This window comes from Ranitomeya imitator, chromosome 3, assembly GCF_032444005.1.
Source record: "Ranitomeya imitator isolate aRanImi1 chromosome 3, aRanImi1.pri, whole genome shotgun sequence".
In the NCBI taxonomy this organism is placed as follows: Eukaryota; Metazoa; Chordata; class Amphibia; order Anura; family Dendrobatidae; genus Ranitomeya; species Ranitomeya imitator.
This window is the reverse complement of record NC_091284.1, coordinates 730334299-730406387: the sequence shown is the minus strand read 5'-3', so window position 1 is coordinate 730406387 and position 72089 is coordinate 730334299. Positions and strand designations below refer to the sequence as shown.

The window sequence follows — 72089 nt, the reverse complement described above, 5'->3', positions numbered from 1 at the left end:
TGTCTGTGGTCACTCCTTCCACTAGGCCTCCACTGACCACACCACTGCTGCCCATGTACCCCTGGAACCAATTTAAAATTGCCTACAGCCATGTGTTATTATTTTAGGCCTTCGATGCCTGTCTGCGGTGACTCCTTCCACTAGGCCTCCACTGACCACACCACTGCTGCCCGTGTACCCCTGTAACCAATTTAGAATTGCCTACAGCCATGTGTTATTATTTTAGGCCTTCGATGCCTGTCTGCGGTCACTCCTTCCACTAGGCCTCCACTGACCACACCACTGCTGCCCGTGTACCCCTGGAACCAATTTAAAATTGCCTACAGCCATGTGTTATTATTTTAGGCCTTCGATGCCTGTCTGCGGTCACTCCTTCCACTAGGCCTCCACTGACCACACCACTGCTGCCCGTGTACCCCTGGAACCAATTTAAAATTGCCTACAGCCAGCCCAATTTTTTTATTTTAGGCCTTCGATGCCTGTCTACGGTCCATTCTTTCAACTACTACTACACTGACCAGGGCACTGCTGCCCGTGTACCCCTGGAACCAATTTAAAATTGCCTACAGCCATGTGTTATTATTTTAGGCCTTTGATGCCTGTCTGCGGTCACTCCTTCCACTAGGCCTCCACTGACCACACCACTGCTGCCCGTGTACCCCTGGAACCAATTTAAAATTGCCTACAGCCAGCCCAATTTTTTTATTTTAGGCCTTCGATGCCTGTCTGCGGTCCATTCTTTCAACTACTACTACACTGACCAGGGCACTGCTGCCCGTGTACCCCTGGAACCAATTTAAAATTGCCTACAGCCATGTGTTATTATTTTAGGCCTTCGATGCCTGTCTGCGGTCACTCCTTCCACTAGGCCTCCACTGACCACACCACTGCTGCCCGTGTACCCCTGGAACCAATTTAAAATTGCCTACAGCCATGTGTTATTATTTTAGGCCTTCGATGCCTGTCTGCGGTCACTCCTTCCACTAGGCCTCCACTGACCACACCACTGCTGCCCGTGTACCCCTGGAACCAATTTAAAATTGCCTACAGCCATGTGTTATTATTTTAGGCCTTCGATGCCTGTCTGCGGTCACTCCTTCCACTAGGCCTCCACTGACCACACCACTGCTGCCCGTGTACCCCTGGAACCAATTTAAAATTGCCTACAGCCAGCCCAATTTTTTTATTTTAGGCCTTCGATGCCTGTCTGCGGTCCATTCTTTCAACTACTACTACACTGACCAGGGCACTGCTGCCCGTGTACCCCTGGAACCAATTTAAAATTGCCTACAGCCATGTGTTATTATTTTAGGCCTTCGATGCCTGTCTGCGGTGACTCCTTCCACTAGGCCTCCACTGACCACACCACTGCTGCCCGTGTACAACTGGAACCAATTTAAAATTGCCTACAGCCATGTGTTATTATTTTAGGCCTTCGATGCCTGTCTGCGGTCACTCCTTCCACTAGGCCTCCACTGACCACACCACTGCTGCCCGTGTACCCCTGGAACCAATTTAAAATTGCCTACAGCCAGCCCAATTTTTTTATTTTAGGCCTTCGATGCCTGTCTGCGGTCCATTCTTTCAACTACTACTACACTGACCAGGGCACTGCTGCCCGTGTACCCCTGGAACCAATTTAAAATTGCCTACAGCCATGTGTTATTATTTTAGGCCTTCGATGCCTGTCTGCGGTCACTCCTTCCACTAGGCCTCCACTGACCACACCACTGCTGCCCGTGTACCCCTGGAACCAATTTAAAATTGCCTACAGCCAGCCCAATTTTTTTATTTTAGGCCTTCGATGCCTGTCTGCGGTCCATTCTTTCAACTACTACTACACTGACCAGGGCACTGCTGCCCGTGTACCCCTGGAACCAATTTAAAATTGCCTACAGCCATGTGTTATTATTTTAGGCCTTCGATGCCTGTCTGCGGTCACTCCTTCCACTAGGCCTCCACTGACCACACCACTGCTGCCCGTGTACCCCTGGAACCAATTTAAAATTGCCTACAGCCAGCCCAATTTTTTTATTTTAGGCCTTCGATGCCTGTCTGCGGTCCATTCTTTCAACTACTACTACACTGACCAGGGCACTGCTGCCCGTGTACCCCTGGAACCAATTTAAAATTGCCTACAGCCATGTGTTATTATTTTAGGCCTTCGGTGCCTGTCTGCGGTCACTCCTTCCACTAGGCCTCCACTGACCACACCACTGCTGCCCGTGTACCCCTGGAACCAATTTAAAATTGCCTACAGCCAGCCCAATTTTTTTATTTTAGGCCTTCGATGCCTGTCTGCGGTCCATTCTTTCAACTACTACTACACTGACCAGGGCACTGCTGCCCGTGTACCCCTGGAACCAATTTAAAATTGCCTACAGCCATATGTTATTATTTTAGGCCTTCGATGCCTGTCTGTGGTCACTCCTTCCACTAGGCCTCCACTGACCACACCACTGATGCCCGTGTACCCCTGGAACCAATTTAAAATTGCCTACAGCCATGTGTTATTATTTTAGGCCTTCGATGCCTGTCTGTGGTCACTCCTTCCACTAGGCCTCCACTGACCACACCACTGCTGCCCGTGTACCCCTGGAACCAATTTAAAATTGCCTACAGCCATGTGTTATTATTTTAGGCCTTCGATGCCTGTCTGCGGTCACTCCTTCCACTAGGCCTCCACTGACCACACCACTGCTGCCCGTGTACCCCTGGAACCAATTTAAAATTGCCTACAGCCAGCCCAATTTTTTTATTTTAGGCCTTCGATGCCTGTCTGCGGTCCATTCTTTCAACTACTACTACACTGACCAGGGCACTGCTGCCCGTGTACCCCTGGAACCAATTTAAAATTGCCTACAGCCATGTGTTATTATTTTAGGCCTTCGATGCCTGTCTGCGGTGACTCCTTCCACTAGGCCTCCACTGACCACACCACTGCTGCCCGTGTACCCCTGGAACCAATTTAAAATTGCCTACAGCCAGCCCAATTTTTTTTTTTAGGCCTTCGATGCCTGTCTGCGGTCCATTCTTTCAACTACTACTACACTGACCAGGGCACTGCTGCCCGTGTACCCCTGTAACCAATTTAGAATTGCCTACAGCCATGTGTTATTATTTTAGGCCTTCGATGCCTGTCTGCGGTCACTCCTTCCACTAGGCCTCCACTGACCACACCACTGCTGCCCGTGTACCCCTGGAACCAATTTAAAATTGCCTACAGCCAGCCCAATTTTTTTATTTTAGGCCTTCGATGCCTGTCTGCGGTCCATTCTTTCAACTACTACTACACTGACTAGGGCACTGCTGCCCGTGTACCCCTGTAACCAATTTAAAATTGCCTACAGCCATGTGTTATTATTTTAGGCCTTCGATGCCTGTCTGCGGTCACTCCTTCCACTAGGCCTCCACTGACCACACCACTGCTGCCCGTGTACCCCTGGAACCAATTTAAAATTGCCTACAGCCAGCCCAATTTTTTTATTTTAGGCCTTCGATGCCTGTCTGCGGTCCATTCTTTCAACTACTACTACACTGACCAGGGCACTGCTGCCCGTGTACCCCTGGAACCAATTTAAAATTGCCTACAGCCATGTGTTATTATTTTAGGCCTTCGATGCCTGTCTGCGGTCACTCCTTCCACTAGGCCTCCACTGACCACACCACTGCTGCCCGTGCACCCCTGGAACCAATTTAAAATTGCCTACAGCCAGCCCAATTTTTTTATTTTAGGCCTTCGATGCCTGTCTGCGGTCCATTCTTTCAACTACTACTACACTGACCAGGGCACTGCTGCCCGTGTACCCCTGGAACCAATTTAAAATTGCCTACAGCCATGTGTTATTATTTTAGGCCTTCGATGCCTGTCTGCGGTCACTCCTTCCACTAGGCCTCCACTGACCACACCACTGCTGCCCGTGTACCCCTGGAACCAATTTAAAATTGCCTACAGCCAGCCCAATTTTTTTATTTTAGGCCTTCGATGCCTGTCTGCGGTCCATTCTTTCAACTACTACTACACTGACCAGGGCACTGCTGCCCGTGTACCCCTGTAACCAATTTAGAATTGCCTACAGCCATGTGTTATTATTTTAGGCCTTCGATGCCTGTCTGCGGTCACTCCTTCCACTAGGCCTCCACTGACCACACCACTGCTGCCCGTGTACCCCTGGAACCAATTTAAAATTGCCTACAGCCAGCCCAATTTTTTTATTTTAGGCCTTCGATGCCTGTCTGCGGTCCATTCTTTCAACTACTACTACACTGACCAGGGCACTGCTGCCCGTGTACCCCTGTAACCAATTTAGAATTGCCTACAGCCATGTCTTATTATTTTAGGCCTTCGATGCCTGTCTGCGGTCACTCCTTCCACTAGGCCTCCACTGACCACACCACTGCTGCCCGTGTACCCCTGGAACCAATTTAAAATTGCCTTCAGCCAGCCCAATTTTTTTATTTTAGGCCTTCGATGCCTGTCTGCGGTTCATTCTTTCAACTACTACTACACTGACCAGGGCACTGCTGCCCGTGTACCCCTGGAACCAATTTAAAATTGCCTACAGCCATGTGTTATTATTTTAGGCCTTCGATGCCTGTCTGCGGTGACTCCTTCCACTAGGCCTCCACTGACCACACCACTGCTGCCCGTGTACCCCTGGAACCAATTTAAAATTGCCTACAGCCAGCCCAATTTTTTTATTTTAGGCCTTCGATGCCTGTCTGCGGTCCATTCTTTCAACTACTACTACACTGACCAGGGCACTGCTGCCCGTGTACCCCTGGAACCAATTTAGAATTGCCTACAGCCATGTGTTATTATTTTAGGCCTTCGATGCCTGTCTGCGGTCACTCCTTCCACTAGGCCTCCACTGACCACACCACTGCTGCCCGTGTACCCCTGGAACCAATTTAAAATTGCCTACAGCCATGTGTTATTATTTTAGGCCTTCGATGCCTGTCTGCGGTCACTCCTTCCACTAGGCCTCCACTGACCACACCACTGCTGCCCGTGTACCCCTGGAACCAACATCAGAAAATATAAAAATAAGTATTTTGCTTATAAAAAAGAAAATACTGGAGAGATATCAAATGCAGACATTTTAAAATTAAAAACAAACACATACAACAAAAATCTGGTACAGTACTAAAAATGGCCACCAGCTACAATAACTTTCTCCTGCAAGTAGTTAACTGAAAGGTTTTTTCAATTTTAAACACAGATATGGCATCCACCGAGTGTTGTCCTGTCGCGTCTTCTTTATATTATTGCCAAGAAGATGCAAAACAATGAAAATAATAAAATCATTATTTACCAAAAAAATAGAGTAAGTCAAAACCACATTGCAAATAAACATTCATTACAAATAAAGAAGCAGGGCGCGTCCGAGGGTGAGTATATACCTAATAAGAATATAATCACCCTCGGACGCGCCCTGCTTCTTTCCGACAGCCTTCCTTCCTAAGAATCAGCCCTTCCGTGGTGTAGAGAGAGGGTTTCTTACACTCCAAGGTGTTCCCCAGGTTTCCTCGCCAATGCTTCGATCATCATGCTCTCGTTTAGTAGTTGTTGGAAACTACGCTGCATTAGGCCTACAAATTGGGTATGGGGTGTAGAGAGATGGTGTGTTCCACTCCAAGGTGTTTTCCAGGTTGCCTTTCCTGAGCTTTGATCTTCCGGCTCTCGTTTAGTAGTTCTTGGAAACTACACTGCATTAGGCCTACAAATTGGGTATGGGGTGTAGAGAGATGGTGTGTTCCACTCCAAGGTGTTCCCCAGGTTTCCTCGCCAATGCTTCGATCTTCATGCTCTCGTTTAGTAGTTGTTGGAAACTACACTGCATTAGGCCTACAAATTGGGTATGGGGTGTAGAGAGATGGTGTGTTCCACTCCAAGGTGTTCCCCAGGTTTCCTCGCCAATGCTTCGATCTTCATGCTCTCGTTTAGTAGTTGTTGGAAACTACACTGCATTAGGCCTACAAATTGGGTATGGGGTGTAGAGAGATGGTGTGTTCCACTCCAAGGTGTTCTCCAGGTTGCCTTTCCTGAACTTCTATCTTCAGGCTCTCATTAAATTGTGGTTAAACGGAACAACTGCATTTGGCGTACTAGTTGGTTTGGGGCCTATCATCGGTGTCTGCCACTCCTTGCTGTTCTCCTGGTTTCCTGTCCTGAAATTCCGTTTTCAGGCGCTCGTTAAGTAGTTGTTAATGTTAGACTGCATTTTGCCTACTAGTTGGGTTGGGGCCTACTATCGGTGTCTGCCACTCCTTGCTGTTCTCCTCCACTGAACAAAGCTGTGCCGCCTGTTTACTACGGTTGCCAATTTTGAACTGCATTTCGACTACTTACTGATTTGGGCCTACTCTCTGTGTCAGCCTCTCATTCCAGTTGTCCTCCACTGCAATGCCCCCTGGTTATTCCTGTGTTACCAATTTTGAACTGCATTTAGCCAACTTTATTCTTTGGGCCTATATCTGTGTTTCCTCCTCATCCTGCCCATTGCCCAGCCAGTGATAGATGAGTCTGCTGGTACATTGACCCATAACGCAACATTCCCCGTGCACGCTACACAACAACATTGTGACCCTGCTGAAAGTCAGGTTGCTCTTCCCGCATACCATACCACCTTACACGGGGACAAAGAGGAAGGTGCAGATGAAAGTGCAGGTTCCTTCATCAGGTGGGGGGGAGGAATACTAGTTGGCGACGTCACTGGCACAGGGCCTCTCATAGTACGCAAAAGTGTTGCTGCCGGTGGGAGGCGCCCCCGCCGTGCAAACACACCGCTGTACTTTGAGGGGCCCTGTGCCAGTGCCAATGCCAACGAGTGGGCCCCCCCTGCTTGCTCAGGTTCACAGCACTTGCAAAGTTGAAATACTTACCTCTCCCTGCTCCACTGCCGTGACGTGGTCCAGATTTCCTGGGCCCACTAATTACTTGAACCAGCCCTACCCCCCACAACTTTAGCCAAATGACCCCCAATTTCAAATGCCTTCCAATTATTATAAGGTAAATTACGCTTGACAAGCTTCATTAAGAAGAATGGATGGTTTTCACATTAAAATGGGCACTCTAGGTGTTTTCCTGGCCCCCACTCACTGCCGACTATGCTGCCCCATTGACTTGCATTGGGTTTCGTGTTTCGGTCGATCCCGACTTTACGTCATAATCGGCCGATTTCACTCGACCCGACTTTTGAGATAGTCGGGTTTCGCGAAACCCGGCTCGACTCTAAAAAGGTCAAGGTCGCTCAACTCTACCGGCCACAAGAGAGTTCACCCACCCCCAGGTCAAACATTGCTCTACCACTTCCACAGTTATCTCTCACACTTCCACCAATGTTTAGTCTATGCGCTGACATCCTTCCATTCCTGCCACTGACAATACCATTGTGTTGACATGTATGATGGTACTTAACATAGTCAGGGGCAGTGTCCTCTATTTACCACAGTAAATACTTTGCGCTAAATTAGTAGGTCTGAAACTACGCAGAGGATCCCACCCCTGTACCTAATGATTGCACCCTTTAGTGTTTTCGTTTTGTTTTAATGACCAGACCACTGCTGTCCGTGTACCCCTGGAACCAATTTTAAACTGCCTACAGCCAGCCCAATTTAATTATGTTAGGCCTTCGAAGCCTGTCTGCGGCCCGTTCTTTCAACTACTACTACACTGACCTGTCTACTGCTGCCCGTGTACCCCTGGAACCAATTATAAAGTGCCTACAGCCATATGTTCTTATGTTAGGCCATCGAAGCCTGTCTGCGGTCCCTCCTTCCACTAGGCCTCCACTGACCTGCCTACTGCTGCCCGTGTACCCCTGGAACCAATCATAAAGTGCCTACAGCCAGCCCATTTTATTATGTTAGGCCTTCGAAGCCTGTCTGCGGTCCCTCCTTCCACTAGGCCTCCACTGACCAGACCACTGCTGCCCGTGTACCCCTGGAACCAAATTTAAATTGCCTACAGCCAGCCCAATTTTATTATGTTAGGCCTTTGAAGCCTGTCTGCAGCCCGTTCTTTCTACTACTACTACACTGACCAGTCTATTGCTGCCTGTGTACCCCTGGAACCTATTTAAAAGTGCCTACAGCCCAATATTTTATTATGTTAGGCCTTCGAAGCCTGTCTGCGGCCCGTTCTTTCTACTACTCCTACACTGACCAGACCACTGCTGCCCGTGTACTCCAGGAACCAATTATAAAGTGCCTACAGCCTGTCCAATTTAATTATGTTAGGCCTTCGAAGCCTGTCTGCGGCCCGTTCTTTCAACTACTACTACACTGACCTGTCTACTGCTGCCCGTGTACTCCTGGAACCAATTATAAAATGCCTACAGCCTGTCAAATTTAATTATGTTAGGCCTTCGAAGCCTGTCTGCGTTCCCTCCTTCCACTAGGCCTCCACTGACCTGTCTACTGCTGCCCGTGTTCCCCTGGAACCAATGTTAAAGTGCCCACAGCCCTAATTTATTATGTTAGGCCTTCGAAGCCTGTCTGCGGTCCCTCCTTCCACTAGGCCTCCACTGACCAGACCACTGCTGCCCGTGTACCCCTGGAACCAATTTTAAATTGCCTACAGCCAGCCCATTTCATTATGTTAGGCCTTCGAAGCCTGTCTGCCGTCCCTCCTTCCACTAGGCCTCCACTGACCTGTCTACTGCTGCCCGTGTACTCCTGGAACCAATTATAAAGTGCCTACAGCCTGTCCAATTTAATTATGTTAGGCCTTCGAAGCCTGTCTGCGGCCCGTTCTTTCAACTACTACTACACTGACCTGTCTACTGCTGCCCGTGTACTCCTGGAACCAATTATAAAGTGCCTACAGCCTGTCCAATTTAATTATGTTAGGCCTTCGAAGCCTGTCTGTGGTCCCTCCTTCCACTAGGCCTCCACTGACCTGTCTACTGCTGCCCGTGTTCCCCTGGAACCAATGTTAAAGTGCCCACAGCCCTAATTCATTATGTTAGGCCTTCGAAGCCTGTCTGCGGTCCCTCCTTCCACTAGGCCTCCACTGACCAGACCACTGCTGCCCGTGTACCCCAGGAACCAATTTTAAATTGCCTACAGCCAGCCCATTTTATTATGTTAGGCCTTCGAAGCCTGTCTGCGGCCCTCCTTCCACTAGGCCTCCACTGACCTGTCTACTCCTGCCCGAGTACTCCTGGAACCAATTATAAAGTGCCTACAGCCTGTCCAATTTAATTATGTTAGGCCTTCGAAGCCTGTCTGCGGCCCGTTCTTTCAACTACTACTACACTGACCTGTCTACTGCTGCCCGTGTACTCCTGGAACCAATTATAAAGTGCCTACAGCCTGTCCAATTGAATTACGTTAGGCCTTCGAAGCCTGCCTGCGGTCCCTCCTTCCACTAGGCCTCCACTGACCTGTCTACTGCTGCCCGTGTTCCCCTGGAACCAATGTTAAAGTGCCCACAGCCCTAATTTATTATGTTAGGCCTTCGAAGCCTGTCTGCGGTCCCTCCTTCCACTAGGCCTCCACTGACCAGACCACTGCTGCCCGTGTACCCCTGTAACCAATTTTAAATTGCCTACAGCCAGCCCAATTTATTATGTTAGGCCTTCGAAGCCTGTCTGCGGTCCCTCCTTCCACTAGGCCTCCACTGACCAGACCACTGCTGCCCGTGTACCCCTGGAACAAATCATAAATTGCCTACAGCCAGCCGATTTTATTATGTTAGGCCTTCGAAGCCTGTCTGCGGTCCCTCCTTCCACTAGGCCTCCACTGACCAGACCACTGCTGCCCGTGTATCCCTGGAACCAATCATAAATTGCCTACAGCCAGCCCATTTTATTATGTTAGGCCTTCGAAGCCTGTCTGTGGTCCCTCCTTCCACTAGGCCTCCACTGACCAGACCACTGCTGCCCGTGTACCCCTGGAACCAATCATAAATTGCCTACAGCCAGCCCATTTTATTATGTTAGGCCTTCGAAGCCTGTCTGCGGTCCCTCCTTCCACTAGGCCTCCACTGACCAGACCACTGCTGGCCGTGTACCCCTGGAACCAATTTTAAATTGCCTACAGCCAGCCCAATTTTATTATGTTAGGCCTTCGAAGCCTGTCTGCGGCCCGTTCTTTCTACTACTACTACACTTACCAGTCTACTGCTGCCTGTGTAGCCCTGGAACCTATTTAAAAGTGCCTACAGCCCAATATTTTTTTATGTTAGGCCTTCGAAGCCTGTCTGCGGCCCATTCTTTCTACTACTACTACACTGACCAGTCTACTGCTGCCCGTGTACCCCTGGAACCAATGTTAAAGTGCCTACAGTCCAATATTTTTTTATGTTAGGCCTTCGAAGCCTGTCTGCGGCCTGTTCTTTCTACTACTTCTACACTGACCAGACCACTGCTGCCCGTGTACCCCTGGAACCTATTTTTTATTGCATAGAGCATCCTTTTTTTAATAGTAGGCGTACAAAGTCTGTCTGCGGTCAACTATTGAAATTGTCCTCCACTGCCCAGAGCAATGCTGCCTGTGTACCCCTGTAACCTTTTTTAAGCTGCAGCGAGCCACATTTTTGGTTTAAGGCCTACTACCTGTGTCTGTCTGCGCCACTCAATTCAGCTGTGTTCCTTTGAAAAAAGCTGAGCGTCAATAGTCTTGTTTTCAGCCTCTAGGAATTTTAATACTCCATTGGGGCTACAACTTTGGTAGGGCCTACTAATGGTGTCTGCCGCCACAAGGTGTGCCCCAGGTTTCGTCCACATTGCTTCGATCTTCCTACTCTCGTTTAGTAGTTGGTGAAAACTACACTGCATAAGGCCTACAAATTGGGTATGGGGTGTAGAGACGGTATGTTCAACTCCAAGGTGTTCCCCAGGTTTCCTCTCCATTGCTTCAATCTTAATGCTCTCGTTTAGTAGTTGTTGGAAACTACACTGCATTAGGCCTACACATTTGGGTAGGGGGTGTAGAGACGGTGTGTTCCACTCCAAGGTGTTCCCCAGGTTTCCTCTCCATTGCTTCAATCTTAATGCTCTCGTTTAGTAGTTGTTGGAAACTACACTGCATTAGGCCTACAAATTGGGTATGGGGTGTAGAGAGATGGTGTGTTACACTCCAAGGTGTTCCCCAGGTTTCGTCCACATTGCTTTGGTCTTCCGACTCTCGTTTAGTAGTTGCAGAAAACTACACTGCATTAGGCCTACAAATTGGGTATGGGGTGTAGAGACAGTGTGTTCCACTCCAAGGTGTTCCCCAGGTTTCCTCGCCATTGCTTCGATCTTAATGCTCTCGTTTAGTTGTTGTTGGAAACTACACTGCATTAGGCCTACAAATTGGGTATGGGGTGTAGAGAGATGGTGTGTTACACTCCAAGGTGTTCCCCAGGTTTCGTCCACATTGCTTCGGTCTTCTGACTCTCGTTTAGTAGTTGTAGAAAACTACACTGCATTAGGCCTACAAATTGGGTATGGGGTGTAGAGACGGTGTGTTCCACTCCAAGGTGTTCCCCAGGTTTCCTCGCCATTGCTTCGATCTTAATGCTCTCGTTTAGTAGTTGTTGGAAACTACACTGCATTAGGCCTACAAATTGGGTATGGGGTGTAGAGAGATGGTGTGTTACACTCCAAGGTGTTCCCCAGGTTTCGTCCACATTGCTTCGGTCTTCCGACTCTCGTTTAGTAGTTGTAGAAAACTACACTGCATTAGGCCTACAAATTGGGTATGGGGTGTGAGACGGTGTGTTCCACTCCAAGGTGTTCCCCAGGTTTCCTCGCCATTGCTTCGATCTTAATGCTCTCGTTTAGTAGTTGTTGGAAACTTCACTGCATTAGGCCTAGAAATTGGGTATGGGGTGTAGAGAGACGGTGTGTTCCACTCCAAGGTGTTCCCCAGGTTTCCTCTCCATTGCTTCAATCTTAATGCTCTCGTTTAGTAGTTGTTGGAAACTACACTGCATTAGGCCTACACATTTGGGTATGGGGTGTAGAGACGCTGTGTTCCACTCCAAGGTGTTCCCCAGGTTTCCTCTCCATTGCTTCGATCTTAATGCTCTCGTTTAGTAGTTGTTGGAAACTACACTGCATTAGGCCTACAAATTGGGTATGGGGTGTAGAGAGACAGTGTGTTTCACTCCAAGGTGTTCCCCAGGTTTCCTCTCCATTGCTTCAATCTTAATGCTCTCGTTTAGTAGTTGTTGGAAACTACACTGCATTAGGCCTACACATTTGGTATGGGGTGTAGAGACGGTGTGTTCCACTCCAAGTTTTCTCCAGGTTGCCTTTCCTGAGCTTCTATCTTCAGGCTCTTGTTAAATAGTGGTTAAATGGAACAACTGCATTTGGCGTACTAGTTGGTTTGGGGCCTACTAACAGTGTCTGCCGCTCCTTGCTGTTCTCCTGGTTTCCTGTCCTGAAATTCCATTTTCAGGCTCTCGTTAAGTACTTGTTAATGTTAGACTGCATTTGGCCTACTAGTTGGGTTGGGGCCTACTATCGGTGTCTGCCACTCCTTGCTGTTCTCCTCCACTGAACAAAGCTGTGCCGCCTGTTTACTACGGTTGCCAATTTTGAACTGCATTTCGACTACTTACTGATTTGGGCCTACTCTCTGTGTCAGCCTCTCATTCCAGTTGTCCTCCACTGAACAAAACAATGCCCCCTGGTTAGTCCTGTTACCAATTTTGAACTGCATTTAGCCCACTTTATTCTTTGGGCCTATATCTGTGTTTCCTCCTCATCCTGCCCATTGCCCAGCCAGTGATAGATGAGTCTGCTGGTACATTGACCCATAACGCAACATTCCCCGTGCACGCTACACAGCAAGATTGTGACCCTGCTGAAAGTAAGGTTCCTCTTCCCGCATACCATACCACCTTACACGGGGACAAAGAGGAAGGTGCAGATGAAAGTGCAGGTTCCTTCATCAGGTGGGGGGAGGAATACTAGTTGGCGACGTCACTGGCACAGGGCCTCTCATAGTACGCAAAAGTGTTGCTGCCGGTGGGAGGCACCCCCGCCGTGCAAACACACCACTGTACTTTGAGGGGCCCTGTGCCAGTGCCAATGCCAACGAGTGGGCCCCCCCTGCTTGCTCAGGATCACAGCACTTGCAAAGTTGAAATACTTACCTCACCCTGCTCCACTGCCGTGACGTGTTCCAGATTTCCTGGGCCCACTAATTACTTGAACCAGCCCTACCCCCCACAACTTTAGCCAAATGACCCCCAATTTCAAATGCCTTCCAATTATTATAAGGTAAATTACGATTGACAAGCTTCTGTAACAAGAATGAATGTTTTTGCCATTAAAATGGGCAGTGTAGGTGTTTTCCTGGCCTCCACTCACTGCCGACTATGCTCCCCCATTGACTTGCATTGGGTTTCGTGTTTCGGGCGATACCCGACTTTTCGCGATAATCGGCCGATTCCACTCGACTCGACTTCTAAGATAGTCGGGTTTCGCAAAACACGGTTCGACTTCAAAAAGGTCAAGGTCGCTCAACCCTACTTATGAAGCATTATAGTTAAAGGGGCAATCAAAATTATTAAGGCTGTCAAAGGTACACAAAGTGGGCATTATTACTTTTTAGGATGCAAAATTTGGACTCTGTATTCTAGGGCACTGGCACAGGGCATTAATATTTTCCGGGGGAAATTTTATAATCTACAGGGCATTAAGGGCATTTTACGTTATAAGAGGCACAGATGTGGGGATTATTATGTGGCGCTCTAAGAGAAGCACGGTTTTATGCCACACTGCAGGTGCAGTAACAGAGACACATACAGCAGCAGAAGACTCAGCAGGTAGGGAATAATGCTAGAAATGTGTTAGGTCATACAGTATGTGTCTTGGTTGTAAACTCTGCAGACGAGGCATAACTGGAGGAAGTTGTCACGGCAGTCTGGACCAAATAGAAATAAAAAGAAAAGTGAACGACTCCCGCAGAAAAAATGTCAGCTGTAAGTCACAATCTATAACTGTACTGTCATATTTTAATATGTTCTGCAGGACTGATATATATTACTATATGGTCACCATATGGCAGTATTACTGGTCTGGGTCTTTCTATTATGATTTTATATTCAGTAATAGCATGATCATCTGCTGAGTAGAGATAAGCAAACCTTTCAAGGTTCGATTCAGTTCGATTTGCCAAATAATTACATGTTCGACGAACATAATCGACGAGCATACCCAAACCCCAATAAATTCAATGGGAGGCCAAACCAAACATATACATTACACCTTAAGGGGTGACACAATGCTTCCCTGCTAAAATTAGGGGTAGACGCCATGAAAACTGGCATCAATTGACCCACAGTAGAAATTTGCAAATGTCAGAGCAGCAGTCAGCCATGGGCCATGCATGAGGTATCAGGGTCTGGGCCAGACTTTACAGCTTGGAATTAAAGTTTTAATGAGGACCCGATGGCTAAAGGGAACCTGTCACCCCCAAAATCGAAGGTGAGATAAGCCCACCAGCATCAGGGGCTTATCTACAGCATTCTGGAATGCTGTAGATAAGCCCCCGATGTATCCTAAAAGATGAGAAAAAGAAGTTAGATTATACTCACCCAGGGGCAGTCCCGGTACTATGGGCATCGCGGTCCGGTCCGGGGCCTCCCATCTTCTTACGATGACTTCCTCTTCTTGTCTTCACGCTGCGGCTCCGGCGCAGGCGTACTTTGTCTGCCCTGTTGAGGGCAGAGCAAAGTACTGTAGTGCGCAGGTGCCGGGAAAGGTCAGAGATTCCCAGTGCCTGCGCACTGCAGTACTTTTCTCTGCCCTCAACAGTACCGAGTAGAGGCCAAAATTCCAATAATTTGCCTATTACATGCAAGAACATGTGCAATCAACATGCGTCAGTCTGGTAATCTCACTGGCCTAAAATGCAGATGAGCTGGCGTTGCCAACCACCGGCCAGCCCATTAACCACATCGGCTCCTTCTTTCTTCTCTATCAATGTGGTAAGTGTTCTAGCACAGTTCTTCATCAGCAGAACCTCCACTAGATAGCATTCACCTCAAACTCATCCGTGGATGAACCCAATGTCCCGGCAGATGACTCGGAAAACCGGGACAAATGAACGAGCTTAAAGAGAGAAACGTGAAAAGTGTCGGTGAAGCTGTTGAGGGAGGATCTAAAGTGATCCTTCACGGTTGACTCAGTGATTTCCAAATTAATCTAAAGGGCGTTGCCGGCAACTGAAAATGACCAGACGGAGACTCGTGCCTCTGTGTGGGGGATCGAGCAGATCTCTGGGCCCCCGTTTATTCTCTGACTTTTCATAGTCATAGAAATTATACTTCAACCAATCAGCATAAGAACACGTTCACATTTCTTAACCTATAAGAATGCAGGAACAATCTGTACGTCAAAGTCTCGTAGAACAATGCACCCTCAGTCTCATGTCCTGGCAGATTGCAACAATCAAGGTCTCATCAAGGTTTCATAACATCTGTAAACTTTAGTCTACTAACAAAATTTATATTCAAAACAACAAAATGGAGTCGAAAAGCACAAAATGGAGAATCCTTCTTAATTTGTTCCTTCACATTCCCCCCTAGATAAATTTTGTTAATTAATGTCCAGCATCAGAGGTACTATCCCAAGCTATAAGCTCGAGGGGTACTGGTCTTCACATGACTGGTGCCATGTTACCAGCCATGGCTGTTGCGGCGTACCCGTCCCCCCTGTATACTAGAATTTACGAATAACAATTATTGATAACAGTGGTGGGGATCTTTTGAAGATAGCCATACGCTTGGCTTCAACATCTTCATCTGGTAACTTTGTGAAATCGGTGTAGAGAAGAGCAGGGGTGGCAACGCTTTTGGTTTCATCATTAGTTGTCTTAGTGAAGAATTTCCTAATACATACAGAAATACACCAAAAAACAAGTTTTAGTATTACATACATGACAAGGATAAAGGCAGCGATGTGAAACAAACATTGCAAGATTCCAGCTATCCAGCCGCAAGTCCCTCAAACCAATTGGCTGGATTAAAAAGGAGAAGGTGTCTGCCCACCAACTGTCCCTATTACAGTCATTGTCTTTATCATATTGATCTCTGAGTCTTTGAATATCTTCTAATTTTAACTTTAGAGTACTATTGGGATCTGAATAATAACCGAAAGCGGGTCCAATAATCTGACACATACCACCCTGTGCTGCTGTTAAGTAATCCAGTACTACAGTGTGTTGATTAGTGAATATGATAAGTTGGTTTTGGACAGCGACAGTAGTATTAAGTATATCCAATATATCCCAAATTTGATCATCTAGATAGTCTGTGGCCCTAACCAATTTATCCCATATTTGTGTAATCATAGGGTAAATAAAAATAGAGCTGACAATTTTATTGGCTACACCCATCTGTACTACTAATCTTTCATGATATTGTACAAACTTATTATTCAAGGATGTTGGGGAATTTAGGCTGTCCCATGCGGTTACCAATATTATTATATAGAAATACGAAAAACCAAAACATTGTCCCCCTTATTTGCTACTAGTCTGTTTGACCAGCTTGCAGTGCGATACGTGGATCCACGTCGGCCTTCCTTCCAGCTTTACTGACATAGGAGTGATGAGGAGGACTTGGTAGGGATTCTGGTCAAGGGTTCTAGTCCGTGTTTTCTGACATAGCTTTTCACGACCATAAAACCACCAGGCTTCAAATTGTGACAAATGTCGGTTTCTGCTGAATCTGGAAGGGAAGAAAAAACTAAAACATGGGTGTTAGCAACATTTTTACTAAGCTGAATAACATATTGAACAGCACGGTCAGTTTCCTCTGACAACTACTGAGACTGGAAATTTGCAACTGAGAACCTAGCACCAAACAATATCTCCTATGGGGACAGGCCATGTTTTGCAATAGGGGTAGTACGAATATATAAGAGCCCTGGCCATGGAGCCGTAGTCTCCTGCATCAATTTGGTCAATTGTCCCTTCAGTGTGCCGTTCAGCCTCTTAACTTTCCCACTAGATTGTGGATGGTACGGAGTATGGAGGGCTACAGTGGATCCAAGCATTGTCAGAACCTCCTGATACACATGAGAAGAAAAGTCCGGGCCTTGGTCACTTTCAACAACTTCTGAAACACCATATCTGCATATAACTTCCATCACCAGTTTCTTTGCTGTGATCTTTGCAGTCACGTTGGTAACGGGGAATGCTTCTGGAGAACATGTCAACAACCACCAGACAATATTCATACCTTCCAGACTTAGGCAACGTGATGTGGTCCACCTGGAGCCTTTGGAAAGGATAGTCGGGCTTAGCAAGGTGCTTCGGGGGTTCACGTTGAAGTTGACCGGGATTGCAGGTCTGACAGATATTACATGCACGGTTGAGTGCTGTCAGGACTGTAGAAATACCTGGAGTCCAGTAGAATTTTTGTACCAGGGCAAGGGCCTGGTTTTTTTCCTCGGTGTGTGGGCCCATGCGCCCACGTGGCAATAGCAGGGTACATCCACTTAGGGAGACACACAAGTTGGTCCTTTTTCCAGAGACCATTGTCCATACGTGCTCCATCAGCTTCCACTGCTTCACTTCTTCCTTTGGGGACATTCTCTGCATATTCATTAAGCGGTCTCGCTGGGTCCGGCAGGAAACCTCAATCTGGCATAGATCATCAGGTTCCTGTAGAGTCAGTGTTTCTTGTAACTGTTTACGCTGAGAGCGTGTGGTCACCAAAGCTGGTATGGGCTGTTCCTTAACTTTGATCATAGCCACCTGAGTAGGTAATTTGATTGAGTCCATGAGGGTTTTAACAGCTTCAGCATTCTTTACTGAGGCCCGGCAGTAGTAACAAATCCTCGATTGGCTCATAGGGCTCCGAAATCATGAGCAATACCAAATGCATACTGTGAGTCCGTGTATATACTAGCCCGCCTGTCTTTGGCCATAACACATGCAGCAGACAGAGCCTGAAATTCTGCTTCTTGTCCTGACAGGGTGGGAGGGAGTGAGTGCAGCTCCGTGCACTACAGTATCTTCCATAGTAACAGCGTATCCGGTGTGAAATCTGCCAAAATCATCAGCATATCTTGAACAGTCTTTCAGGGCCTTGTAGAGAAATTGCATTATGCGGGATGCGTCCGGTATCCACTGACAACAATAAGTACATAGTCCAAGAAAACGCTGGAGTTCAGTCTCATCTTTTGTAGCTGACGGCTATTTTTCTTTCTTCTGTGAGGTGTCTGGCACCCTGAAGGAGACAGTGACCCAAAATGATCACTTGACCAAGGCAGAACCGAAGTTTCGAGGCTGAAACCCGACAGTTCAGATCTGCCAGATACTTGTGAAAGCTAACAGTGGCAACAATGGCTTCCTGCTCTGTTCGTGCACACAACAAAAGATTACCCACATGCTGAAGCAGCATGACATAAGGATATTCTAACTGCCAGGGTAAAGACACTCGCCCATATTTTTTTGCAAACTGATTGGGACTGTTTTGGGCCCCTTGTGACATAACTGTCCACATCAATTGTCGTCCCTGATAAGTGAATACAAACAGAACTGGCAATCTGGGTGTAATGCAATGCTGAAGAAGGCATTGGCGAGGTCGATAACTGTGAACCAAGCAGCATCCTGAGGTATCTGGGACAAGAGTATGTGGATTAGGCACCGGAGTTTCTAGAACAGTAGCTGCATTAACTGCCCGTAGGTCTTGTACCAGCCGGTACACAGGGGGTTGGCCGGGTGGGGTCTTTTTCCTAACGGGAAACAAGGGCGTGTTACATGGGGAAACACAGGGTACCAGGGCACCATTATCAAGTAACGTTTGTATTTACCCCTTGAGGCCCTGCTCCTGATCATGTTTCAAAGGGTACTGATGGACTTTGGGGAAAGGGGCACCAGGTTTGAGCAACACTTTTACTGGTTTTACAGGCATTATTCGGGGTGGATCTGGGCCTATCAGGGCCATCATAACCGTGGGAAGGGCATGTAAGATATACATCTCATTATGTTCATCTGCATAGGGGTTATATAACATAAATACCATTTGACCATCATCTTGGAATTATATTCTGGAGCGGAACGGTGATAATAAATCTGCCCCCAGTAAATTTACCGGACATAAGGGAGAGATTACGAACTGAGCAGTAACTTCAGGGAAAGGTCCCACAGGAATAGGTTTTGTGAGGGTATATTTATTGGGTTTGCCATCTACTCTAATTAAAACAAGCTCTAGATCTGAGAATTAACATAGCGAGGGAGATTCCCAGACATAGGGTTAAAAAGAGATATTGGAATATGGGACTGGATTTGTGTAAGGGAGGAGGGCTGGAGCTGAAGTCCGGGCCACTGATAAGGAACCAGCTGCATCCTTGTAACTGTGGGGAAGGGGGGGGGGGCTGAGATTGGAGCAGGAATCTCTGTGGCTACTGGTTTAACCTTTGCCTTCCCTGTCGATGCAGAGCGGGTTAAGTTCTGAAAACCTCTTTTTTTTTTTTTTTGCCTCTGTGCATCATCCGGAGTGGAAGTCTCAATATCGGATCTGACTGACATTATTGCCTCTTTCAATTCAGATTTAAGGCCGGACATCAAAGCTACTACAAAAAGGTGTGAATGGGCTTTATTATACAATGAGAATCCCAAATCTTTAAACACTACCATAAGACGCCCATAGAACTTCTCGGCAGTCTCCCCCTTGTCCTGTGTGACATCTGTGAGGGAGGTAGCTTGGTCCGCTAATCTATCTTGTGCCCAAACTTTTAAAGCATTACAGAAATCAACACCACTCTCATAGGTTCCCCCGTCCAAATTCACATTATAGATTATGCCACCCTCAATAATTGGAAAATATCCCTCCCCAGCCTTCACATGGAGTAAGTGTAACAGATCTCTCCGGGGAGTGGAATAAATCTCTCGATTCGCTGCCATTTGTCTATAGAAGGCCATGGGGGAGGTTTCTGGGTCTGGTAACTGATTACAAAGGGTGTCTATCTGGGATGGAGAAAAGGGGGTATACTTTGGCCTGTCAGGAGTAGGTTTCACATCATCTTCTTCAAACTCTGATATTACTGACTCAGGGGCGGGAGGAGGTGGCGGTAGTACGGGCACAAGAGACATCTGCTGCAGAAGCGGGGCAGGAGGCTCTGTTACAGTTAGAGATCGTATTGCCTGATGGGCCGTTAGGTGGCTATCGAGAACAAATCGGACCTCCTCCAATTTTATGGGGTTTTCCTGTATACAGCGCTCTATTGCTGATACTATGACCATAGCGGCATCCTTCCTGGGATATTGAAAGATACCGGCAGAGATTAATGGTATGGCCATTGTACGCTGAGGCATCGTATCGGGGGGAACAGAGGAGGCATACAGGATTGCGTTGTGGACAGCCTCAGTAAGCAACTGTTGGGACCTGGGAATGTTGGTAGGATTATATCGTGGTCCCACTGCATGTATCACATATTGGCACGGCAGCTGTCCTGCTCTGGTTGCTGCGACCTGTCCTGTTTCTACCTGGCCATAAGTTTGTATATACGAATTAGATTCTTCCTGTATCATGGGTCCGCCTTTCTGTGAAATCATTGCAGCCAGTCCTCCAGCATGGTGGAGTTGATTGTTTGCGGCATTTACTATGGCCCCAACATGTTGTCTTGTGAGATCCCCTGTCCCTATCCTAAAGAGCACATCATGGCTGTGGGGTCCAGGAATAACATTAGAATACATTTCCTGGAAATCTTCTATCTCCTCTGTATATCCCGTCTCTGAGCGGGTGACTAAGGTAGGTGGGGGCGGATACTCATAACCACTAGCAATACTAGGCATAACAGGAGCTGGTGCTGGCGGTAGCCGATAATAGGTGCCGTCAGCGTTTAGCAAGGGAAAGGTGGGGGCTACGACCCCGAGTCTCCTCGCTCCACAATTGTAACAGACCTGTCTCCACTGAGAATTAGTAACTCCGCATACATCACAAATCCACCCGGCAGGATCATAGGGTGTGGGCGCACTGAGTTTTGGCAACCCAGAATATATTGGTGCTTTGGGGTTAAGGGGCACAGAGCTTACAGTCAGAAGAATATTTCCTCGGGAGGGACCATATCATCTAGCAGGGAGCCCCCCTTGTCCCAAATTTTTAATTGTTTGCTTTCCCAACACATTAATCTCAGTCACTTTCTCAGTTCCTTCATGCACCACAAACATCCAGTTTTTTGTCATAGTAATAGACAACTTTCCTTTTTCAACATAACAAAAACAAAACCAAACTATCACTTACAGGTTTCCTTCTAAAACAAAACACCATATTTTACTTTAATCTTACAATAATTCTTTGTAATTCAATACAATATAATTGTTTTAAACAAAACACGGATCTCCCAGCGCATTCTACAACAAGAACATAAAATTCAGAGAGAATGCAGCGACTGCCCTCTCCATACCAGAGACACACAGATAAGAATTTACAGCATTCCTCAACACAGAAAGGAGACAGGCACAGCGCAGCTGTTTGACCTGCCCCTCCCATTGGATATTTTGGAAATCTACACACAGAAGCAGAATACAGCAGTTCTCAGACTTAATTAATTTCTACAAAACCTTCATCACACAATTCACATGCCAGAACACCTTAGAAAAACCAATAACTCAGAATATTTTCAATATTTTCCTGCATTCCTGACAGAGTTCTTTCCCCGTCTTTGGGCTAAAAATATCAGATTCATCACACACACGGAAACTGATTCTACTTTAGAGCTAAATATCCTTACTTAGTCGTGCACAATACCAGAGCAGCTGTATTAGTTTTGTTCCACTAGGTTTACCTGTCCCCCTCTGGGACAACCCAAAAACGCGGTACTCAGCGAAAGGAGGAGGGCGTTTCAAACTAACCCTCCGGATACCTCTAGAAATACACATATATATCTATATATTCCTGAGTTACGCATCCTACCCATCTTCGATCACCTCACCGCGCCTGATTCTAACAGTGATCAGGAATTCAGGATATTTTAACTATAAAGAGAATTACATCACTGGTCAATCCGGGGTGTCCGTCCCTTATGAGGTACGGTTCGAGCACTGGGCTCCCAACGGAACTACACCTCTATATGATTCCACCCAAGAATCACCCCACCATCGGGGACAAACCTCAGATCCTCTTTGCAGCAACAAACACAGGAAAACCACACCAAACGGTCAGTCTGGACAGTATAACTGCCAACTTACCGTGGTTGTTGTGGGGGATGATCAGTCCCAATTTTCCGGTGCCTGTGTCCGCTCCGAGGGTCCTTTGTCTTGTTGTCCTCCGGGGGGCAGAGGCGTTCCTGTTTGGGGCCCCACGTTTTTGGGCGCCAAGCTGTTGAGGGAGGATCTAAAGTGATCCTTCACGGTTGACTCAGTGATTTCCAAATTAATCTAAAGGGCATTGCCGGCAACTGAAAATTACCAGACGGAGACTCGTGCCTCTGTGTGGGGGATCGAGCAGATCTCTGGGCCCCCGTTTATTCTCTGACTTTTCATAGTCATAGAAATTATACTTCAACCAATCAGCATAAGAACACGTTCACATTTCTTAACCTATAAGAATGCAGGAACAGTCTGTACGTCAAAGTCTCGTAGAACAATGCACCCTCAGTCTCATGTCCTGGCAGATTGCAACAATCAAGGTCTCATCAAGGTTTCATAACATCTGTAAACTTTAGTCTACTAACAAAATTTATATTCAAAACAACAAAATGGAGTCGAAAAGCACAAAATGGAGAATCCTTCTTAATTTGTTCCTTCACAATACCAAGGCACGGAGGAATAGCCAAACGGTAGACCACAGGGTTGGCCTGTTCCAGAAACTTGAAAGGACCAATTTAGCGAGGCAAAAACTTAGTGGACTCAATTTGCAGCCTGATGTTACGGGCGGAGAGCCACACTAAGTCACCAGGAGCAAAGGCCAGAGCGGGGCACCGGTGTGCATCAGCAGAAACCCTCATTCTCTCCTTGGAGGCCCAGATGGCATCCTGTGTGCTGTCCCAAATGTCACGTGCCTCCACCGCCCAGTCTGCCACCCTAGAATCGGTGGATGACACGGCATGGGCACAGGGACACGCGGATACTGGCCGTAATTAAGGAGAAAAGGTGTCTGCCCAGTGGAATCGGCTACGGCTTTGTTCAAGGCAAATTCCTCCCAAGATGCAAGATTAAAAGTAATGGGGTCCTGGTGGAAAAAACAGATGAGTCACCAACCTCCTATTGTTGTGGTGTCAGGTCGTCCTGCTTCTGTGGGTGTGTGTGTCTGCACACAGGACCCCATTACTTTTAATCTTGCATCTTCTCACAAGGAACCCTCTCTCCTCTTTATTTGCAGCCCTTAAAGGGACCACACTTCTTATTTTTCACACTATCTAGAAAACGCAGGTCAGTGCTTCTCTATATCATGTCCACCACTGGGTATAACGTTACTTAATTTTGTACCTTTTTTGTACCTATTTTTTGAGCTTTACTGGTCAGACTGGACTTTGTTCCCAGTCTCTATAATAGAACTTTATGTTAGCGACAGCACCCCTTATAGACCTTGTTTAGGTTCTCTATTTTGACAGCGATATCTCATAAAGATACTTTTCAGATGGGATCCTTATTGTATATTGTTTTCTGTAAATATTGATTATGTTCATCTGTCTTTGTTTTTATGTTCATCTGGTTTTGTCTTTATGTAAAGCACCCCATATGTATATAACACTAATTGTTATTTGTATTTGATTACAGTTTGAGAAAGACCCGAGGCAGGGTCGAAACGTTACTACTTCGTTTATACTCCCTGCTGTGTGTGTGTATATATATGAAAATTTTGTCTCAACACATGTGAATAAATACATCACATTTTTGCAAAGATATACCATAAGAGTGCAGCTGATTTTTCTATATTGAACTCTTTCAGGAATGGTGGCTGTTGTTTTCCTCGGCTGGCCAGATGAGGGCGGTGTTGGGCAATGTGGAGCCTCCGGTGACAACGGCTCCAAGTCTCGTGACGGTGATCTCACTTCATCCAGCTCGCATTTATGCACATGGAGGGCATACCACCCCTTGTCTCCCCAGTGCCTGGGGTAAGTGACACGATCACCAGGGTAGAGGTCCCTCTCAGAGTGACCCTCCATCAAAAGCGCCTCCACGTCATGCTGATTCATGAAAACCTCGGGATAGAGATCCGGCTCTTTGATGAATCCCCAGCCGGTATCAAGGTGGAACACTACTACAGTCCCACACCTCCGTGGGCCCTGTTCTCCATGGCCCATCTTGTGGGCCCGGGCTTTGGCCTGCAGATCCCGTTCATGCGTGGCCTGGTGCTTAAGTTGTTTCTTTCTCTCTCACTCCTCATGCTGCAGGGCCAGCTGTCGGCGGTATTCTTGCTGGGAGACAACCTCAATGCTCTCTCCCTCCTGCTGAGCCTCCCCAGGGAACCCGATCAGGTCGGTGGTGGTATGGGTCCATCTGAATGTCACCCACTCTCCCTGCATGTCCACAGTCTGCTTAGTGGCCTGCAGAAGGACGTCGGAGGTCCTCAGGGTCTCCCAGGGCCTTTCCCACTCGAGGCAGCTACACACCCGGCCGGGTGGTGGTGGTGGAGGGGAGTCGACTGGCACTAGCAGGGTCTCGTCGGTGGCCGGGGCAGGTTCAGTTTGCTTACCTGCCACCGCGGCATCGCTGGTACTGATCTTTTCCTCTGCAGGCTGCAGCTCTGTCAGCTGGCTGTGATGCTGCTCCTGGACGCTGGTAGCTGCGCGGTACCACGACTTCCAGAGCTGGCGGCACAGTTCTTCCACATCAGCGCCGAAAACCTCCGGGTTCATACATGGTGACGGTTGCAAAGGTTGCAGTCTCTTTACCTTTTACTGAAGGCTTCAGCGTCCACAGTCCAGAGCACCAGATCACAGGGCAGACAGAGTCCGGCTAGTTTGAAGGCAAATCCAGAGTCCCCTTATCCAGGTGGAAATCAGTAACCTTCCTCTAGCGCCTGGGTGTTGTAGTACCTAATTGCTGAGCCTCTCATAAGGTCCTCAAAACTGTTGTAGATGTTCTAGATGTTATGTCTCTTTCTCTGTCCCCTGGATGGATAGGACAAACCCATATGACTGGGGCCTGAGGCTTTTTACAGGGACTCTAGCATGCCCCGGCCTCTGAGGGGTGCCACCGTGACTCCTGGGTATGAGGCGGATCAGTAATGTGAAATTAGCTGTACTGCCGGTCTCTGGAGCAAGGCATAAAGGACTGTTGCTCCCCTGGTGTTCCGGCTACCGGATCCTGTGCCTCAGAAGGAGGCAGCCTGTGCAGGGCAGAACACTCCTTCTGGTTTCCACTCCTTTTGCTATGACTTAGTTTCTCACCCTCTACAATACAGTTCGCTTTTCGTGTCCTTTCTTAGGGGCTGCCGCACGTAGGGCAGCCGCAGCTCCGTGTCCTTCCATCTAGGCCTCTGACAGGATCCCACCCCTGTCAGGGACCCACTACCTGAGCGGAGCTCAGCTAGCAGCTGCCTGAGTGAAGATCAGCCAGCATCTGCCTAACTTCCTATCCAGACCACCAGTTTTACCTAATTGTGAAGAGTGCCCTAATAAATAGGAGCATAGCTCCCCCTGGAGGACTGGAGTATGAAATGTGTTGCATGTTTGTGATACCTGGCAAAGAGATCTCCTTTATTGCCTCCAATCGTAACATCACTCCCCCCTAGAGGAGAATGATATTACTGCAACGACCAGGACCCTGGAGCGCTGCACACATGTTGCAGATTGGTCTGCGGAGTTGTCCGCATTGTTTTTGCAAATTCCACAGGTAAACCGCACTGTGGATTACCAGTGTAGTTACCCCGGATTCCTATTGAGAAGCAGGTTTAAACCGCTGCGGAATCCGCACAAAGAATTAACATGCTGTGGAAAAAACACCGCTGCGTTTCAGGGCATTTTTTTCCGCAGCATGTGCACTGTGGATATTGTTTTCCATACGTTTACATGATACTGTACAACGCCGAATCTCGCAGGTGAAAACCAAGCTCTGGCGCTGGCACTCCAGATCGGAGCGTGCAGCTCCGTGTATTGCTGTGCAGCTGCACGCTCCACTATGGAGTGCCGGCGCCAGAGGAGGGATTTCACCTGCGAGACTCGGCCGTATCTCGCGTATGTGGAGAATCTGTAAGATGCGCCTATTCTGGCACTTGGCCACTCTGTTCCCATTCCCGTGTAGCGGTGGGATATGGGGTAATGAAGGGTTAATGTCACCTTGCTATTGTAAGGTGACATTAAGCCAGATTAATAATGGAGAGGCGTCGATTAAAAAAAGGGATATGAGATGGTTTACTGTATGTAAACCATGTCTCATGTCATGTCGGGTTTGGGAAGGAGAAAGCAAAAGCCGGTAATTGAATTATCGGCTTTTAAGCTATCTAGCGCCGTATGAAATATTAATATGTATACATATATGTGTCTCACTGATTATATATTATATACCCCTATACTATGTGTACACATTTATCTTAGCTATTCTATTGTAACCTGTCAGTGTGATTTTACTGTACACCGCACAGAATTGCCGGCTTTACTATAGAACACCGCTGCGTATTTCTCGCAAGTCACACTGTTGGTCCGTGTGTAATCTGTATTTTTCTGGCCCCCATAGACTTTCATTGGCGTATTTTTTGCACAATACGGTGACAAACGCAGCATGCTGAGATTTTCAACAGCCATAGAAGACCGTATAATACGGATGAGTAAAATACGGCTGATAGGAGCTGGGGCATAGAGAAGCATTGTACCATATGCAATCCGTATTTTCAGCACCTCTCTTACGTCCGTAAAACACGCTAGTGTGAGGCCGGCCTTATTCTGAAGAAATGGGATAGTCATGACAAATTTGACAAATCTGATCATGCTCCTTGACAGACATAGATAGAAGAGTACCCCTGTGTAGGAACAGTATATAGGCTCATTTCAGACTAGCAATTCATCACAGTGCACCTTTTATGCATTTCTGAAAAAAAGCTGCTTTTAAAGTGGAAGTGGACCCCCTTACTTCTGCGGCCCTTGGTCTTACTGTACATAGTAGTGTGGTGGGTGCACTGCAGAACAAAAAACTAAGAACTGAAAACATGACAGGATTTGGTCCTCAAAAACATGGGAAAATGCTACAATTCATTTTGAACTGAATTCTTTTAGCCTAAATGGATAATTCCTGTGTCAGATGTCAAAACTGATGTGTGGCAGCAGTGAAAAATTCATAACACTATACACAGATGTGAGAGAAAACATATCACACCGCATTACCACGTCTCTTGTGGAACAGGTTTATAGAACAACAAAGCATAGTGGGTGATGAGAACTGGCTCTAAGCCCACAAGACTTACATCTACTATTCATATAGTAAATGCAGAAAAGCTTCTAAAAAATGTTTAGATTGATCCACAATAAAGAAACAGACAACAACCTAGTGATACTAAGCAAAACATTTTACATGTATTATATTGCATTTTATTAATCTCACATGTCTTTTTTCCCTTGATGTTGTAGTGTGGAGAATACTACTGCGCTGACACACAGACTTTGCTGCTGCAGTTTTTTTCGCTGCTGCAGTTTTTTCGCTGCACCTGTCAGCTGATGATGATGCCTGAACCACAGGGAGCATGAACTGACACTGGCTGCTTTGTTGCAGTCGAGCATGGTTTACTCTGAAACACTGTGACATTTCCAAAAAAACATACTTAGGCCCCCTTCACATGTCTGTGTTTGCAGTACTTGTGGCATTCGTTTTTTTCACCAATGACACACGTACCCATTTTAAGCTAAGGTGATCATCACATGTCCGTGTGTTCACAAGGATTATGTGTTCATATGAACCACATAAAGACATGTCCGTTTTTTTCCAGCAGCACGGATGGACGTGGGTATGTGAAAAATGCCGTCCGTGTGCTGTACGTGTTTCACATTATAAAGTATAAGAGAAACTTTCATTCAGATAAAAATTTAATTCTTACTTCATCCATACCGGAAAAACATGGATGGAACACTGATGACACGCTGACACCGATACTGTTTTTTCCGGTGCCAATTTTATACGGATGTGTGAAGGAGGCCTTAGCCTGTTGGAGACTAGACATCTCGGATTACTAATCTGAGATGGGTCCCCAGTGGCTTCTGCTGCTTCAGATCCCTTTATACACACACATAGGAAGAGACCAATCAGTCTAGTCTGTACACGGCTGCAGGAGTTCAAAGTTTGATTTATGTTGTCCCTGGTTTGGGCAACATGGATCAGCTTTACACTTTATGCACACGTTAATTATTTGCTACTGAAATTTCTGCACCATTTCTGCATCCATTGGCAGGAAAAATACAGCATAAAATTTGTGCATTTTTTTCATGCATTTTTGTTGTAAGTTTTTCTCCAGACATCAGAATGGGTGAAATCTGCAGCAAAAACTCTGAAAGAATTGACATTAAATCTGCAACAAATCTGTAAGGAAAAACTAAGCAACGTGTGCAAGAGACTTCTGAAATCTATTTCACTTTGCTTGGACTAAGGAATCATTAAGATTTTGTGACAAATCTGTAGAGAAAAACCTGCACAAAATTTGTCAAAAATGCAAGACCCTTAGGCCGGTTTCACACGTCCATTTATTTCCGGTACCAGAAAAAACGGTACCGCAGATGTATGTGTTCATGTGTCCATGTGTACGTGTGAGGAGAATGATGAGCGTTATATTACAGTCCAAACGACAGCAGATGTGGGCTTTTGGGACTCTTACCCCCATCATCCGACACCTGCTGTCGCTAATAACAGTGACAGTAGGTGCGGATAACCGGGGCATTCCACAGCAGCCACCTGCAATCTTAGAAAATAAATGAATGAAAAACCCGATGTGGGTTCCCTCGTATTTTCTTAATCAACCAGACAAAACTCACAGCTGGGGGGCTGCAACCCTCAGCTGTCAGCTTCTGCAAGGTTGGATATCAAAAATAGAGGGGTCCCCAAGCTGTTTTTTTATTTAAATAAATAATTGAAAAAAAGGAGTGGAGTTTCCCCCCTTTTTGACAACCAGCCTTGCTAAAGCTCACAGCTGGGGGCTGCTATTTAAGACTGGTAAGGGGCCATTGATATAGGCCCCCCCAGCCTAAAAACAGCAGCCCGCAGCTGCCCAAAAAAGGTGTATCTATTCTAGAGGAAGGCATGTGAAAGGAATCCCACTCAGATAAAGACGTTTATTCTCAGCGAGGAAAGGAAAGTTTTAGGACCTGGTATACGAGAGATGCCCTAATGTGGCTACCAGGTACACATGAATTGGCCAATTTATGCACTAAACGCTCATTTTTTCATATTTCTGGTGCAGTAATGCAGTTCATTTTTCATGTTTGCATGTTTTAGCGCCGCAGTGAGCTGCATTATTTATTTGACTATATATAAGTTGGTGACCCTAGGCACAGTACCTATTCACACTTATTCTATGTTTGGATGTGACAGTCAGTTTTTTGAAATTTGTATTCTTTACCTTTCTGACTGAGCACTCCGCCTCTTAGCTGCAGGTGTTTTAATCGCAACAGGTCCATTACCCCTCCACAGAGAGAGATAATTTTAGTCTAAGAAGAGGTTTCACAGGTACCCATTCAGATGAAGATGTTTATTCTCAGCGAGGAAAGGAAAGTTTTAGGACCTGGTATACGAGAGATGCCCTAATGTGGTTACCAGGTACACATGAATTGGCCAATTTATGCACTAAACGCTCATTTTTTCATATTTCTAGTGCAGTAATGCAGTTCATTTTTCATGTTTGCATGTTTTAGCGCCGCAGTGTGCTGCCTTATTTATTTGACTATATATGAGTTGGTGACCCTAGGTCCAGCACCTGTTCACACTTATTCTATGTTTGGATGTGACAGTCAGTTTTTTGAAATTTGTATTCTTTACCTTTCTGACTGAGCACTCCGCCTCTTAGCTGCAGGTGTTTTAATCGCAACAAGTCCATTACCCCTCCACAGAGAGAGATAATTTTAGTCTAAGAAGAGGTTTCACAGGTACCCACTCAGATGAAGACGTTTATTCTCAGCGAGGAAAGGAAAGTTTTAGGACCTGGTATACGAGAGATGCACTAATGTGGCTACCAGGTACACATGAATTGGCCAATTTATGCGCTAAACACTCTCATTTTTTCATATTTCTAGTGCAGTCATGCAGTTCAATTTTCATGTTTCATGTTGGCATTTTTTAGCGCCGCAGTGTAAGTACACCAAGTTCTTGTGGTCTGTGAACACTTGGAAGGGAAAGCGAGCTCCCTCCAAGAGGTGTCTCCACTCTGAGAAAGCCAACTTCATGGCTAGCAACTCCCTATCCCCGATGAAATAATTGCTCTCCGCTGGTGAAAAGGTCTTGGGGAAGAAGAAGCAAGGATACTTCCGACCTTGAGCATCCTTTTGGAAGAGGACTGCTCCAGCACCAACGGATGAGGCGTCCACCTCCATAATAAATGGCTTATTTACATCAGGGCGATGTAGGATGGCAGCGCTAGCAAAGTGTGACTTAATCAAGAGAAAGGCCTTGGAGACCTCCTCCGACCACAACTTGTGATTTGCTCCCTTCTTGGTGAGGGCAACCAAGGGAGCTACCAAAGTTGAGAAGTGTAGGATGAACTGGCGATAGTAATTAATGAACCCCATAAAGCACTGCACTGTTTTAAGATAATGGGGTTCTAGCCAGTCCATCACAGCCTGTAGCTTGGCAGGATCCATAGCCAATCCCTGGGCAGAGATGATATAGCAATGGAAAGGCAAGGACTCCTGCTCAAACACACACTTCTCCAACTTGTCATAGATGGAGTTCGCCCGTAAGAGGTCGAAAACTTTGCGAACATCTCTCCGATGGGAGTAGATGAGAATATCATCCAGATAGACTACGACCGAGGTGGTGAGCATCTCCTGGAAGATGTCGTTCACAAAGTCTTGGAAAATGGCTGGGGCATTACAAAGCCCGAAGGGTATCACCAGATATTCATAGTGCCCATCCCTGGTGTTAAAAGCCGTTTTCCATTCGTCTCCCTCATGGACAGATCTAACTTAATAAATACCCTTGCTCCACGTAGCCTATCAAAAAGCTCAGATATCAGGGGTAGTGGGTATTTATTCTTAACGGTGATGGCGTTAAGACTAGTGTTGAGTATTCCGATACCGCAAGTATATTTTTCGGATATCGGCTGATACCATCTGATACCGATACTTTCAAATATCGGACGGTATCGCTCAACACTAGTTAAGACCCCTGTAGTCTATGCATGGACGTAGTTCTCCCTTCTTCTTCTTCTGCACGAAGAAGAACCCTGCCCCTGCAGGTGACACTGACTTCCTAATGAATCCTCTTGCCAGATTCTCTTGAATGTACTTAGATCCTGCACGCAACGCCTCATGTGACTCGGACGCCTGGACCGGAGATTCCTGAGGTTTAGCGAAGGTGGGAGCCAGCCAAAACCTCTGCCTACACTAGGCTCGCTCCAACCTTCGCTTGTGAAAATGAAGGTTGATGCGGGTTGATATAGCTATGAGCTGCTCCAGTGTGGTGGGAATCTCCCTATTGGCCAAAGCGTCCTTCACATGGTCAGCCAGCCCTCTCCAAAATACCGGGATAAGGGCTTTGTCCGACCATTCCAGCTCAGACGCTAATGTCCGGAAGTGGACGGCAAAATGGCTGACCATGGACGAACCCTGAGTCAAAGCCAGCAGTTGGAGCGCCATATCATGGGTGACTTGGGGTCCTAAAAAGACCTGTTTCAGAGTGCTCAAAAACCGAGGAGAACTCTGCACCACATGATCTTCGTGCTCCCACAGCGGCATAGCCCACTCCAATGCCCTGTCCGACAGCAGAGAAATTATGAATCCCACCTTTGCTCGCTCTGTGGGAAAACGTGCAGCCAGGAGCTTGAGGTGTATACCGTACTGGCTCACAAAACCCCTACAGGATTTACTGTCACCACTCACCAGAGAATTTCTCTGGCAGCGGGAGGTAAGATAAGGTTGGAACAAATATGGCAGTGGGTAAAGCTGCCGCAGCCACGCTAGCAGCCTGAACACCTATTGCGGTAACATCCACCGCTGAGGTTGCACGCTCGAGAGCCGCCAACCTGCCCTCCAGCAGCTGGATGTACCCCTGCAATCGCTGTTCATCCGTCATTACTTAGCCAGACCCTGGCGCTAGTATAATGTTAGTATAATGTTAGGGTTAGAGGAATGCACCAAATAATTAAAGAAAAGGAATAAGGTGCATTCGCAGCCCGAGGTCCACCGTGCAGAGATGGAACCTGCTGCTAAGCAATGACGGACTATATGGCGGTACAATGAGGATACACACACGAGTTAGCTTCACCCTGTGTGAAAGAAGCGAACCCTGTTGCGTCATAGGGCCGCAGTACCGCATGTAACAGAAATAATAATTAAATGGCATGAGAGTGCATGCGGTGCCGCACCGGCGGACGCCACTAACCACCCAGACTTGGGTTTGGAAAGAGCGGTGATAGCGCACGGTGCCGCACTGGTGGTCACAACAATAGACGCTGTTTGTGTACCAGTGTTGGTTACAAGTCGGGCGCTAGATTACAATCATCCTCCTTACGTGAGCATTCAAACACAAGGGAGGCGATGATTAAAGAGCGACTTTCACTCACAACACACACAGATAAACAAGTGTATGCTAGTGCATGGCCGTGCAGCCATGCAAACCTTTTATAGCTGCAGCAAGTTCAGGACCTTCCTAGAGGACCAATGAGAACTGCTACAGTAACTGAGCAGCTTCAGGGCCTTCCTAGAGGACCAATAGGAGCCACTGCAGTACCTGAGCATGTGACCCCAGACCTCCACTGAGAGGTCTTCCTTTGGGCATGCTCAGAAGGGGAAAAGCAGGACGTAGTCCCAGAAACATCTGCTCGCCGCTGATCAGTAAAGGCTACAATGGCAGAGCCTGGAAAGGCAGCAGTAACCCTTTGCACAGAATCAGACTGAGCGAGATGCTTGGACCAATGTCTCCGCTGAGCAGGCTCCACTGCGGCTGATGCAGAATGAGAGACCGCAGCAGACATGGTTTGAGATTCCCCCTGTGCAGTGGCGGGAACTCGACTCCTAACACCAGGAGGATACACCACACCCAGTTGGGTGCCATAAAGAACTGTAAGCAAAAGTCTGGAAACTGCACCTTGCTGTGTCCTTTGCGTTATTCCAATCACACCTGCCTGCATAGCCACCACCGCCATCTTATACCTCTACACTACATCTGCCCTGGGGTTAGCTCTACCCGTGGAGAGCTGTACCAACTCTGCTGCACCACAATCTGCCCCAGAGCATCTGAACTGCAGCGTCGGCTACCACCTCTTTGCCGAACACTACAGGTGGTGTCACGAACATTTCTCCATAAACTTTATCCCCATTTCCCATTTACCACAAAAAAAACACTTATTTTATTGGACGCCCGGGGCCACAGACCGAGTCACTGCTGCCGTGATCTTCCCCTTTAAGAACTGCCGAGTTGGACTTGGTACCAAGTACCCCAACGCCCCATGGGGCGCTCCAACTTGGCATCACAAACAGGATGAACCAACCCACTATATCGGGTCCCATACGCCTATTTTGGACTGTGTTCCTGAAAAGTGCAAAAGCTGTGCCTGCACAATGTAAAGAGTATGATGCAAAAGGAGCAGGCCCATTGATCAAGATCCTCCTCCTGGCCCAGAATGAAGACGGGCATGGAGCAGTGAAAGCACAGGAAACTGCAAGGACAGAGCACACCCCGTGCCATGGCGGAGGGAGGTGAGCGAGCACCAGAGCGTGGGGTGGAGAGGACGACTCCCCCAGCTGAGACTCACAAGAACTGGACCAGCTGCCTGTGGTGGACCTGGACCTCCTGGGCGCGGAGGTAGAGGAGCTGACTCGCCAGCTCCTGCAGACTCAGTTGCGGCGCTAGTGGGATGGAAGGAGGCCTTCCTGGAGAAGCTGACCGGGGGGATGGACGGCCTCGCCACCAACATCAACCACAGCGGAGGAGGAAACTGGCACCAGTGAGACACCAGCAGCAGGTACTGTGACCGACCCTGCCCCGGTGACTGACCCTGCTCCAGTAACTAACGGCACTTTAGTAGGCCCACTTCCCTCCCCGACAGCCCCTAGGCCTGGCTGGGCATCCAGAAATGCATCCTGGGACCGGACGCCAGACATCTTAGACGAGATGCCAGCCCCACTGACACTAACGAGTGGGCCTCAGGTGGTGCACGCTGAGCTGATGGTAACTAAAGGAGGACCCCAGGGGGCTGATATGATCGAGCTCCAGGGGGAAACCCCGGCGATCACACAGGAAGACTATCCAATGTTTTATAGCACTCTGACTAATGTTATTCTATGTTGCAGTGTTCATCAGTGTTTTTTTTTTCATGCTGAATCAGCAGATGAAAAAAATCTCAACAAGCTGCGAGTTGCTCCAGAGATTGGGTAACACGCACCCATTCAATTCTACGGGTATGTATAAAATATCAGACTGCATTCAGATGTCATCCAATTGCAGTCCAACACCCGATGACTCAGATAATGTAGAGATGGATAAATTACGTTCGTCTTCTCCTCACCTGTGCTGCAATAATTCTTAAATTTTTCATCTGTTTCATAAGAAAGAGGCATGAACTTGGTGGCTATGAACGGCAGCACAATATTTGTGGAGAATCTCTCAGTTGGATAACGGGTTTTATTGAGGACCTCCATCTTATAAATATGAGAGCTACCTGGGTCAATGAGTGTCACTGTGACTTCTTTCACACTAACTTAAGTCCAAGGTATATAAGGGTTACCCAGGTCAATATGTAGTGCTGAGACTTCTTGTATGGAAATGTCCCGGCCTGGTCAGTCCCGTACGTCTTCACTAAGGCCTCCAGATCTAGTAAACACTTGTGCTTCCTTCTGTAATTTCTTTCTAAAGGTGCACCGAATTGCCTATTATGTGAGGAACTGCTGCCACTGTTATTTGTGATGCTACACTTGCTACCTTCTTGCAGGTTTGCTCTTCTGCACACACTTACAGAAAATAAAACTCTATGAAAATATAACCTTTATTGGCTAAATCCTAAAATTGTCTAATCAGAATCAAAACTACAAATGTAAATAAAGTGCATATGCAAAAAGTGAACCAGTGCATGATCCTATATACATAAGGTGATAGAAGGGTGCTCTAACCCTACTGCACCGCTTGCTAGCATCTTTTTTCAGGAGAGCACTGCTTCCCAGCCTCGCACCTTCCTGCCTGCCAAGGTTGGTTGCTCCTGATTAATTGGCAGTTCAGAACAGCAGCATTGTTGGCCCTTTAGCCCAAGCTGTCCACTCTCTTCAGTTTTTGCCTCTGAAGCGTTGTGGGAGCACAGTTGCAATGATGCTGGCCAGATCGGGAGTTACCAGTGCACTTCAGCAATCCCGCCAGCTTAAGAGTAGTGCTTACAAGTTGCCTATGAGACTGGCTACCACTGATTAACTGGAGCGGTGGCTGGTAACCTAGGCGTGAGTAAGCAATACATATTAAAATGTCTCTCTTCTTGAGAACTGAGATGATTTTTATAAACAGTTAAATTTCAAAGTTGCTTCTTTTTTCAAGCATTTTCAATTATGTCCAATTAATATAATGAGAACAACCTGTTAACATACAGGATGTATTTTGTAAAAGAAAGACATACAAGATAATATTGCTGTTCGTTATTTTAATATTGAAGATGGGGTTGACGTAAACACATAAGGTTTAATACAGATTTTTTTGGTAAGACAAAGACAAAAGCCACTTGAAAGAGCTACAGACATAAAATTGTGAAGAGCATAGGGTGTAGACTTAGCGTAGACAGGGGAACAGGACAGACTGCTTTTAGGCTGGTTTAATAGAGTGCAACTTGCTGAGATATAACTGATTGCAGTGCAGTTATTTGTGCAGCCTGTCCAAGATGACACAAGCTTAACAGTGGTGTCCATGCTTCCCCTTGGATAAACTGCTAGAGCTGAAGCTTCCCACATGGTGATGATGGCCACTTCCACTATGTCCACTATGTGCACTATGTCCACTATGTCCACTATGTGCACTATGTCCACTATGTCCACTATGTCCACTTGAGTTGCTGACCACGGCTGAAAGTTATAAAACAAATATTAATATTATATTCTTACTCGGATCACACATCTTCTTTAAACTGAACATGACTGCTGATGCATGCTGTCTGATCCATGTGCAGCAAGTAGCATGTACCAAGCATTGGCTGTATGATTTCAGACATGATTTCGCATCAGCATTTCAAAGAAAAGCATAGTTTAATAAGTGGCCGGGGCCAAGTCGTACGAGAGACTAGTTGGAAAAAGCGAATCCCTGATGACTTCTCCCCACTCGTGGCTGACCACTTTTTCTATGAGCGCATATATGTGGAGAGACCTGCCACTCGAGGACAGCAGGTGAGGACAAGGCGTTGGAGACCTACCTGTCCGACTAGCCTTCAGTGCTGCTATTATGTTTCTCTTTTATAGGAAATGAGTTAAACATACAAGGCTGAAATCATACAGCCCGCACCTGATACATGCTGCCTGTAGATCGGGGAGCATATATCAGCTGTCAGGTTCCCTTTTATGCAATACTCCAATGTAGTCATGTGTACAACTACAAAAACGTCACCATGTCAAGGAGACTTGATTTAAAAAATAATATTAACAAAGGTACAAAATATTCATAGTAGTTGGGGCCTCATACGGAAAAGCAAAAGTTGTAAATGTCTTTTTCTATACTTACAGATGCTAACAGATCCATGTCCTTCACTAACAAGTCTGAAAAAGAAAGAAAATGGGTTAGAGACATAATACAAAAAAGAACAGGAAAAAGAACAAAGTGTTTTTGTTATAAAAAAAAAAATCACCTGCACTCCTCCCCTTCCAGCAGTTTCCTGTAGGTGGCGATCTCAATATCCAGAGCCAGTTTGACGTTCATCAGCTCCTGGTATTCCCGCAGTTGGCGAGCCATGTCCTGCTTGGCCTTCTGTAGGGCAGCCTCCAGCTCTGCCAGTTTATGCTTGGCATCCTTGACAGCTGCTTCTCCTCGTTCTTCAGCTTCAGCGATGGCAGCTTCCAGCTTAGCACGCTAGGGATCATAAAATACAGTTTTACATTTTCAGAATGAATACACAAGAAACAAAAACTGTTATTCAAATGCACTACATTACATGGAGAGCTCAATGGTTTTAATGAGCACAAGGAATCATTTCCTTCATTTCCACTGTGTATTGGAATATCATATTTCCAAGCTATTTTTACCGCTCAAACAACACTGTAAAAAACACCAAAAATTAATGGCAGAATCATGTTTGTTTGTTGTCCAGTATATTATATGGTAAAATAAATTGTGTCATTCAAAGCTACAACTAAGCCTGCGAAAAAAAAAGAAAACTCTCAAATGGCTATGTTAGGGGCAAAATAGAAATGTTATGGATCTTGGAAGAAAGGGAGGGAAATAAAAAAGGAAAGGACAACCTGCACAATTATTAAAGGGTTAAATATTCTAGGGGTTTTTTAGTACTAATTTTTTTTTTTTAATTAGCTATCACAGACATATTTTGTCATATTAATGAGCCGCACCTCCGTGATGTTCATGATTTATCCCTTTGACATCTAATTTTTTTTTAGTCACAGTGACTGACCGTGAGACCATATTGTATGTCATAGTTTCACAGGGGCTGTCGCATGAATCACAGGCCTATGCATGACAAGGTAAATCAGTGTAAGCATTGTGACTAATGTCAGAACGTCTTCTTTAACAAGCTCTCCCACGCCTCACCTAGGATCCCAGCCAGATCCGCCTGTTCCACATTGTTTCATATATTAACCCAAATTAAGTCGTTATCTTCCACCTGACTACAGATCGGATTACGATGTTCACATAGGCACTTAATCAACTTTTTGTTATGAGATTTTTTTTTTTCAATGATTGATTTAAGAAATGTTTCTTTTACAACATGCTAAATGTTAGAATTTCATACAATTATATACCGTATATTCTATCATAGACAAAAGTAGTAATCTATGTGATGATCACCGTTGTGGAAGATATTGGTAAGAAATCTGGTGGCATGCTTCTTTCAAGTGCTTTTCTACTAGACAGCATGAATTTTTTTTGAAGAACAACTATATAGAACATGTTCATGTCAAGATTTAAATTTGACCCACATTTTGTAAGCATTGCACACACAAGACAGATCATAAGGTCTATGGATGCAGTTAAATGGACCAAGATTTGGCTACAATGCACAGACTGGTTGGCGGATCTCCCAACCCGAGCTTGACAGCTTCATGTATTTCTATGCAAATGTCACGCTTGGGTCACAGTCCCAGTATTGCGATCCAATCTCTGTCCAATTTATTCAGCTGTCTAACTGCACCCTATATGTGAACATACACATGAGATTATTGTCGGCTGAACCCAGTAATTTTGGTGTGACATCCAACCATCTAATGCACACAATTTCTCCTAATAGCATTTATAGAATAATCAACGATGTGAATACTTTTCTGCCCAATGATGACAGAAGTATTCTAGGAGTGATACCTTTATTGGCTAACCAGAAAATAATATGTTTGCAAGCTTTCAGAGCACAGTGGCTCCTTCTTCAGGCAAGATTACAAATGCCTGAAGAAGGAGCCACTGTGCTCTGAAAGCTTGCAAACATATTATTTTCTGGTTAGCCAATAAAGGTATCACTCCTAGAATACTTCTGGTGTCATTGGGCAGAAAAGTATTCACCGATTTTTCTGGCTGGTACCACAATACAATTTATTATTGTACATCATAGAATAATCATGCGTGATGAAATTCAGCATGACTGATCATTTTATTTAATCTGAGAAGGAAATTATAGTACCCCAATTCCTGCACCTTATTGCGAACTCTTGCACTCTCAACTTGATTGACAGACATGACTAATAACTACCTTTCGATAGCTATCTGAAGCGTATGGGCATATTTTAAGGTTATTTATGAATTAATTTATCAAAGTGGTATAGGGTCAGATAAAAAATCAATTGAAAATGGGTTGTCTTCTGCTATACCTTTCATACTTTTGAGGTCCAATAATGGGTCACTCCTGGAGCATTTACATAATCCAGTGATGCCCTTTGTGACACTACTGTTTGGACACAATCATATCTGAAGCATGCAAGAGCTCAGAATGTTGAAATGTTTAGTATTTTGATGACTTGTATATAAAGTTTGTAAAAGGATATCCTGTTGAGTTTTACTCCTCCAGATTGTCTTTGATAATGGATGAAACCATCCAAAAATGACTAAAAATTGGAAAGGCTATAAAAAATGATACTACTTTAAAATATATTACAATGCAAAATGAAAATAAATATTTTGTTAAACCTACAGTCCTATGAAAATTTCAGTGAATGCAACAATTATCTTTAAGCCATTGCCACAATGTCTATATCCTATCTATTCTAAAGCTTCATGAATAAATAATGGACAATTACACTTTTGGCTAACACAAGCCCTGAGCGGCATATCATTTACCTGTGCTTTCACACTCTCTATTTCACCCTTTAGTCTCTGGATCAGACGAGTCAGTTCAGTAATTTCATGTTTAGTATTTCTCAGGTCATCACAATGTCTTCCTGCTGTCATACGCAACTCTTCATACTAGACAGAAAAATGCAGGTGAAAAAAAATTAGAAAACATGCAGAAACTAAATTGAAGGTTTTATCATTGAGTCAAGTGCAATGGCATCAATGGTCTGAAGAGACAATTTCGTAGAACTACATTATTCACAAGCCATGAGGAGTGGCTTATAGGCCTGCTTTTTTAATATTTAGTTTTTTAAGAAACCGCATCATTCTTGCCTATATGCTGTTTCTGGTATTACAACTTAGGTGAACAAGTCTGAGCTGCAAGTCATAACCCTTGACCAAGAGCAAAAATTTAACTTTTTTCTAGAAATAAGTGAATCTGACAAAATTTGATTCATCAGATTCAGTTGAATTTGGTCGGGAAGTTTGATTTGCACTGAATTAATCCCTCATGACCTCAGAACATAATAAATGGAGAAGTTAAAAAATAACCCATCATCTGTCCTAATGCGGCAGCTCCCAGCCCAGTCCTCTCTTAGGTCTCTTTCTTACAATAGCTCCAGCCTTCTCTTCTATCTACAGCCTCATTCACTCTTTGGCCCTTCTGGTGCTCACTAGGTCTCATGTGGTGGTATGACTTATGTTGCTCCGTGACATAATGACAACATTTGGGACCTAATCAAAGCCTGAGGTGCCCAGAAGTCAGGACAGAAGAGAAGATCCGAGCTGAAAGGAGGACATGAGATTTCGGACACCAGGACAAGTGAGGGGCAAAGTGAGTACAATTTTTTAGCCCTAAAAATAATCAGTCGACATGTTGGCCAACAGGCTGTTATTTTGCTTGATTCAAGTTTCAAATGAACCTAATCACTAAAAATTTTGGCAAATCTGAATCGTGAAATTTGAAGCAAATTTGATTTACCTCAAGTCAATTAATTTCTACATCTTTCTAGTCTTGCACATTATCTTAAAACACCCTAGATTCTTTACCAGGAGACATTTTTTAAATTTCATGGTGTCATCAATTTATTCTAATCTCATAGCATTAGACTTTTGTGTGAACTAACTTGTTGACCAACGCTGCAGAATTTTCCTGATCAAAGTAGAATCAGCTGTAGGTCTAAAGTAATATAATACAGATAATCCCAGCAACTCAAAACTATTAAGTATTATAATAGGTATATTTTATGAGTAATCATGGGTAGATTAAATTTTGGTTGTTAAAAAATACCTTTCAACTGCTAAACCATGTTAACTTGCTGTGTGGATTAGCAGGGATTTTATAGGGCTGCACCAAGTTTTCAGAAATGAGTAACTAAGAGCTTGACTCACCCTGGTCTGGTACATGGCTTCAGCCTCAGCTCTACTCTTGTTAGCAATCTCTTCATATTGAGCTTTAACCTCAGCAATGATACTGTCCATATCTAAATCTCTGCTGTTGTCCATGGACACAATGACGGAGACGTCTGAGATCTGAGCTTGGAGCTGAGCAATCTCCTAAAGATCGGAAAACAAAGTATTGTTAGCTATAAACGAATGAAATAAAAACAGTCCCTCAGCATTGAGGACACATCTCTCTATTATTACTCTTATTTAGAACCTCGATGTACTATCTTAGACATTTACATTTGTCTCATTCCCAACTAGAACATCATTAATATTATCGAATTCCCACAAACACTTAAGTCCACCAAACATATTAGATAGCTGGTGCCTCTCCCGTTTTCGGACAAGTTCTCCTGTGTTCTCTATGAGGGAGCCATCGCCAGACATGTCTGGCAGCTGCTTATCTCAGGGAGACTGAAATCGGACTGATATTTCTCCTGACAATAAATTGGCCGGGGCACATTAGGCTGTTAGCTGAACCCATCTGTATTGGTGAGTTTGGCTGACAATAGTTAAATTTTCATGGTGGGCTGTAGGTCTACCACTAAAATATAGTAGTGAAATCAAATGTAATGAAACCCCGTATTTTCCTCTAGAAGCAATGTTTTTTAGGACAGACAACCTCCATATCTCATTTTTTCCTATATGAATCTGCATAAAGTATGAGCTATATATGTACATACAAAGAGGTACATTTTTAAAGTACGGTACTTACTGCATCAAATAGGGCGCGCAGGAAGTTAATCTCATCCGTTAGTGAGTCCACTTTAGCTTGTAGCTCAGATTTGTTGATGAAAGCAGCATCAACGTCCTGCAAGGTAAATTTTCTAATATATTAATTGCTCATTACAAGAGTACACTCTTAAAACAATATTTGGTACATACTCTCTTAAGTCCAACAAATTCATTCTCGGCTGCAGTGCGTCTGTTGATTTCGTCTTCATACCTGTTGCATTACACATAAAATGGACATAAATGTACTATCACAATCAAATGTGCTATACATCTTGTCACCATTGTGATATTTTATTATTTAAACAGTGGAAGCCATAAATTTAACTTTATTTTTTCATCCAAATAACTTACTTTTTCTTGAACTCCTCTACTGCATCTTCCATGGCCCTTCTTTCTGACTCTAGACGAGCCCTTTCGCCTCCAAGACTATCTAATTGTTTTCTGAGGTTGCTGATATATGCCTCAAAGAGAGGTTCAATGTGGCTTTTTGCGGGTTTCTTGTCTTGTAGAAGACACCATTTTGTCTCTAGCATCTTATTCTGCTGTTCTAGAAATCTCACCTGCAATAAACATATTAAAAAAATATACAAGTGAAATTAGAGACATAGTAGGGTTATACATCCATACCCTAAGCATTCATCAAAATGAAGACCATTGCCTCATTTAAAGCAATCGGATTGAGAGAGTTTTCAGGAGTTTAATTTTGATCGTCTATTTTTGCATAGGGCATCAATATTTAGTTGTATGGGGTCTTACTCAGGGCACCTCAGCCAATCAGCTGAGTGAAGGGGCTGCAGCGCACCCTGCCCCTTCCTTACTTATACAAGTATTGTGCTGCACATAGCATTGTGGCATTATCTGCTGCTTAGTCCTGTTCAAGTGTATGGAAATATGCTGTATTACCAGGTACAGTCATTAGTACATGTATGGCAATGTTCCAGCGGGAACGCCACAGCTACTGGGGTGCCAGCAATCTGGAAAAAAATATTGTTTTCCAATTCTTTTGATCACTTTGGACACTTGTTATTGGACTATCCCATTGTACCCAAAGACTGAAGTACTTTTCTATATTGCTTTACATGAACCATAATTTTAGGAATGAAGATAGTGTCTGCCATGCAATATAAATGGCTTGCCTATAAATAGGATGACATTGCTTCCAACAGACTTAAATTGAGTTGATGAATCACATGTAGACCTTGCTTTGGAGGTATACATAAAAACATACATTGCTTAAACATAAAAGCCTATTTATATTCGCATGTAGCTCTTTCAAAGACAAGCCCAGTAATACCTTTACATGGCCAGTCCGTTCCTGCTTTATTGAGAAATTAGCGTTTGAATTGATATATAAAGGAGGGTGAAGGACTATGGTAGATCTGAAGCCTCTGTCACTCCAGCTCTATTCCCCATCCAGCACTGTTTGCTCCTGTTTGACTGATGGCTCCATTGACTGAAGTCACAAGCAAAGAGGATGTCAGTCAAGCGGGAGGAGGCGCCGCTGAACCAGGATTAGAGCTGGAGTGACAGAGATTTCAGATCTAAAGAAACAACGCAGCCTTCTATGTTATTTTTAAAAGTGTTAAAGCTTGTTAAAGTTTGGTCCAGTTTGTATGTGTATTAAAAGTGCAATTTCAAGTTACTAAGCATTACGCAATGTAGTGAAAGCTTCTGTGCTGGACGCTAGACAGCACTGATCTCAGACAGATCATGATAAATGAAGATGACTATGCAGCAATATGGAATAGTCTTGTCATGTATTCAGTATAGAAATTTGCTGTCAATTTAAAACGTTCCTATCTCCTATCTGGGACTGCCTTTTTTATGTAATACAGGAGCATCCCCAGATTGGTAGTTATTCTAAATATAAGATATTGATAAAAGTGTGCGAAGTAACCCCAATGCTCCCCTGAAAGGGCCCAGCTTTCCAAAAAAGGTCATGTCTGGACTTCTGGGTTGTGGGATCCCGACTTTGCTAAGTAGTCTGGCCTTTTCTGGGGAGCATTAGTGTTACTTCTGTGCACTTTTGACAGTCAATAACATATTTAAATAATCTCCATTCTGGGGCTGCCCACTCTTTAATTAAATAAAAAGTACTGCCGCAGATTGGTGATGGGTTCTCTTTAATGATGGCTTAAATGAGGGTCTGCTGGTGTACCCTTTTATTTAAAGGGGTATTTTGATCTCAGCTATTCATGGCTGAGATAGGAATATCTGTCTCTATGCAGCTTCCCTATGTAGTCAGGACTATAGAAACATCTGAGTGCTGCTGAGCCCTGCTGGTTCAGTAACCCCCGTAGAAATAAATGTAAGTTACAGAACTAGCACAGCGAGCTGTGTTGTTTCTGTAACCGAGGCCTTATGAAAAAAAGCATAGCCTGTTGTGCTACACTGTTTCCATAACTCCCATTTACTTCTGTAGGAGTGATGGGAACGGCAGGAAACAGCTGCACCTTCTGTATCTGTTTCAGTATTTCCAACCACCTGTGCCATCTACTCCATGAAAGGTATATCCATCTCTATACCTATACCCATCTCAACAATGGATGCCCTTTAACTGACCTTTTGAAAGGCAAATCAAAAAGTGTTATTTGCCAATAAATGAGCATGTAGATTTAGAGTATTGATGTGGATAAGCAGGGTAAAGTGTACATGTTAATGTGGGTGTCTGAGTGGACATGCTAGACTAGTTTTTTACATTTCTTCCCAAATCTACCATTCACTGATTAGCACTTAGCACAATATGTACAATGCTATATAAAGCCAAACTTTGGAAATATGTTTCCAGGCCTAAACTGGCCCTACAGTTGTTGACCAGATGGGCATCATATATTAACTGTCATCCACTAAGACTTATAAAACACCATTACAGCATTTTTTTATTTCAGCACTGGAATGGTGCCACTAATCTAAGCTCCCCGAACCTAATATTATACTTACCAGATGCCATCCTCAACTCTTCACATTGCAATTCTAGTCTTGCACTGCCATCTTATGACCATAACTTCTGAATGCCTGGAAGTCAGAGGTAATGGTCAGAAGCTCTCAATGCAAGTCTCTGAGGGCCTTGTCCTGTCCTTGTTCTGGCTTTCATAGGCTTATAATGAGTTGTGACTTCTGGCTCTCCTAGCAAACACTCTGGAAGGTCACAAACTGCAGAAGACCAACCGGAGAGGTGCCAATAACAGATTACGGTGGCATCTAGTAAGTATAATACTAGAAGCAGGGAAATTAGATTAGCAGCACCACTCCAGCGGTAAAATTATAAAAAATGCTGGAATGGTGCTTTTAGTTTAAGACTTATGAATTGTGACTTACCTTGTCTATGAAGGAAGCAAACTTGTTGTTCAGGCCTTTAATCTGATCTTTTTCGTCAATTCTGACTTTCTGGATATTTGGATCAATCTCCAAATTGAGAGGGGCCAGGAGACTTTGATTAACTGTAACAGCGGTGATACCGGGAGAACAAAATGATCCACCAAATCCATGGCCTCCAGCACTAAATCCATGTCCTATTCCGATTCCAGAGAAACCATAGGCATGTCCACTCTTCAATCCACTTGAAATCTTGTGTCCTCCAGACCCAATACTGTAGACACTTTTGCTGCTGAATGATGGGTGCATTTTGTGGCCAATTGATATTTTCTTAGTAGTGAAGGAACCAATGGAGCCATGTTTGTGCACAGATGGTAAGCAAGCTGAGGATGAGCTGAAGCTCTTGATTCCATGATGGCTATGTCCAGATTTAACAGACATCTCTGAAGAGTATCTTGATATTAGTCGTGCTTGGAGTGGAAGAAGCTGCGGATGAGTTCGGTGCCTAAAATTGTCCCTTTTATATACCTGAAGTGGTGGGCTTGGTGACTTTAAAAAGCACTAAGACCTTGTAATTGCATCTTCTGAGCTTCCACTTTGGCATTTTTACCTCCTCATCATCCTAGTTTAATGAAATTTAATAGAACATTTAAATAAAACTCATAGTGGCAACACACCTAGAATATTAGTAAAGATGAAAAGCACTTAATGCTGATGACTTTTCTCACTAAGCGAGCACACCTCATGTGCTGCAGATTATGATTATAAAAGTCATTTTCCGAAATAGGGGTCAGCTTGTAAAGTGCTCTTTATGAGACTGTATAGTTCTCACTTTGTCATACAGTGTCACATAAACACCAATTTACCCCTGTTTATTAGGATTTTTTTTAATTTTATGTCATTATAAAATGTCTATGGAGAAAGACAAGTCTATTAATGCCAAATTAAGTAGGCTTTAAAGCTTAACATGATCCCTTACTTAATTAGCATGCATGTCAAGAAATTGCACGATAATTGTTTGGGTTATTTTATTACTTTTATGTCTGTCTGTAATTTTGATCTATTAAGCACAAAAGTAGATTCATCAATAAATAACATATGTCAAAAGGAATTTTCTGTGGTTTACAAATAATATCTGTCTAGAAGTAATAAAGGGTGGGTCTGCTTCCCTGGCCTGGTTTGTACATCAGAACTGACTCCGCATCCATTTTTCATTTTACTAGAGCAAATGTACAGATATAACAAAGTTTGCCATAATGCAGATAATAAGCACTGGGATATCATAACACTAAAATATAATTTCTTTGACACATTTAGTTTGACATTGGTCAATGCCTTTTGAAATGTTAAATTATTCCTCTCATTCAGATGGCAATGATCTTTTTTGGTATGCAAAAAACTGTCCAAGTTTCATCAATGTTTAGGATCTAAGTTTCATCAGTGTTTGATCCATGTGCCAGTTTTCTCCACCAGTGTTTCAACAGTGATTTTCATGTATGAATTTTTTTTTACAAAGTTTCTCCTATCCATTACAATATGAATCACGGGCAGCACACAGAACATTCATTGATGCCATCCATGTGCTGTCCGTGATTTTCACAGACCGATATGAGTTGTATGGGAAATTTTGATACATGACTCAGACAAAAGGCAGACATGGTCAGCAAAAAAATACGGACATGTGAACAGCTCCACTGAATATGAGTACATGTTCTATCTGTGAAAAGTGGACATCTGAATGAGGCCTAAGTGAGGTAACCTTCTGTGACAAGTAAGTGCATTATTTGTCAACTTAAACCTTGCTATATCTGTAAGAAATCATTGAGGCCCATAATATCTTTTCCTGCCAGTTGAGTGGTATGTTTGTGTGGGTACTAATGTTATGTGTGAGTACAGAGGTGTATCTAGGGGAGGGGAAGAAGGGGCATTTGTGCTGGGAACAGCCGGCAGGGGGTGAATTCGGGCTCTTGATGCAGCGATCAGAGGGGTCTCACCGGTGACTTCATTTTTCTACTCCCAGTAGTGGTATTCAGTAATTCTCTGAGTCGGCTGTCAAGCTGTTAAGGACTTACTGCTAAGGACAGACTCGGAGTTGTAGGTTCATGCAATACAAATGTATATGGGTCTGACCTAACATTGCAATTAATGTACCATGAACTCATGGTGGTTCTGGTGATGTATTCATGTACTGATCATGGTTCAGATGATTTATTTATTTAGTGGCGTGGTTCAGGTGATGTATTTCTGTACTGATGGTAGTTTTGGTGATGTGCTTCTATACTAATGGTGGTTCTTATGCTGAATTCATCTACAAATGGTGGTCCTGGTGTTGTATTCATGTACTATTGGTGGTCCTAGTGATGTATTCATGTACAGTTAAATGTTCTGGTGATGTATTTTTGTACAGAGGAGGGTTGCAATGCTGTGTTTCTGTACTCATGGGGGTTCTACTGATGTATTTCTTTACTGATGGTGGTTCTGATGATGTATTCTTGTGCTGTTATTGGTCTTGAACCTGTACACATGTAACAATTAGTGATGAGCGCGTATACTCGTTGCTTGGGTTTTCCAGAGCACGCTCGGGTTGTCTCCGAGTATTTATGACTGCTCGGAGTTTTAGTTTTCCTTGCCGCAGCTGGATGATTTGCAGCTACTAGACAGCTTGATTACATGTGGGGATTCCCTAGCAACCAGGCAACCCCCACATGTATTCGGGCTGGGTAGCAGCCGTAAATCATTCAGCTGCGGCAAGGAAAACTAAATTTCCGAGCAGTCATAAATACTCGGATTCCACTGTGTGCTCGGGAAAACTCGAGCAACGAGTATACTGGCTCATCACTAGTAACAATCCATAACTCGTAAGATTACTTGATACATTTTTACGTTAATAAAGTGTTGTGTTATATGACAAGTTAAAGATAACCATGTTTTTTTATTGGGTTGTCCAGGTTTGTTATGAAAGTCTGCAGTTACTCTTTGTGACTGCAGACTTCTGAATTCTCACAGCACACACTGCACGCTTTAAAGAGAACGTGTCAGCAGGGTTGAGCATAGTAACCTACACACAATGTCAGGTTGGCGCTGTTATTCTGAATAAAATGATACCTTGATTGATGAAATCCGTCTTATGGTTGTTTCTTAATCTTTATTTTTAGTTTTGTGTTAATGATATGCTAGAGTCCTAAAGCAGGGTTCATGTATGTGGTGCTCTGATTATACAGCTCTGGCAAAAATAAAGAGACCACCACATCAAAACCCTGTCATGGGCAGTCCAATCATCAGACCTGAACCCCATTGAAAACCTCTGGAATGTAATCGAGAGGATGATGGATAGTCACAAGCGATCAAACAAAGAAGACCTGCTTACATTTTTTCCCCAGGAGAAGTGTGAAGACTAGTGGAAAAAATGCCAAGACGCATGAAAGCTGTGATTAATAATCATGGTTATTCCTCAAAATATTGATTTCTGAACTCTTCCTGAGTTAAAACATTAGTATTGATGTTTCTAAATGATAATGAACTTGTTTTCTTTGCATTATTTGAGGTCTGAAAGAATTGGTTTTTTTTTTAGTAATTTTGACCATTTATCCTTTTCAGAAAAAAATACAAAATTTATTGCTTGGAAATTCGGAGACATGTTGTCAGAAGTTTATAGAATAAATGAACAATTTACATTTTACTCAAAAATATACCTATAAAGAGAAAAATCAGACAAACTGAACATTTTGCATTGGTCTCTTAATTTTTGCCAGGACTGTATATTCATAATGCAGACTGCTGACAGGTCACTGATCCCTCAGTGACCTGCCCCCTAATGAATACCATCACATGCTGAATAAAAAAAAATGCTTCTGCAGGTAGGTGCCAGCCATGGCACCTGCGCTGCAGCATAATCGCATGTGTACTTTGCACTTCTTCTCTTTTGCAGATTTACCTGAGCGAGTTAAAAAAAAGTCATTTTGAAAATGGCGCCTGTGCAGTAGCAGCTATCGGTTTTTATAGAGATCCAATAGCTGCTGTTACGCTGGCGAAGAAAAACAAATGTCCGCCGCCTGCACAGTAACAGTCTCTAGGAGATCGCTGACAGCTGCTATTGCACATGCTCGGGCGGCACCATCTTGGTGGAAGACATTTTATTTTCTTCTCCAGCAAGATGGTGCCAGTGGCGCATGCGCAACAGTAGCTATCGGATCTCTATACAAACCGATAGCTGCTACTGCGCAGGCAAAGCGGGCACCATTTTCAAAATGACTTTTTTTACTTCACTCAAGTAAAGCTGCAAAAGGGAAGAAGTGCAAAGTACACATGCGATTACTCTGCAGCACAAGTGCCACGGCTGGCACCTGCCTGCAGAAGAATTTTTTTTTTAATTCAGTATGTGATGGTATTCAGAAGGGGGCAGGTCACTGAGGGAGCAGTGACCTGTCAGCTGTCTGTATGAATATCTAATCAGAGCACCACATACAAGAACCCTGCCTTAAGACACAAGCATATAATTAACACAAAACTAAATATAAATTTTATCCCTTTTACCCCCAAGGGTGGTTTGCACGTTAATGACTGGGACAATTTTTACAGTTCTGACCACTGTCCCTTAATGAGATTATAACTCTGGAACGCTTCAACAGATCTCGGTGATTCTGACATTGTTTTCTTGTGACATATGGTACTTCATGACAGAGGTAAACTTTCTTTGATATTACTTGCGTTTATTTGTGAAAAAAGTGGAAATTTGGCGAAAATTTAGAACATTTTGCATTTTTCCAACTTTGAATTTTCATGCCCTTAAATCACAGAGATATGTTACACAAAATACTTAACAAGTAACATTTCCCACATGTCTACTTTACATCAGCATAATTTTGGAACCAAAATTTTTTTTGTTAGGGAGTTATAAGGGTTAAAAGTTAACCAGCGATTTCTCATTTTTGCAACACCATTTTTTTAGGGACCATGTCATATTTGAAGTCAATTTGAGGGGTCTATATGATAGAAAATATGAAAACGTGACACCATTCTAAAAACTGCACCCCTAAAGGAGCTCAAAACCACATTGAAGAAGTTTATTAACCCTTCAGGTGCTTCACAGGAATTTTTGGAATGTTTAAAAAAAATTTCATTTAATTTTTTTTCACAAAAAATTACTTCAGGTCCAATTTGTTTTATTTTACTGAGGGTAACAGGAGAAATTGGACCCCAAAAGTTGTTGTACAATTTATCCTGAGTACGCTGATACCACATATTTGGGGGTAAACCACTGTTTGGGCGCATGGCAGAGCTCGGAAGGGAAGGAGCGCCATTTGACTTTTCAATGCAAAATTGGCTGGAATTCAGGTAGGACGCCATGTTGCGGAACAATGGAAACCCCCCACAAGTGACACCATTTTGGAAATTAGACCGCCTAAGGAACTTATATAGATGTGTGTTGAGTACTTTGAACCCCCAAGTGCTTCATAGAAGTTTATAATGTAGAGCCGCAAAAATAAAAAATCATATTTTTTCACAAAAATGATATTTTCGCCCCCAATTTTTTATTTTCCTAAGGTTAACAGCCGAAATTGGACCCCAAAAGTTGTTTTGCAATTTATAAAACACAATATTACCAGCGCTCAACACTTCTGCCTACTACGTATATAGGGGCTCCTAATACAATCACCCAGCTGCTGGTAGCCTCAGAACATGTGCCGATTCTGTAAAAACCAAATAACTATACTAATAACTGGTACCGCGCTTAGGTTATTAAGGTGACCTGAGCCTGGTCACAGGGGGACACTGGTAAGTAAAGCAAATGTCCCACTATACATGACAGTGTGCTTTGAGTCCCGCTGGTAGCCAGGCAAACCACCTATAAGTACTACGAATATACACCCTACATGTGCCGACGCTATGTGCCCATATAGAACAGATGACAGCAAATACAACGGCCGAAAACACAAGAGTAATATGAATCTCTTACCATGTGCTGTAAATGTATGCACGCTCCGCCACTCCTGATGAATATCAGTGGGGATGTGTGATGTTCCGCAAGTGCTGAGGTAAGTAAGGGAGCAGAGCGAATCTGCAGGTGGTAGCCGGAGGGTGGGCACACAGGAATGTGAGCGGACGAGACCGATATAGGGTGCCGCTGCTAAGTGCAGGGCCAGGGAACGTCCCGGCCGGAGGCGTCCCTGGTTGCACTTGGAAACAAAGATGGCCAACGCTGACAAGCAGCGTGTAACGTCACAGGCCTACAGCGCCTCACTAGGACCAAAAGACCTAGTGAGGCTCCGTAGGCCTGTGACGTCACACGCTGCTTGTCAGCGTCGGCCATCTTTGTTTAAACCTGTCAAAAACTGAACTCCTCGTGTTCTCTCCCTCTACTAACCAACCTTTGCCTGACATTGCCATCTCCGTGTGCGGTTCCACCATTACTCCAAAGCAACATGCCCGCTGCCTTGGGGTCATCCTTGATTCCGAGCTTTCATTCACCCCCCACATCCGATCACTGGCTCGCTCTTCTTATCTGCATCTCAAAAACATTTCTAGAATTCGCCCTTTTCTTACTTTCGACTCTGCAAAAACTCTTACTGTCTCACTTATTCATTCTCGTCTAGACTATTGTAACTCTCTACTAATCGGCCTCCCTCTTACCAAACTCTCCCCGCTCCAATCTGTCCTGAATGCAGCAGCCAGGATCATATTCCTCAGCAACCGTTACACCGATGCCTCTACCTTGTGCCAGTCATTACACTGGCTACCCATCCACTCCCGAATCCAGTACAAAACTACTACCCTCATCCACAAAGCACTCCATGGCTCAACACCACCCTACATCTCCTCTCTGGTCTCAGTCTACCACCCTACCCGTGCCCTCCGCTCCGCTAATGACCTCAGGTTAGCATCCTCAATAATCAGAACCTCCCACTCCTGTCTCCAAGACTTTACACGTGCTGCGCCGATTCTTTGGAATGCACTACCTAGGTTGATCCGATTAATCCCCAATCCCCACAGTTTTAAGCATGCCCTAAAAACTCATTTGTTCAGACTGGCCTACCGCTCCAATGCATTAACCTAACTATCCCTGTGTGGCCTATTAAAAAAAAACAACAACATAATCAGGTTCCTCGCATCATGTTCTCATACACTTTATGTAGTTAATAGCCCTCTGTGTCTGTACTGCTACATACTTAGGCAGTTAACTGGTTCATGCAGCGTTACATGAACACCTGAGCCTTACACTATGGCTGGTCCGAATAACTAAAGCAATTGTTACCATCCACCTCTCGTGTCTCCCCTTTTCCTCATAGTTTGTAAGCTTGCGAGCAGGGACCTCACTCCTCCTGGTATCTGTTTTGAACTGTGATCTCTGTTATGCTGTAATGTCTATTGTCTGTACAAGTCCCCTCAATAAGTTTTAAAGCGCTGCGGAATATGTTGACGCTATATAAATAAAAAATTATTATTATTATTATTATTGTTATTTGCTTTACTTACCAATGTACCCAGGTTGATTGCACCCCTGTGACCAGGCTCAGGTCACCTTAATAACCTAAGCGCGGTACCAGTTATTAGTATAGTTATTTTATTTTGCAATTTGTCCCGAGTACGCTATTACCCCTTATGTTGGGGTAGACCACTGTTTCGGTGCATGGCAGAGCTCGGAAGAGAAGGAGCACCATTTAACTTTTTCAACAAGAATTGGCTGGAATTGAGATCAGACGCCATGTCGCGATTGGAGAGCCCCTGATGTGCCTAAACAGTGGAAACCCCCCACAAGTGACTGCATTTTGGAAATTAGACCACGTAAGGAACTTATCTTAGTGTGTGGTGAGCACTTTGAATCCCTAAGGGCTTCACAGAAGTTTATATTGTAGAGCCGTAAAAATAAAAAAAAATATTTTTTTCACAAAAATAATCTTTTCGCTCCCAATTTTTTATTTTCCCAAGGGTAACAGGAGAAATTGGACCCCAAAAGTTGTTGTGCAATTTGTCCTGAGTACGCTAATACCTCATATGTGGGAGAAAACTACTGTTTATCTTCTTTGTGGGAACCTAGATACAATCCGGATGCTATACGGAACATTGATGTTCATGTAATCCCTCAGAATTTGTCATAGTATGCCTTGCAATCCAGAGTAATTTCAGTAGTTAGTAGAAAGCGATCTTAGAATTTTGGATCAGCAAACTAATAAGAGTGATCAATTTAATAATTTGTCGGCAAATCAATTTTTGGCCACTAAAGAATTGCAAAGTAATCTGAACATTTTAATTGGACAATCAGATAAGGGTGGATGTACAGTGGTATTGGATGTTGATTTGTACATTAATTTGGCACACAATATTCTTAATGATTTATCCACTTATCTGCCACTTTTGTCCGACCCTACTGCATCATACAAATCCAAATTACTCTGTCTGGTGCAGGACAGTATTCGGATTGGAGTTTTGAATTCTAAAATTGGTAAATGTTTAATTCCTGATCATCCTATTGTGTCTATCTTTCTTGGTCTTCCCAAAACCCATAAAAATGTTTTTCCTCCTCCCCTTCGTCTTATCATATCCAGCATCAGATTTTTAAATGAAAATTTGAGTTCTTGGGTCGATAGTCATCTGTATCCATTGGATTTTAGAACTCCAGGGTATCTCAAGGATACATCCTCTACTTTGACAGTGTTTAAAGATCTGTATTGGAAAGATAATTATTGTTTTTTTACATTTGACATAGTGAATCTTTATTCATCTGTTCCCCATTCTTTGGCTGGTTGAGCTGTGAGTTATAATTTGGATCGTTACAGCGATTATTCTATAGACTTCAAGTGCTACATTATCGGATCGCTCACATATCTGCTCAAGCATAATTTTTTCATTTTTGGGAAAAAGTTTTTCTACAAACCCTTGGTGCCCTCATGGGTTCGAAATTTTCCCCCTCTCTCTCAATTTTGTACATGGCTTGGTGGGAGGAACATTTTTTTTTAAACAATTCCAATCCTTTTATTGATGACATATATTGATTTGGCAGATATGTGGACGATCTGATTTTTATATGGCAGGGTTCTGCAGCGTATTTGGAAAAATTTCACATATATCTCAATGCTAATGATTTAAATCTATCTTTCACCATCAGCGGCATTGGCACAAAAAATTCCCTTTTTGGATGTATAGTTAACAGGGGATTTCATCTCACACAAGATACATACTTCAGTGTATAGAAAAAATAATTCAGGATATTCTTTGCTTCTTTCTTCTTCCAGTCATTCAATACATACTATCAAGGCGATCCCTTATGGTGAGTTCAACAGAACTAAAGGTTTATGCTCTAATCAAGACATTTTTTAAGCCATGTTGTTACCAAACATTTGATAGACAGAGGTTATAATTGTCATGATATTGGGGAAGCATTCAATAAGGTTTGTGGACAACATAGATCTCTTTCCTCTACTGGAGTTGTTTCCTCCATGGATACTGACTCCATTGTGAGATTTTCCACTCCCTACAGCCCCCAATTTCACTTAATAAAAAATATAGTGAAAAAATACCTGTGGTCAATCGGGATCATAAATTACATCAAATTACCAGGAATGGCTGCAGATATGTAGCAAGAAAAGGTTTTATCTTGGGTAATGCACTTTCTCCCAGTCTTCTTGGGCAACATTCAACTCCCAAATCTTGGTTGCCCACAACTGGCTTTTATAAGTGTGCTGGCAACCGTTGTAACTAGTGATGAGCGAGTATACTCGTTGCTCGGGTTTTCCCAAGCCCGCTCGGGTGACCTCCGAGTATTTGTTAGTGTTCAGAGATTTAGTTTTCAGCGCCGCAGCTGAATGATTTAGAGCTACTAGCCAGCCTAAGTACATGTGGGGTTGCCTGGTTGCTAGGGAATCCCCACATGTATTCAAGCTGGCTAGTAGCTGTAAATCATTCAGCTGTGGCGATGAAAACTAAATCTCCGAACACTAACAAATGCTAGGAGGTCACCCGAGCAACGAGTATACTCGCTCATCACTAGTTGTAACGTGTGCATTTACGCACTGGATAAAACTAAATCTATTAGTTCTTTTTCAGGTTTTTCACAGAATATTACGTCCTTTATGAATTGTGATACGCAATATGCAGGTTACTGCATTTGTTGACTGTCGTGCAATATGCAATATGCTGGTTGCACCACGCGGAGAATTAAGAAATGCATAGCAAAACATTTAGCCAACATTCAAAACAAGAATGGGTCTTTTTTCGGTGCTTCAAAACACTTTGTGAATATTCATCAGGGAGATGTCACACATTTTGCCTTTTATCCATTTGAGAAGATTTAGGCTATGTTCACACGTTGCGTCCTGTCCCTGCGGGTTCTCCCGCAGCGGATTTGATAAATCTGCAGGGCAAACCTGCTGCGGTTATCCCTGCAGATTTATCGCGGTTTGTCCTGCGGGTTCCGCTGCAGGATTTTACCCCTATTATTGATGCTGCATATGCAGCAATATGCAGCATCAATAGTATTGTTAAAAATAATAAAATCATGATATACTCACCCTCCGACATCCCGATCTCCTCGGCGCTGCAGGCGGCGGTCCGGTTCCAAAGATGCTGTGCGACCAGGACCTTCGTGACGTCACGGTCATGTGACATGTAACAGGTATGTCTATCCAGCCAGCTCCCCTGCGCTGTCTGTCTATGAAGTGCACATAATTACATCACCCAGCTTTCCACACAGACTTTCCTCTGCTCCTAGCATTCTCATGGTATGTCTATCCAGCCAGCTCCCCTGCGCTGTCTGTCTATGAAGTGCACATAATTACATCACCCAGCTTTCCACACAGACTTTCCTCTGCTCCTAGCATTCTCATGGTATGTCTATCCAGCCAGCTCCCCTGCGCTGTCTGTCTATGAAGTGCACATAATTACATCACCCAGCTTTCCACACAGACTTTCCTCTGCTCCTAGCATTCTCATGGTATGCTTTTCAGCTAACCCCAGCATACCCTGTGTTATTTATGACCTTGTTTACTGTGGCTTGATTGTATGCATCTGGTCCACCCTTAATTCTCTGACCAAGATGAGCAGAGACCACTCCTCTCTGCTTCACACCTGAACGCACTTAGTTTGCCATATATTGCATAGTATAAGTCTGCATAGACTTCAGTCTGCAGTGTGATCCCTTAGAAGTGTGTCCTTAAAAGTGTGGATTACAGTAGAATTAAAACCTGAATTGAACCAGAAGGGAACTGAAGGTAACTGGCCACAGTCTTTGAAAAGAATGTTTCTGTTTGTTTTCACTTTCACCCCTATAATCCTTCACTTTCTGCTACCTCCCCTGATCCCTACACCTAGTAAGGAACTGTTCATCTCCTCTTCAATCCTCCCCATCCACCTCACCTCCTCCTCCAAACTGTTCCTTAACATACAATCCTCTGTCTCCAAGCACAGACAGCCCCCTCAAGCCCTCTCCTGCTCCCACCTGCCAACACTCTCTCTGCTCCTTCTTACTGCTGGTGATATCTCTCCAAATCCTGGTCCTCCTCACCATATTCCCACAATCATTTCTACCTCCCATCCACGCTCTAGCACAAACTTCCGTAACCTCTCTAACCTAATACCCATTCACCCAGCCCCCGCTTCCCCAGTCCCACTAACGGGAGCTCTGTGGAACGCTCGCTCTGTCTGCAACAAGCTCTCCTACATCCATGATCTCTTTGTTACTACCAAACTTTCCTTCCTTGCCATCACCGAAACCTGGCTCACCCCCTCTGACTCAGTCTCCCCTGCTGCACTCTCTTACGGTGGCTTCCACCTTTCCCACACACCCCGCCCCAGCAGCAAACATGGCGGAGGAGTTGGTTTTCTCCTGTCAGATAACTGCTCCTTCACCCCAATCCCACTGCCACCCTCTGTTACCCTCCCTTCCTTTGAGGTGCACTCTATGCGCATCTATTCCCCCACCAACCTCCAACTGGCTGTCATTTACCGCCCCCCAGGGCCAGCCACCATCTTCTTTGACCACTTCACCACCTGGCTACTTCATTTCCTTTCTGCGGACATCCCCACTATCATCATGGGCGACTTCAACATACCCATTGACACTTCCCTCTCAGCTGCCACTAAACTTCTATCTCTCACTTCCTCCTTCAGCCTCACTCAATGGTCTTCTGCAGCCACTCACAAAGACGGTCACACACTGGACCTCATCTTCACCCGCCTCTGCTCTCTATCTAACCTCTCTAACTCACCTCTTCCACTCTCTGACCACAACTTTCTCACATTCTCATCTCTCTCCACTCCATGTCTACAATCCCCACCCCACAAACTTTCACACCCTCGCAGAAATATTAAACATCTTGACCTACATTCATTCTCTGAATCCCTCCTCCCCCTCACAGGCATAAGTTCCATACACAATGCGGATGACGCTGCTGCTCTATATAATACCACAATAGCTGTAGCTTTGGAATCTGCTGCCCCACTTACACATACCAAAGCTCGCAAAATCAACAGACAGCCCTGGCACACCAGCCTGACCAAAGAACTTAGGCGAGCTTCCAGAGCTGCTGAGCGCAGATGGAAAAGATCCCACTCTAACGAGCACTTCATCGCATTCAAACAGTCCCTCACTACTTTCAAGACCACACTTGCCACAGCTAAACAAACCTACTTCTCATCTCTCATATCCTCCCTCTCTCACAACCCTAAACAGTTATTCAACACCTTCAATTCTCTCCTCCGTCCCCCAGCACCTCCTCCCTCCCCACTTATCTCTGCTGAAGACTTTGCCTCATTTTTCAAGCAGAAGATTGATAGCATTAGAGACAGTTTTGGTCAACAACCCCCAGAGCTCTTCCTCCCGATTTCACAGCCCTCCACCTCCAAAACCAACTTCTCCACCATTACAGAAGATCAACTCTCCACTCTACTCTCAAGATCACATCTCACCACCTGTGCACTTGACCCACTCCCATCCCACCTCATCCCAAACCTCACCACAATCTTCATCCCAACCCTAACCCATCTCTTCAACTTATCTCTAACAACTGGTGTTTTCCCCTCAAGCTTTAAACATGCCTCCATCACACCTATCCTCAAAAAGCCCTCTCTTGACCCATCCTCTGTATCTAGCTATCGCCCTATATCACTTCTCCCCTATGCCTCCAAACTACTGGAACAACACGTTTACCTTGAACTGTCCTCCCATCTCTCTTCCTGCTCCCTCTTTGACCGCCTACAATCTGGCTTCTGGTCACACCATTCCACCGAAACTGCCCTAACTAAAGTCACCAATGACCTCTTAACCGCCAAGAGCAAGCGACACTACTCTGTCCTCCTCCTCCTCGACCTGTCGGCTGCCTTTGACACAGTGGACCATTCCCTATTATTACAAACCCTCTCATCCCTTGGCATCGCAGACTTGGCCCTATCCTGGATCTCATCATACCTAACAGACCGGACATTCAGCGTCTCCCACTCACACACCACCTCCTCACCTCGCCCTCTATCTGTCGGAGTCCCACAAGGTTCAGTCCTTGGGCCCTTGCTCTTCTCCATTTACACCTTTGGCCTGGGACAGCTCATAGAATCTCATGGCTTTCAGTATCACCTCTATGCTGACGACACACAGATCTACATCTCTGGACCAGATATCACCTCCCTTCTAACCAGAATCCCTCAATGTCTGTCCACTATTTCATCCTTCTTCTCCGCTAGATTTTTGAAACTTAACATGGACAAAACAGAATTCATCATCTTTCCCCCATCTCACGCGACCCCCCCAACGAACCTATCAATTACAGTAAATGGCTGCCCACTCTCCCCAGTCCCACAAGCTCGCTGCCTCGGGGTAATCCTTGACGCTGATCTCTCCTTCAAACCACATATCCAAGCCCTTTCCACTTCCTGCCGACTGCAACTCAAAAATATTTCACGAATCCGTTCATTCCTCAACCATGAATCTGCAAAAACCCTAGTCCATGCCCTCATCATCTCTCGCCTTGACTACTGCAACCTCCTGCTCTGTGGCCTCCCCGCTAACACTCTCGCACCCCTCCAATCTATTCTAAACTCTGCTGCCCGACTAATCCACCTGTCCCCCCGCTATTCCCCGGCCTCTCCCCTCTGTCAATCCCTTCACTGGCTCCCCATTGCCCAGAGACTCCACTACAAAACCCTAACCATGACGTACAAAGCCATCCACAACCTGTCTCCTCCATACATCTGTGACCTCGTCTCCCGGTACTTACCTACCCGCAACCTCCGATCCTCACAAGATCTCCTACTCTACTCCCCTCTTATCTCCTCTTCCCACAATCGTATACAAGATTTCTCTCGCGTATCACCCCTACTCTGGAACCCTCTACCACAACACATCAGACTCTCGCCTACCATCGAAACCTTCAAAAAGAACCTGAAGACCCACCTCTTCAGACAAGCCTACAACCTGCAGCTACCACCGATTGACCAAACCGCTGCATGACCATCTCTACCCTCACCTACTGTATTCTCACCCATCCCTTGTAGATTGTGAGCCCTCGCGGGCAGGGTCCTCATTCCTCCTGTACCAGTTATGACTTGTATTGTCTAAGATTATTGTACTTGTTTTCATTATGTATACCCCTCCTCACATGTAAAGCGCCATGGAATAAATGGCGCTATAACAATAAATAATAATAATAATAATAATAATAGCAAACCTGAGACCGGACGGCCACGTGCAGCGCTGAGACTTCAGAGGGTGAGTATATCATTATTTTTTATTTTAATTTTTTTTTTTTACTCAAATATGGTTCCCGGAGCCTGGAGGAGAGTCTCCTCTCCTCCACCCTGGGCACCACCTGCACATTATCCGCTTACTTCCCGCAAAGTGGGCACAGCCCCATGCGGGAAGTAAGCGGATCAATGCATTTCTATGGGTGCAGAATCGCTGCGATTCTGCACCAAAGAAGTGACATGCTGCGGATTGTAAACCGCTGCATTCCCGCGCGGTTTTTCCCGCAGCATGTGCACAGCGGTTTGCGGTTTCCATAGGGTTTATACAGTATGTTACTGTAAATGCTATGGAAACTGCTATAGACCTGCAGCTGCAAAATCGCTGCGGTTCCGCGGTAAAAACCGCAATGTGTGAACATAGCCTTACAATTCTATTCGGGATGGAAACAAACAGAAATTATTGACCACAAGGGAGGCTTTTTGGATCCTAAAGTTGGACGTGAGATATCAGAAGGGCCTGAACTCAAGAAACTATTTATTTTATATTTATTGATACATTTCTTTCATTGTTGATATTCAGTGCTGTGTATCCACAGTTTGTGCATATGTAATTAATGATTTGTTATTTGTGATTGGTTCAGACTGGCCTACCGCCTCAACGCATTAACCTAATTATCCCTGTGTGGCCCATTCATATGTTAAACCAATATCAGGTTCCTCGCATCATGTTCTCATACAATTTATGCAGTTAATAGCCCTCTGTGTCTGTACTGCTACATACTTAGGCTGTTAACTGGTTCATGCAGCTTTACATGGCATGTCCGAACAACTAAAGCAATTGTTACCATCCACCTCTCGTGTCTCCCCTTTTCCTCATAGTTGGTAAGCTTGCGAGCAGGGCCCTCATTCCTCTTGGTATCTATTTTAAACTGTGATTTCTGTTATGCTGTAATGTCTATTGTCTGTACAAGTCCCCTCTATAATTTGTAAAGCGCTGCGGAATATGTTGGCGCTATATAAATAAAATTATTATTATTATTATTGGTTCTTCGTTTATATTTATTCCGGCTATGATTTTAATTGTATATCCTATGACAAAGGGTCAGGTTTTTCATGTTTTTAATATGGCTTGTCATGCATGAATAAATTTTTTCCATTTTTCATCAGTCGTGTATTGCTGCCTCTTTCTTTTTACTCTCATCATAGTACAAGCAATCTTGCTGATCGCAGCGAGAAGAGGTGAACTCAGGAGCGGTGCCTTTGCAATGGATAAATAAAATAAAACAATGACATGGGGTCGCCTCTATTTTTGCTAACCAGTGCAGGGAAACATGACAGCTGCTTTAATTGGATTTGAGTCTGGTGGTTTCATTGTCAATGAATTGTGGGGTTGATGTCAGTAAGCTTTGTAATGTCAGCTGACATCAAGCCCAGGGGTTAGTAATAGAGAGGCGTCTTTAAGATGCTCCCATTACTAACCTCGTAGTGAAAATTAAATAAAGACACAAACAGAAAAAGGTCCTTTAATTGAAATAAACGCACAGAAAAAATCCTTTATTTGAAATAAACACTCCCCACCCTCATTCACCCATTTATTACTGTAAAATTAAAAGTAATAAAACACCATCACCTGTCCTCTAATAATCTATTTGTCCCACAAAGAGTCCAATACTGCTTAATCTTAATTGCATGGCTGAGCAGTGGCATAATGCGACCACTCAGCCATGAATCCAAGAGACAATGAGCTGAGCCTGAGAACCGCTGCCTGTGACCAGCAGTAACGTCAATGACGTCACCATAGATCACTGAAGCTGCACTCTCAGGCTCAGCTTGATGCATGACCATAGTTCCTGTCCTTGGGGCGGATCCTCTTTCTCCATGGTGATGTCGTGGGGAAGGGAAAAATATGTGTAATTGGATTAACAATAGTGATGAGCGAATATACTCGTTACTCAAGATTTCTCTAGCATGCTCGGGGGTCCTCCGAGTATTTTTTAGTGCTCGGAGATTTAGTTTTTCTTGCCGCAGCTGAATGATTTACATCTGTTAACATAAGTACACGTGGGGATTCCCTAGCAACCAGGCAAACCCCACATGTACTTATGCTGGCTAACAGATGTAAATCATTCAGCTGCGGCAATGAAAAACTAAATCTCCGAGCACTAAAAAATACTCAGAGGACACCCAAGCATGCTCGAGAAATCTCGAGTAACGTAACGAGTATATTCGCTCATCTAACAACTGTGTAAGTGACAAGAAATTGAGTGTGATTATTAATAGGACACTCTCAGACTAGATCCCAGTTAACAGTGAATTATGCTGTGGAATATGTTGGCGCTATATAAATAAAGATTATTGTTATTATAGTTATTACCACAGGGATCATTATTGGGCCCTCTACTTTTTAACAATTCATTAATGACCTCGTAGGGGCATACAGAGTAGAATATCAATATTTGCAAATTATACTAAATTCTACAAGGTAATCAAGACAGAGAAAGATAATTTAATATTTTAATATTACACAAAGATTTATTGTCACGAGTGTGTCACGTCCTCTTGGGAGATCTGGGGTTCGAAGATCACTACGTATGGTGAATCGCAGATCTTCCATTTAACCTGTGTGTTTGTTTCCCATATTAAATGGATTTGGTTTAATTTGTTGCTTAAGAAGTTAATGACCCTTTCTATGCTGGTTAGAAGCATGCACCTCCATTTCAGCTGCCTCTGATCTGGTCATTACCTCTCCCTATAAAACCTGGCCAGATTTTCTCTTCCTTGTAAGTGAAAGATTTGCATCCTAGCTTCTTGGAGATGCTGTGCTGAATTGGAGATCATTGTTGCTACTGGAGATTGTTGCGTTCTGCTTTTGGATGTATGCTTTCCTCTTTGTCCTATTCCCATTTGGTTGGTACATTCCTACATTTCCTTTTATACCACTCTACCTTTGCTTTCTGTTATCCTTGTCCGTCTTATGTGTTGATACACTAGCATTTCTGTCCCTGGTCTCCTGTGGAGGGGGAGGGTATACCTTAGGGAAAAACAGGAGAACAGTATGGCTGGTGGCCCAAAGCTTCTCACATTTAGAGGTACTTTTGGTACAAACAATCACAGAGTGACATTTATCTAAGCTGGAGGCTTTAGCTGAAAAATGGCAATTGAAGATTAATGAAGATAAATACAAGGTCACACACTTGAACAAAAGAAATAAAATGTATAATTGTGTACTAAATGAAAAAGCACTGGGTACAAATGTCACTGAAAAAGGCTTGGGTGTATGTGTGGACCACAAACTCAACTTCACTGACAGGATGCTTTAAGCGAGGCTTAGATGCTCATGACAAGAGCAATGTTTTGCCTGTATACAAGACACTAGTGTGGCCACACTTAGAATAATGTGTACAGTTTCACTATTGAAAGGACATAGCTAAACTAGAGCGGGTACGAACAAGAGCAACCAAGGATATTAATTGAATGTCTTGACTGCAATACCCATATAGGTCATCAAACTTCAGGTTATTCAGTTCAGAAAAATGAATGTTTAGGGGAAATCTCTTTGCAATGTATAAATATATGAAGGGACAGTACAGAGATCTTTCTAATGATCTTTTTACACCTAGGTCTGCAACTGTGACAAGGAGGTATCGTCTACATCTAGGGCAGTGTTCCCCAACTTAGGTCCTCAAGAGCCACCAACAGGTCATGTTTTCAGTATTTCCTTAGTATTGCACAGTGATAATTGCATCACCTACACAGGCAATAACTCAATCACCCGTGCAATACTCAGGAAATCCTGAAAACATGACCTGTTGGTGGTTCTTGAGGACCAGAGTTGGGGAAAACTGATCTAGGGGAACAAAGGTTTAATCATTTTCACTAATTGTAATTCTTTATTTCAAGAGCCGTGAGATTATGGAACTTTCTGTCACATGATGTTGTAAAGGTCGATTCACTAAAAAAGTTCACGGAGGGCCTTGATGACTTTCTTAAAAAATAGAATATTACAGGTAATGAGTACTAGTTTATGTGATATTTCATTGATCCAGGGAATTAGTTTGATTTCTGTATGCTTAGATTAACATGTTAGGGATTAGATTGAAATCGATGGACTTAAACCTTAAAATCTATGAAACTATGAAGCTTTTAGTGAAGAAAAAAGCTTATTTTTCTATTTCTTTGATAAGATATACTACAAAGACTTTTTATTCCCTTGCACTATTGATTTATGCACACTGTTGGAAAAACCATTTAAGAAAAAAGCATTGATCTCTCCTTGGATACAAATTATACAATGACTGAAACACAACACAAAGATGATATTCATGAAGTAAAGTTTATTGAACTGAAATAAAAAGAGAACCTTGTACAGAAGCTATAAAGTAATAGTTAAAGCAATGAGATATGCCACTGGCGAAAAGGTAAGGAATCACAACTTAAAGGAATACTGTGTCACATATTTACACTTGCTAGTCATCATTTGTTGGATTAAAATAAATATCAGGACTAGACAATTCTTTTCTACATTTACAAACTGTGAAGACATTTAGAATTAAATATCATGATCTATGCAATTTTCATGGTTCCTTATCAACCCATTCCAATGTGAGTCTAATTTGTGTTGAAAATATAAATAATTTGTAAATACAGGTATATTAAATTTAGTTTTTGCTTTTTTAACTGTTTCCATAGTTTATAAATATGTCACTTGTGCAGAATTAACACATCAATATGAAACAATAAAGGTATATTGTCATCATCCATTAAATAGTATGCTTGTAATTTGCATTATTAGTCATGTCATGTATTGATTATGGTTAAACAGGCATGTAGGCAAAGGTAGCACGATATGCGAGTACGCAAGAACAAAGCCAGTCGGAAATACTTTTCAATCAGTTGAAGACATTATGAGATTACATTTTTCTGGAACTTGATGAGGTAGATCTAGTTGTGGTCACAGTTGTGCTGCTTCCAGAGGTATATCCGGATCCGGTACTGTAACTTCTGTTGACATTTCCACTACTAGAGTTAAAATTGTTTCCACCACTCAAGCGGTTGCTGCTCACTCCTGCACTGCCACTGGCTCCACCACTTACTCCACCACTGGCTCCACCACTGACACCACCACTGATACCACCAGAGCTCATTCCTCCATCATGGTAAAAGCCACCTCCGTTACAGTTGGAACCTCCCATGGTAGATGTAACAACAGCTGTAAGTAAAAGATAGCAGGAGTGTTACATATTAAATACTATGGATGATAACAGCAATAATTAATAAAGATTGCTTGATATTATAATACTTACATATCTTAACGGGTCCAGCACATTCTCCAGAAATCCTACAAAATAATTAAATTAAATTAAAAAGTTTCTAAAGTTTTATGTTAAAGGTAATATGTTAGCACATTTCAGGCTGCCAATTTACTAATCCCACTGAATCATTTACACTTACGCAAGTGACCATTTGTAGCAGTAGGAAAGCAGGAAAAAAATAAACTTAAATTTTGCCTCACATCACACGAAAGTAGATGGTAAGGGTCCATTGGGTGTTATCTCACCAGTATCCTTGATTTTCAATACTTTAGCTCTCTCCTCTTTCAACTTGACTGATTGGTGCAGGGTTCCCTTATGTCAACATTATTGGCATTGAAACCCTGTGACTGTTCCGTGCATTCCAGGGGGTAGAGGTGCATGTCTAGAACGTCATTGAGGCTGTTGTCCAGGAAAAGTTGATGCACATACGCCACCCCCGGAATGCACCTAGTGATATGTAAACTGGTTGCCTCCATTTTAATTCTTATCTGTGTGCCTTTAAAAAAAATAGGCAGTCACACTGGCAGGTTGTTTCATTAGAATTTGCACCTGTGTTGCCTCTGCCTTTGTCATGGGTCACTGCTGCGTCCTGCAGTGCTTTGGTTGATGTTGGTAAATATAGCTGCTTTTTTTATATAATTTTTTTTTAGTTTAAAAGCCTGAAATATGCTGACAAACTCTAATGATCTCAAAACCATACTAATATACAAGGTACATAATAAATGTTTTTTTTTTAAATTAAAGCTTTGCAAATTTGCCAAGTTACCAATAAATCTTTAAGACAGAAAATAAAGGATAATTGCAGTTATGTGAATATGTCATACTAAAATTATCTCTTGATGATATGTGTATTAATTAGGTCAACTGAATAAGTCAATTGTTTTCTCTTGTTTTTGAGATTTTTCTTTTAAAACTATATTCATTGTATTTGTACCTGCACTCTTCTCCTTCCAGCAGTTTCCTGTAGGTGGCGATCTCAAGATCCAGGGCCAGTTTGACATTCATCAGCTCCTGGTATTCTTTCAGTTGGCGAGCCATGTCCTGCTTGGCCTTCTGAAGAGCTTCCTCCAGATCAATCAGTTTATCCTTAGCATCTTTGATAGCCATCTCTCCACGATCCTCAGCTTCTGCTATGGCAGACTCTAGTTTGGCTCTCTAAAAAACATAAATGTTACTGTATAAACATAGCAGTGCTTTCATTGACATATGTGTAAGGCTACGTTCACATTGGTATGTTTAACATAGGGGACGCGTGCGTTGTTTTGGTGGCGTTTTTCGCCACGTGCGTCATTTCCGACGCTAGCGTCGGACGCAAGAAAACGCTACATTGTAGCATTTTCTGTGCGTCCGATTTTTGTCAAAAACGACGCACGCGACGCAAAACGCGCGCCGACGCAGGGCGGCGCAACGCTAGTGTGAACCTAGCCTAATATGTGTATTCTTCTGACAGTACTATATTCAGCATTTGCATTCAACTGTGACCATAATCCTTGATCAAGCCCCAGAATTCCTAAAATACATGTAAATTATACAGATATAAACTACCAAATTTTAGAAATGCAAAAAATTAGAAACATGAATGTAGCTAACTGTAATTTAATAGGCCATCATCTCATTTATCTAACCTATTAATGATTTACCTGAGCCTTTGCATTTTCAATCTCGGCTTTGAGCTTGTTCACTATTCTGTTGAGATCTGCAATTTCATTCTTGGTGTTTCTCAGGTCATCTCCATGCTTTCCTGCTGTATTCTGTAGTTCTTCATACTGGAGAAATGTAAAAAAGATTTTCAGCATTTCAGTGGAAACGATGCACTAGTAGTCTACAATCGTTTGCCTCGAATTCTACTCCACCGACTGAAATGGTAGGTTTCTTCAGTCTGCACTTACTTTTGATTGATACCAGGATTCAGCCTCAGCTCTACTGTTCCTGGCAATCTCTTCATATTGGCCTTTGACCTCAGCGATGATGCCATCCATATCTAGATCTCGGCTGTTGTCCATTGACACAATAACTGAAGTGTCGGAGATCTGATTTTCAAGTTCAGTTATTTCCTGTAAAATTCATAAGGAAAACAAAAGAAAATGAAAAATGTCAGTAATATACCACAAAACATATTTGAGACTCTCAAATTTGCACTGAAAGGGGTTTCCCAAAGAATGTGAAAGATGGATATGATATTATAGATTTTAAATTCTGTAAGAGGAAATCTGGTCCAGATTATGTACTGTACATCTTAAATTGGTAGTCTTTTGGAGCTGTCTTTGTTCATAGTGAAACCTCTACAAACCACCCACAATTGCTCGGAAAAAGATCTGGATTAATGGGCCTTTCTAAACTGAGAGCCAATGTAAAAGAAAAATTGTGTAAACTGTCACAGAAAAATTGATCTAGATCATGAATATATCTCTTGAAAGCATGCTTTTTTGGTGAGATTTCATCATGGTGCAAATTATTGTAGTATAATGTAGAAATACATATAAGTAAAGTTCTGTGTGAAATTCTATATAGCCCTACCAAATAAAATGTATTAGGCCAAAGAACCTTTTTCAAAATACAAAAATAATGACCTGATTTGCGAAGGTTTCGCAAGTAGCTACAGCTCACTGTATATTAAAGAAGCCAATAAAAAGCTTAGTGTCTCCACAAATAATAACTTACCATTTCATAAATAGCTCTAGAGAAGTTGATCTCATCAGTCAAAGAATCAACCCTTGACTGTAGGTCAGTTTTGTTCATAAATGCTGCGTCCACATCCTGTAAATTATAAGGTACATTGTGTTACCCAACCTGTACTAATAAACTTTTTTCACTGCCACAGAAATTGTGTATGCCGTCTCACCTTTTTCAATACTACAAACTGATTTTCTGCTGCTGTGCGCTTGTTCAGTTCATCTTCATACCTACAGATAAAGGGACAACAAGCCATTGTGAATGACTTACTCGTTATTATGGAAGTATAGATGAAATATTGAAATAAAATCATACTTTTTCTTGAAGTCTTCCAACAAATCTTCCATGTTCCTCTTCTCTCCTTCTAGACGCAACTTTTCACTTTGAAAGGAATCCAACTGCCTTCTGAGGTTAGATATGTAGGACTCGAAAAGAGGTTCTACGTTGCTTTTTGCTGTTTTTTGTTCTTGCAGGAAAGCCCATTTGGTTTCCAGCATTTTATTTTGCTGTTCTAAAAATCGCACCTACAAAATTCAATTTATATGTTGGTATTATGGTATATGTTTTTTGGAGAAACCATCGCAATAGTAAATTATTAAAAACAATGTAGAGAATTGAACTGAAAAAAAAAAATAATAGTCGTAAAATTCTAATTATTGGCACTAGTTTTGGTTTCACAGAAGAAACTATTGATTGGTAAGAAAAAAAAAGTACAATGTATTATGTATGAAAGAACAGGTGCAAACAAAAAAATAATCTTTTTTTAGGGACCTCTATAAATGAAAAGGGAAAAAGTACATAACACAATAAATAAGCAAATTCAATAAACATGCCTAAATGAGTGACAGACTGGTACAGAGGAAGGGAAGACCCTGCCCACGAGGGCTTGCAATCTAGTAAGGAAGGGGGGAGAAGACAGTAGGAGACTGAATACAGTTACAGAAGTCATATGCATACTACTGTGAACTGAAGCATGACAGAACGTTCTACAGAGGTGCTAGTCATCGTAGACTAAAGTTTGATAGTGAATAATCTATCATTTTTATAATCTATCATTTCTCTATTTTCTGCTTGGAAGTTGTAGGCCCATCTGAACAAATTCTGTTTCCACAGTTCTATAATTTAGTTGCACTACTTATTTCTATCATGTGTCTCGTACTTGTGGGTGTAGGATGAACATACCTTGTCAATAAAGGAAGCGAATTTGTTGTTCAGAGTCTTGATCTGTTCCTTTTCCTCTTTTCGTACTTTCTGGATATTTGGATCAATCTCCAAATTTAAGGGGGTGAGAAGACTTTCATTTACAGTAACATTTGTAATGTTTCCATATCCACCATTCCCAAAGCCAGATCCACCAAAGCCTGAGCCTCCATATCCTGCTCCACCAAAGCCTGCACCTCCCGGTCTGCCAAAGCCAGCTCCAGACGAGCCATATCCAGAACCCATACCAGCGCCCCCATAGCCACCCATTCCAGCATTACAACTTGCAACAGAGATTTTTCTTGCTCCTCCAGCATTATAGGCACTTCTGCTGTACTGGGACTGCATCCTTGAGCCACTATTGCTTCTTGGAGAGCTCAAATGGCTCCTGTTCCCATTCCTTGGCATAGAAGAAGAGCTGAAATTTCTGAATGCAGAGTTACAGTGAGCCATGACAGGAAAGGATAGATGAGGCTAACTGCGGTGGAAGCTTGGGAGAGCAGTTCTGAAGTGAAGGCAACATCAGCTTTTATACACAGGTAATGGGTATGGTAGCATTCTACAACATAAAAATAACCTATAATTGCAGTTTTATTGTCATAAAGCGCTGGCATGGCATTTCATAGTACTATTATTGACAGAAAAAGAAATAACTACACACCTTCTAAATTGCAAACAAATTTACAGTTGGTTATTTTGCCACCTGTAAATCAAGACCTTATTTTTTTAACATTTTAAAAGAATAATTAAAACATAATAGTAACAATGTGTAATTAACAGCTTCATAAATGTTGCCTTGTGTCGTCTCACCTTGTTATTTTCATGTTTTCTTTTTGTCTCATATAACACTATGGTTAAAAATCTTACATAAACCTATTTTTATTTTTTTATAATGGCTCATAAAATATTATGTCCGTTTTCAGGATTGCTGTTTTTAATTTTTGCACAGGAGTTTGATTTACAGGGGTTTTTGTACAAAAAGACATTAAAGATGAAAAAAAAATATTACTTTTGGCATTTGGAGTCTCCATTAACCTTGTCAGGCATTTTTTTGGTTCACAGTGTTCGCACCATAATAAAGAAAGAAATTTATAGACATCTGTACTTTTGTTATTTTGAATTGAATTTAAGGGTTTAAGAAATGTATTATTTATTTTATATATTTATTTATTTTACTCACTTACATGGCACCATTAATTCCACATTGCTTTACAGACATTAATCTAAATTCCCAATCAGAATGTCTTTGGGAGAACCTGGAGGAAACCCACACAAACATGGGGAGAATACCGTATACGAATTCCTTGCAGATGTTGTCATTGGTTGGATTTGCACCCTGGACCCCAGCGCTGTAAGTTACAGTGCTAACCAAAGAGCCACCGTGCTGCCCTGTTAGATCAAGAAAGCAATAATTTTTCAATTGGAATAATTTTAAAAACTGTTACTGTCTCGAAATGGCCATTTCATACTTGTTATGATGGTAGTTCAACACATGCTTGGTCATTGCTCCATTCTTTAGATCTGTGAGGGTCCTAGCTGTGGGACACCTAGTCATTAACAAGTTAGGAATACAAATTTGCATCAACTCTTTTAGCGGGATTGTCCCCTGATTGAATACAGTGGGGAAAAAAGTATTTAGTCAGCCACCAATTGTGCAAGTTCAAGCACGTAAAAAGATGAGAGAGGCCTGTAATTGATATCATAGGTAGACCACAACTATGAGAGTCAAAATGAGAAAACAAATCCAGAAAATCACCTTGTCTGATTTGGCAAGATTTATTTTGCTAATTATTGTGGAAAATAAGTTTTTGGTCATTAACAAAAGTTCATCTCAATATTTTGTTATACATCCTTTGTTGGCAATGACAGAGGTTAAATGTTTTCTGTAAGTCTTCAAAAGGCTGGTACACATTGCTGGTGTTATGTTGGCCCAATTCCTCCATATAGATCTCCTCTAGAGCAGTGATGTTTTGGGCCTGTCGCTGGGCAACATGGACTTTCAACTCCCACCAAAGGTTTTCTATGGGGTTGAAATATGGAGACTGGCTAAGCCACTCCAGGACCTTCATATGATTCTTACGAAGCCACTCCTTCATTGCCCAGGTGGTGTGCTTGTGATCATTATCATGCTGAAAGACCCATCCACATTTCATCTTCAGTGCCCTTGCTGATGGAAGGAATCAGCAAAATCTCACGATACATGGCCCCATTCATTCTTTAATGTACACGGATCAGTCATCCTGGTCACTTTGCAGAGAAACAGCCCCAAAGCATGATGCTGCCACCCCCATGCTTCCCAGTAGGCATGGTGTTTTTAGGATGCAACTCAGCATTCTATCTTCTTCAAACATGACGAGTTTTGTTTCTACCAAACAGTTCTATTTTGGTTTCATTAGAACATATAACATTCTCCAATAATCTCCTGGATAATCCAAATGCTCTCTAGAAAACTTCAGAGGGACCCGGACATGTACTGGCTTAAGCAGGGGGACATGTCTGGCACTGCAGGATCTGAGTTCCTGGTGACGTACTGTGTTACAGATGGTAGCCTTTGTTACAGTGGTCCCAGCTCTATGCAGGTCATTCACTAGGTCCCCCCATGTGGTTCTGGGATTTTTGCTCACCGTTCTTGTGATCATTTTGACCCCACGGGGTGAGATCTTGCGTGGAGCCCAAGATCAAGGGAGATTATCAGTGGTCTTGTATGTCTTCCATTTTCTTATTATTGCTTCCACAGTTGATTTCATCACTCCAAGCTGCTTGCCTATTGCAGATTCAGTCTTCCCAGCCTGATGCAGGGCTACAATTTTGTTTCTGGTGTTCTTCGACAGCTCTTTGGTCTTCACCATAGTGGAGTTTGGAGTGTGACTATTTGAGGTTGTGGACAGGTGTCTTTTATACTGATAACAAGTTCAAACATGTGCCATTACTACAAGTAATGATTGGAGGACAGAGGAGCCTCTTAAAGAAGAAGTTACAGGTCTGTGATAGCCATAAATCTTGCATGTTTTAGGAGACCATAGAGGCATAGCTAGGGTTTTGGTTCAGGGGGGCAAAGCTTCTGAGTGGGCCCCTAACCAGGTAACCTTGATTACAACTTGATGACGCACCCAAATAGTGGAGAGAACCTCAGCAGATGACAGAGATGTTACTGAAAATAATCTCTATTTAAAGACAAATATTTATATTACGGCCATATGGTCAGTGGTAGATACCAGTCCTACAGAAAATATGATCACAGCACAGTTACAG

The 72089-nt window shown here is 43.6% G+C and overlaps 2 protein-coding genes across 2 annotated transcripts; both read right to left on the bottom strand.

The window, feature by feature from the left end:
- Nucleotides 1-35644: 35644 nt before the first annotated feature.
- LOC138670978 (keratin, type II cytoskeletal cochleal-like) lies at nt 35645-45466 on the bottom strand. Its single transcript, XM_069758806.1, has 9 exons — nt 44989-45466; nt 42022-42230; nt 41821-41881; nt 41651-41746; nt 40882-41046; nt 39496-39621; nt 36848-37068; nt 36724-36758; nt 35645-36074 (listed from the first exon to the last, which is right to left on the bottom strand). The coding sequence occupies exons 1-9, from the start codon at nt 45424-45426 to the stop codon at nt 35905-35907; spliced, it is 1521 nt and encodes a 506-aa protein (XP_069614907.1). The 5' UTR covers nt 45427-45466; the 3' UTR covers nt 35645-35904.
- Nucleotides 45467-63966: 18500 nt separating this feature from the next.
- On the bottom strand, nt 63967-69341 carry LOC138670977 (keratin, type II cytoskeletal cochleal-like). The gene is made up of 9 exons (XM_069758805.1): nt 68820-69341; nt 67953-68161; nt 67807-67867; nt 67626-67721; nt 66854-67018; nt 66605-66730; nt 65899-66119; nt 64956-64990; nt 63967-64861 (listed from the first exon to the last, which is right to left on the bottom strand). Exons 1-9 carry the CDS (start codon nt 69288-69290, stop codon nt 64563-64565), a joined length of 1683 nt encoding a protein of 560 aa, XP_069614906.1. The 5' UTR covers nt 69291-69341; the 3' UTR covers nt 63967-64562.
- Between the last annotated feature and the right edge of the window lie 2748 nt (nt 69342-72089).

Excerpts from the sequence above, each read along its gene's own strand:
- LOC138670978 (XM_069758806.1), bottom strand. The coding sequence starts at position 45,426 with ATGTCTGTTAAATCTGGACATAGCCATCATGGAATCAAGAGCTTCAGC. Across the intron at positions 41,882-42,021 it reads GTAGAGGAGTTCAAGAAAAA|GTATGAAGACGAAATCAACA; the intron begins GTAAGTTATTTG and ends GTAATGCAACAG. Across the intron at positions 36,075-36,723 it reads ACATGGATCTGTTAGCATCT|CCGTGGTCAGCAACTCAAGT; the intron begins GTAAGTATAGAA and ends TATAACTTTCAG.
- LOC138670977 (XM_069758805.1), bottom strand. The coding sequence starts at position 69,290 with ATGGCTCACTGTAACTCTGCATTCAGAAATTTCAGCTCTTCTTCTATG. Across the intron at positions 68,162-68,819 it reads TCGCTTCCTTTATTGACAAG|GTGCGATTTTTAGAACAGCA; the intron begins GTATGTTCATCC and ends TGAATTTTGTAG. Across the intron at positions 66,120-66,604 it reads TTGAAAATGCAAAGGCTCAG|AGAGCCAAACTAGAGTCTGC; the intron begins GTAAATCATTAA and ends TATGTTTTTTAG.